Raw genomic sequence first — 72,089 nt, forward strand, 5'->3', positions numbered from 1 at the left:
TTGTGAGCTGCCGAATAAAAAAACACAAGAATAGCTTAAGAAAAACTCAGCACTTTGAAATGTCCAATTCTCCGCTCCAATACCAATTTGTCACCAAAGCTGCACACCGATCACTCATGCATTAATAAACTTTTGATTTGTCTATGAAGCACTCGGAAATACTTAATTTTTATGCTTTAAATCATAAATTAAAATTAATGCACTTTGCTTTCCTCGGCAATCACTTTTTATTACGGGAATAGGTTGCCAGAAAACCATATTCAATTGCGGTGTGTTTTTTATTCACAATTTAAATTCATTGAAAACATCGAACAGAACTAATCAATTCATTGGAATAAAGCAACAAAACATGCATTGGTAATAAATGAGCCTTTCAATACTTTCCTCATCTGAAGATTGTAGCGCATAAACTTCAATATACTGAGAAACATATAAAATATACATCTTTCAATAGGTTAACTATTTTGGCAACACTCCTGTTCTTCTACAGGCAATCAGAGGATGATGTATTTGTGTCAAATCATAAGTGAATTGATTTGCAAAGGGCCAATTCTGATTTTCTCATACACTGAGAATAATAAGAATGTCGTCGTCTGATAGATTTTGCTCGTGGTTTCGCGCGTGTTTTCGTTGCCGGAGATTTTTTTTCCTGTTTTGGAGCGTCTTGCTGGGTAGTACTTCGTGAAGCCCAAGCAAGACAGTTCGGTTTTGCGTCGTCCGTTGGATTTTGCTCGTTTCACGCGTGTTTTCGTCGCCGGAGATTTTTTTTCCTTTTTTGGAGCGTCTTGCTGGGTAGGTATTTGGGAAGGCCCAAGCAAGACAGTTTGTTTTCGGGACGCCAAGAAGTTTTGCTGTCAGTGTCAGTTTTGTGTTCAGTCGAGAATGGATTACCAACTGATGAGTTCGTTTCATGCTTATGATAACACATTTTTTCTTGATAGCGTAACTTTTATGTAATATTAAAACAAACTTTGTATGGTTCGTCACTATAAGTGTCGGCATTATGCTTTTTTCTTATACAATTTCAATATACATATATTTTTCTCTTTTTGACATTATTAAGGTGAAGATGAATCGAAGCCAAAGTTCAAATTTTCAAGAGCACGGATCTGGAGAACCAAACACCCGTTTGAATTGAAAACCTAATCGATTGGTCACCACCAGCTAGTGACCAATCGATTAAGTTTTCAGCTTAAACGGATGTTTGGTTCTCCAGATCCGTGCTCTTGAAAATTTGAACTTTGGCTTCGATTAATCTTCACCTTAAAAATTATCTTTTGAATTGTTCGACATTGTGAATGTTGACGTATTTTCTAAAACTTCTACCATATCGAGACAAAATGCACAGTAATACTCATATGTCATTTTCAAACAAACTATGTATGGTTCGTCACTACAAGTGTCGGCATTATTCCTGTTTCATATAATTTAAAATATATACATGTAATTTTCAGTTTTCGCCATTAATAAAAACGTCTTTTGAATTGTTCGACATTAGATGTTGACGTATTTTTTGAAGCTTCTACCAAAAACTTCTTGAGACTAAAATACAAAACTAGCTTTAAATATAAGTCGTATATTTCCCCCTTGTCCATGGATCGCATCACCGACCAGAGGTGACTCCCAGATCTGTTCCTCCCTCACTAATAAACACCCTTCCCGTGGTGATTGTGGAGATGCAGAGGTATTCTCGGTCTCTAGAAGCCACAATCATTACACTCTAACATTCCTTCCCCATCCCAACTGACTGTAAGGACTTGGCCGGCGCCGTTATTGATCAATAATATTAGATCTGCTAAAATTGCACTTTGAGAGTAAGCGGAAACTCCCATCCCTTATTCATTTGGATCGTAGTGCAATTCTCACCAGTTCCGATCAATCACGGAGTAGCAACCATTGACATGTACAGTCAGTCTATGCTATGCTATGCTACACTGAGAATAATAAGAACGTGAAAATAAAATGTAAAAAAAGCCTGAAGAATTTTCAATTTGGCATTACCTTTTAACGATTATATGCACATAGACAGTAGGGTGCGGCTTTTTTTTTTTTCAAAAGTTATCAAGACCAAAAATTCGTGTGCTCTTATGAATTCATATCATAGAAGAAGAGAAACCTCAAATTTTGAGCCAAAAATATTAAAATTTAGCCTTCAGTGAAATCACCATAACTTCGGTTATTTCTAACCAATTCTGAAACTTTTAGCATCATTATTTTCAAAATTAAATTTATGAAAACTTAGTAGAACATCAAATTTATCTTAAATCGAAACAACTTTTGTTAAAAGTAGTTTTGGCTTTGTTTTGTAAAAAAAACTACCTAGAAACATGATTTAAAAAAAAATCGAGTCTCTTTTTTTCTCCAAAAATCACATTTTTCCTATAAAACTTGTGTTTTTAAAGCATTTTGTTTTAATAACGAGTTGAATAGTGCATATATTTTTTAACATGAGCAAAAATATGATTGTTTCAAAATTATTTAAAAATTGCTGACAAGCCCTTTTCAAAGGTTCCACAATGAGGAAAACCAGTTTCAGCTTTAAAAATTTTGTTTAACCGACAAAAATAAAAAAACCGGGGTTTTTCGTTAAAAAATCATGTTTTTGTGCAGTTTTTGTTGAATAACTTGGTCAATTTTTTTTAATGAAATGTGGCGTATGAAAAGTTTGAAAACAATTAAGTAAGATTCTAAACCATGCAAAAAAAATTGGATCGGTTGAGTATTCATGAAGTTATGGTCAAACAAAGATATTTTTTTAGTAAAATGAGGAAACATTTGGAGTAAACTACATTTTATTGAAACTAGTTTTGATTTTACACAAAATTGATATGCTACAAAGTTTTCATTAATTTAATTTTTAAGGTAACGGTGAAGCTTCAAAATTGTTTAGAAACTACCAAAGCTATGGTGACTTCACTGAAGGCCATTTTTTATAACATGAAAATTTACCTTAAGACGCTTGCGCCCCTCTAAATCTTAATATTTTTGGCACGAACTTTGAGGTTTCTCTGCTAATATGATTTGAGTTCATAAGAGTACAAGAATTTCTGGTTTTGAGAGCTTTTGAAAAATAAGCCGCATCCTTATAAACAGTAGTGTGAGTAACGAAAAAGGGCATGCATGTAACCCATTCAAACGCAACTCGAAAATTCATGAAATCCGATAATCATGTTCCTTGGATTTTTCTTGCAGAGCACACTATTATGAATCAATTAACCATGACGTCACGCTGCAACTTCTAGGTTGGATTCGCACTTGCTGCAAGTTTATAACCATGACAAGGCAATTTTTACAGCCAAAATGCTGCCATATTGAGCTTGAATACATAAAATATTCGACGATATAAATGAAAACGAAATTAGGCAGCGTTCATTTATGACATAACGTTAAAATGTACAATTTTCGACCATTCCTCCCTCCGCAATGGTCTTTGCATGAAGAAAATAAATTTTGTGTTTAAGCTGCAACGTTTGAGCCTACTCCCCCTAGAGCTTTACGTAATTTGTGGACGGTGCCTTAGTCTGCATAAAATTAGTGGCGTTGTGTATTCAATTTAACTCTCTGCTATTTTATTTATAACTGTAATTCTGTTCTTAGTGTAGTCTGTATTTTTCTGCATTGGCCCTTCCAACGAGTCGAACATAAGGAGTGACGTTTAATTTCAGGATTTGTCAACAAATACGAAATGTTGCCAATACATAAACTAGTTTTTGCGCAGTTTAGGATTGCCGAACTGAACATTTTTATTGCCGACAATAGTAATTGCATTGCCGATAAAAGAACAAGTGCCTCGTGACTTTGGTGAGGAAAATTAGAAGATTAAGAGAATAAAATAGTGTTTTGTGTATAATAATTTATAAATAAAGAGTGCTCAAGGGTAGTTCAGGTGTCTCCTGCTAATTGTTGTGATCTATTGTTGCGTAAAATTGCCCTCTTAAAAGTTCAGCTGCTTAGGCTGCCGACAATACGTAAGTTCCCCTATGTTCGAAAGATGTAGAAAGGAAAATGACACAAACATGTTCCACGCGTGTTCCACATATAGCGTTTACTACCGAGAATGTAGTAAACTCAACTTTACTACATTTTATTCATACGGCCCATTGTGTGATTCGTAATAAATGTTGGGTAGCATTGTTCTAGAATGTTTTGTTCCATCAAGAAAACTTTCAGATAATTACTTCTTGAATGTTTGGTCTCTACAATTAGCAATTCGTTCCTTCCTTGAATGAATCATTTTTTTGTCTCCAACTTTCCAATGAAAATCGTCGTTCTGCGACTTTCCCCTCAGTTCTCCGATAGGGTTTGGTAACGTTTTAAACTGACGTTAACTATGGTTAAAAATTCCACGTCTATAATCATCTATCGCAGTACGTAGTCATAAATAGCACCAGAAAATAAATCATTCCGGAATCGATGCGATGTGCCATGATATGAAACAAAGAAAGCAATTGCTGCGATCCGCATATGAATACTATACACTACGAAAAAACTTATGATACATGTGACAATACAAATATTCGATGTGAAAAAAGGAATATAAATTTACTTCTGTTGTATAAAATTGCGCCCAATATAAAGGAAAAGTTGTGTTATCAAAAGATACTTAAAATAACTTCAATGAATCAGAAAATTTCGTTTTATGGGCCTTAAATAAACGTAAATTCTCTCGTTTTAATAAATTGATCATATATGACATAAATTTACACGTTTTTTTTCAATTGTGTTGGACTACACAACTCTAAAATGTAACATCGAGTTGCATGTAATAAAATGACCTCTATCACATTCGCCATATTTTTCCATTCAATTTTAAATTAAAGGATGGCATCAGTATGAATCTTGTGTACAATGTTGCACACAAGGAAATCTTTTGTGTAAAATTTAATGAAATGAAATATAAGCCTCAGATTAAGCGCTAATTTCATTTTTTTTTTATCTGTGCATTGCGCTTCATCGTTCTGGAGAACCCAAAATGCATCCGTAAATCCCCGGCATGATTAATGATCAAACAATGTACCTTTCTCCCAACGTTTATCGTGAGAGAGTTCGCTTGTACGCTACTGCAATGGAATGCATTCCGAATTGGAAATTAATAGCTGGGTTTCCTTTTGAATGGGCTGGGATTTGTGTTTCTGGTGTATTGTTGAAATTTCCATTTTGGCGGTAATTAAATGATACGCATACGAAATTAGTGTGAAACTAGTCGCAGGAATTAGAACAATGTGTGCGAAATCGAGTACAGCTGTTTTGATAATTTAACACTGTTGACCAGTTTGACAATCCATTGTGTAGACGTTTGCCGTACTGCCTTAATCTGGTTGTGTGACATAACCCATAGTGTTATTTCCATATAATCTGGCGTCAAACATATTTTTACCGGTTTCTATTATGTTTATAAGTTTCGTGATACTAAATTTGTATTTTGTTTCTTAAAACCAAGTTTTGCAGACAAACTTTTGAAAAGGGCCTATAGTGATTTTCTGTTTTAAAACACAATCTTCGCCAATTTACGTGATTGGAAACAGGGAGAAGGGATTACAAAGGATTCAATATAAAAATTTGAAGATGATTTTGAGCTGCTAGGATCGTACTTATGTCCAATGTTGAATCATTGAAGCAAATGCCGAATAAAATTGTCAATAATTGTATATAAAAACCGTTGCAATCTTATGTTTCCTAACACAGCACACCTCGATGTAAGAAATTAATTGAATGTTTGTAAAATGTAAGTTAAAAACCATGAGAAAACGATTTTGAATAGTTCGAAAATATCTTGAATGTAAGTTTCCCTTATGATAATATACATACACCTATATTTGTCCTTCTCCTTCGTCTTGGCACTACGTCCTCACGATTATACACTATGCTCAGGGAAGTCAAGGGAATTTCCTTTACGAAAAGATCTGGGACCGACCGGGAATCGAACCCAGACCTTCAGCATGGCTTTGCTTTGTAGCCGCGGACTCCAACCACTCGGCTAAGGAAGGCTCCTGTCCTATTTTTACTGAATTCCATACTCAAATCAAACATCATTCGCAGAAATGGCGAGTCAATTACCTCCACATCATCGACCGGATTTTGAAGCTTATTTAGCAATTGTAACAATATGATACAATGTGATTGAGTTGAACTGTTTCTTTTTTTACTGATAAATTGCATACACATGTCGCCATCTGCCTCCACCCAATAATGATGCCACTCAATTGCAGGAAATAAAAATTAAAAATCATAAAAGTGCTTACTGCCATCGTGGGACGAACACATTCGGGTGAAAGTTGATTTCGATTTCCTCTGAAATGGCAGGGATATGAGCAGCCATAAATTTTACATTACATTTTTTCCGTGAATGATTTTTTTATTCGTGATTATTATGTTGTAATTCCGCGTTGGCTTTCTGTGGTGGGCTGTGCTTCAAAGCGGGTTTTGCGCTCGAGAGAGAGAGAGAAGGCAGATTGGTACACCGATATTTCGATTGCGTGTCGGATGGTATCCAATTAATTCTGTATCCTGTCATATGCTGAACTGAAGCGAATATGGTCGGAATTGGCTGGCTCACCACTATCGAAATGACTGATATCTGTGAAAATTCTGCTCTTCTGCTTACTTCTGAATGTTTGTCAATCGCTGGCTAATTTATCAACCAAGTCAATTTATACCATTGGAATGGAGCCGATAAACTTAATTTGTTGAAAGATTGATTTGAAAAAGTTAAATAACTCTAACAAGAACTTGGACGGGCACGGTAAATGGTTGGGCATGGCGTACCATTGGTACCTCGCGTAGCTGCAGGAATAAAATAGACCCCTTTGTGTGGTCCTTAGCCTCTTACCCAGCAACTCCTATCCCTACCACCTCGTGGTACTGGCCGGAGTACCCTTTGGGAAGTTCGGGTAACCAACCCCCGGTGGGAACTTTGGACGTATGTTGACAGGGAAGAGGGGATTTGCTTTTGCTTCTGCAAACCTGGAGCGTCTGTACTCCATGTTAGGAGCGGCTCACAACAGTGTCTGTTCCCCATGTCAGGGGCGGCTGATCATCGTCCGAGTGGTAGAGAAGGACTCTTAGCTAAACTGCGCACTATGGTCCTCCGAACATTTAGGGGGAATGGTCCTCCGGAAATCTAAGGGGTTGGTGTCAGGCCCTGCGAGCCAACCGTAAAAATACAGAACGACGCGCGACAAGTTTGATCCTGAACTCATTGCCCGCCCCCACAGGAGCAAGCGACAAGGTCGAAGGATCAAACATTACTCAGATCAAAATAACAGTATGGAAACAAATGAAAAACCGAATTTGCCATTTAACTCCACTAAAGTATTTATCCTTTGACAGACACGCGTATTCTGACCTCAACTGTAGGACCGTCTTTGGTGTTTTGCACTAGCCTCGACAGTTAGGCGATGTGTGAGAATTGCAAATTTCAGTTTATGTGCCGCAAATCATTGAACTATCGCTGATCTTAAGGTGTTGTTTACCCCCACTTCCCCTATAAGAAATAAGGCCGAGTAATACTAATGAATGAATTGCCCATTAGGCATTCCACGGAGAAACCCTCTCTCTTTCGCTCTTTAACAAAATTTAAAAACTAGTTGACAGGTACTGGCACCATCGTTTTCATATCTCCCGAAGGAGGGAACAAGAGCGATTCTCTGATGACGTCACCGTGCAATGGACTATGGTAACTATAGTAACATAAATAATACGGAACGCTAAAACGTCAAACAGTGAACCTGTGCATCGGTCCATAGAGCTTAGTGACATTTGAACACACGTAGGCTAGCATGCGCTCGTGATACACAGTTTGTTTTTGTTTTCCTCAAAGAAACTTGCACACGCTTTCCAGACTCATCAAAACGCATATGGAAATATTACCCAATTTGAAAAATTTACACCCGGATTCTGGGGGTTTTTCGAGACAGAGTGCATATTGTTTTCCTCTAAGGTTCACAACTACATCTACACTAGGGTACCCATACCATTGGGCGTGAAAACCATTATGGGCAATTTCCCGGTGACACCATCAGAAAATCGCTCCCCCCTGAGAAATGCAAAAACAACGGAGAAGAGCGAAAGGAGATAATCTCGCCGTAAAATGAACCATGGACCGATGTACGAGCTCACCACGCGACGCTTGAGCGGAGCCGTGTTATTTACGTCCGTGGTCACGTGAACTCACAAGTGAACTCGGCACCGCTCAAACGTCAAATTAGTGAACCCGTGCATCGGTCCATGGAGATTGAAGGAAATCCAACCGATCTGTTTTCCCAGAGAGGGTTTCTCACCCACTCTCACCTTTCTCAGATTTTCCAGAGGAGAGAACGACTCTCCGCTGACTTCATCGTGCAATGGACCGATGCACGAGTTCACTTTCTGACGTTTGAGCGGTGCCGTATTATTTACGTGACTATGGCAACTAGTGAATTCGGCACCGCTCAAACGTCAAATTAGTGAACTCGTGCATTGATCCATGGACGCTCTAAAATATTTGATGGCAGAGATGAAATAAAGCAAAACAGTACCAACAAAGAGCTGACAGTGAGTGTGAGATATAAAAAAACACAGTCTGAAATAAAAATATATTTACTCCCACATCGATCCGTTAAAATCTACATCTTCGTCCCCAGCATCACGTTGCAACGTTAAAAACTAATCCATATTTGCATATTCAGAAGAAAAAACGAGAAAAATACTTAGCTTCAGTTTGCTGTTTTCGCTTCAACATCTGGTGTTTTCTTTCTCGAAACATTTCACTGATTGCAAAAACACATACAAACATCATTACACTCAATGTGTCATCACTCAACCGTCCGCCAGTGTTGCCACATTTTTTCCGACTCTCATCTGTGTTTTCGGCTGAAAAAATCTTTTTTATCTTAAGTCAACCTCCAAAAATCTTGGTAAAAATCTGTGTCGCAAAAACATCCAAAATTTTTATTTTTAAGATCAGAAAGAATTTTTAAAAGCGTATTTTGACTGTTTTTGGCTTGTCATCAGGGTTGGGAAAAATCTTGAAATTCACTCAACAGTAGTCAAGCAAAGCAAATCACAGTCAGTGAAGCCAGTGAAATTTACGCCCATCGCTGTTCTAGGCAAAAAGCCATGAAAATAGCAAAACACTCGTTGCTAAGGGCAACCCAAAAGTACTGTAGAGAAATGCTTCATGGACCAATGCACGAGTTCATTAATTTGACATTTGAGCGGTGCCGAATTCACGGGTTTCCATGGTCACATAAATAACACGGCAGATAGTGAACTCGTACATCGGTCCATGCACCAATGCACGAGTTCACTATTTGACGTTTGAGCATTGCCGTGTTATTTATGTGACCATGGTAACGAATGAATTTGGCACCGCTCAAACGTCATATTAGTGAACTCGTGCATCGATCAATTTCCCGCATTTAGAGCCTTCAATGACCCTAACGATTTAGAAAATTCATGCACCTAATATAGGCTACTTGATGAGATTCGTTTTTGAACTACTGTACTGGGCAGAGCCACGTGATTTTCTTGAAATTCAAGCCTACTACTATTACCATTCCCAGCACTGCTTGTCATCAATTTTTATTATAAACTAATTATGGAATTTACGACTAAGCAGTCTTGGAATGATTAAAACGAGTTTTGTTTCAACCCAACGTTTCGACACGGGGATTGTGTCTTCCTCAGGGGAGATTAATTTGTCGTTTTTTGTCTAGTGTTTGGTCTAACTTTAACTGTCCTATGTTTAAAGTTAGACCAAACACTATACAAAAAATGACAAATTAATCTCCCCTGAGGAAGACACAATCCCCGTGTCGAAACGTTGGGTTGAAACAAAACTCGTTTTAATCATTCCAAGACTGCTTAGCCGTAAATTCCACAATTAAAATATACAGTCGATTGCTCCACAAAATTATAAACTAATTATTGTATAAGTAAGTTAAAAGTACTAAAAGTTTCTAAAATACTAAAATTCTTAAGTTTTTGAGAAAAAATAAACAGAGTAATGGAATTTATGATTTATATCTTCCAAAACCTGTCATAAACTTGTAAAATATCCTACAATCTTAGAAATCTTTTTTATCCCAAAATTCTGTGATCTGTGATCACAGATATCTGTAGGCAATAACAAGAAAAAATCTGTGTAATTGCAGATAAATCTGTGTATGTGGCATCACTGCCGTCCGCATGCGAAATGTTGCATTGATCAATGGAACTGGTTTTCTTATTCTGTGCTACACTTTTCAGTAGTATTTGGTCGTTTGGACGGACACAAATTCAAAGACGCGACATTATCATTGGCACTACACAAACACATAAGGAAATGGCGTGCTCGACACGCTCTTGCTCAAAATTTGGACGCGAAAAAATGGCTGATTGCTAGGCTGGAACGAATCGCTTAAGGTGAAACTCCTTTGAATCCGTAAATTTCTGTTTGGAAGTAGTGGTACACAAAAAATATTCTCTTATTTGTTGGTAATAGTGAAATTCAAATTATGAGGACGCCGTTGCCAGTAATCCCAGCATCAGTTTCAGTCTTTTTCATTTAGCTTGAGTTATATTGCTTGATGCCATACATAACCATCAACATTCCTGACAGCACTGCAAGCGGGCAACCGACTTGAAATTAGAAAAATAAAAAAAGCGGAAAGTTGCGATCGGGTGATTGTTTTGAGCACGGTTCTTTAAAGTTTTATATTGTATCCATCACAAATCAATGAGAAGGTGTCTTTCAATAAATAATTTACGAAAGTAAACTGAGTACGGTGTTCTACGTGTAGCGGAAATGATAAAATTGAGTGAAAAAAATCCTTCGTTCGCGGGTGAGTAAGCGTAAACAAACGGAGGAATGTTCGTCGTTCGTGTTAGAAACTAGGCGGCGTCCATTTATTACGTAACGCTAAATTTGGAAATTTTTGACTACCTCCCCCCCCCTTCGTAACGCTTTTTATATGAAAATTTTAAAATTTTTGTATGAATCGTAACGCTTGAGCCTACTCCCCCCTCCCCCTAGAGCGTTACGTAATTTGTGGATGCCGCCTTAGCACGATTTGTAAAATTTAGCTAGCTAGCAGTTGCTAAAACAACAATAATGGTAACATAACAGTGCTCTGATGTCTAGTTAGCAATTTGGGAATGACTAATATTAGGTAAGTTAAATATTTTGAGAAAAAATGTGAATTGCCGGCAAATGTGTTTGTATGTGTGAGGAAGCTATTTTTGCTGCCATGATAGGGATTCCTTCCTATATGTCCTTAAATTTCACTTTTTCCACGGAAAGTACACTTTTTGCAATTATTGCTTCACTTGAATTCAAAACCTGGAAAACGTTCGAATCAAATACACTTAATTTCGCCATTTATTTATAAGAATTCATGCGAAATAAGGAAGAACCCAAGAAACAATTTTGGGCGGTTAATAAACAAGTCTGCTGAACTAATGCTTAACAACCAGAGGGATGACATCATAGTTTTTCAATATGGTTTTTGACAGGTCTTGTTGTGCCTTCTTATCGGGAGCATAAATTTATACTCCAGTTGAAATTCTCACGCACACTCATATATTTGTTGAATGTTTACCCTCCGTATGAGTGAAAATGGGACAAAATGCGCCAAACAAGACAAAAACTGCGCAAAGCTAGTGTGTGAGAATGTGCATTGAAAGTCTTCGATTTTCTTATCAGTGGTTTTATCCGCATTAGAGCAATGGCATTTACCCATCGATTCCGCGCATCGATATAAGGCTATCCATGAGGACTTTCCGCGATAGGACTGACAGCTAAAAGTGTGCATGCAACCGAAAAAGAAGGGTTAACAAAACAAAACATGCGAGTGTTACTAGAGCTCAACATTTTCCTTTGTAATCGAACGGTCACTCCGCGAAACGTCAAAAACTCATGGTAAACGAAAAACCAGCTGATCGCATCTGTCTCATGGATTGCTTTATTGGTTAGAAACTAATGATACGAAATGATATCATCGTGATAATTGTTCTTCTGATTATGAAAATCGACACCGGTAGAAGGAAAACAACACTTCATTGTGCTTTTCACGATAATAGAAATGAAACTTACTTTTATTTCAAACCGCGAGCTACACTATGGAAATAATAACGAACAATATGTGAAAATTTTGTGTGCCTAGGTTCGTTTTACCACATTCACACTAGCTGCATTGCTTATAGCGTAATAGTATTGGTGAGCGCTGCTTGCGTTCGATAAGAGGCAACAAAATATCGTCCCCTTGATGCTACAACTAGGGTAGAAGTACCAATTATGGCTATAGTACCAATTATGGCAATAGTGGGAACAAAAAGAGATTTTTCTTATTGTTTCACTAGACTATAATGGCTTATATTCACAGGAATGATTAAACTATTTGTTTTTGATGGTAACTAAACCTTGAAAAGAACATTCGTGCAATAAGCTTCGAAAAATGAACATTTGAAAATTTTGCCTCACAATATGTCACCTTGGCTAAGGGACCTCCGTTACGAAATGTATGTTTTTACCGGATAAACTGTTTCAACCGATGAATGTATGTTACCTAGTGAGAACAAATGAATAAATTTAGCTGGTATGCAATCAATTCTACTGTTTTAAGTTGGAAATCGTGTTATTTCCACTATGTCGATAACTGGTACAAAGAATGTATGAGAGCCCAATTATGGCAATACTCTGGAGGCGGTTTGTTTACATTTTTTGATCAGTAAAATAAAAGAAGTAAAGCTATTTTACGGGTGACTTCCACGACGGGACGGTTCGGTAAGGCATTATCTTCATGTTTTGTACTCAATTACTAAGATTTTTCAATCACACGTTCGAAAACGTTCGTGAGCGGAAGATGCTAATTTCATGATAGAGAGGGGTTTTCAGCGACACTCGATTTTTGAATTTTTCCTCTTTTTTCGTTAAAAATTGGCACTGGAAAGGTAATGTGAGATCATTAATGCTGTTTTGTATCATAATTTGCATTTAAACTACATTTTGACTTCTTTTTCGAAAATAAATTTTCTCCCATGAACCCATTGCAAAAAATTGATTTAACATCTATTTAACCCAAAATATTTGGAAAATTTTATGAGCGATATCTTCATTACATATTAGCGTTGCATTATCATTCGCTCTTTATGGCGTTTGAGTTCATTTCGTGCAAATATTCGATAGTCCATAATTGGTACACTTTTATGTCGAATGCTAGGAACGCTATTGCCATAATTGGTACAAAGACATCGCTTTTTAAAATCCATTTTTAGAAGCTTAAAGTCAATTTAGTACTAAAACTGTTTAAATCAACAGATTCGCAAGGCTTTAAACTAGTAATTGACACCAACAAGTCATGCTTGCGTTTTAGAAACGCGGTTACAACTTGGTTTTTATTACTACTGTTGACATATTGCATCCATAATTGGTACACCTACCCTAGATAACTCGAAATTTGAAAATTTTGATTTCAATTTGTCAAAACATTTTTCTTAGTTAGATCTGCAAAATATCCACAGGTCTTAAGCGTGTGATTCAAAATATACAAGTTAAAGATTATTTTTCAATCATAATCTCTGCGATTAACCATCACCTTTTTGAACGGTCATACTTTCAAAGTTGCACATCTCAAAATTTTGATTTTCGAGTTATCTAGTTGTAGCATTAAGGGGACGATATGACCATCATACCGGCCCCCTGTTAACAACGGCTGTACTGCCCATAACTACATATTTGTAACATTCGACAAAAGTAGGCATTGAGTAAATGGAATACCAAGTGTGCATTTTATGGCAGTATGGAAGGAAACAAAAATTTCAAAAAATTACCAGGAACTCAAAAGTGCTTATTTGAGGCTTATATTTTATACAACTGATATCAGAATAGTCAGAAAATGATTTCGAGAGCAATTTCATTGCTATTACATTACGAGGCACATTTACAATCTCAATGTGACTGTTATGCGGTTATAATTACCAATGTGACAAAACAACTTGGTATTTTTTTCGAATTTTCCAGAACAATCTCACAGAATTCAGTAAGTTGATCGAAAGTATTTATCATTTGATGCCTCTTTATGGTATTAACTCCAATTTGACAAAACTGTCGAATGTGACTGTTATGCTGTTATGGGCAGTGTGGCTGTTGAACAAAATTGTATGCTGTATAAAGTGATGATCAAATGTTGCATAAATTCTAAACAGCGCTTTTGTTCCTCACTTTCATGTTATTTTAAAAGCTCGTTGAACCAATGTTGATACAACGTTGGTTGATATCTTAGTTTGGTTGTCTTATAGTATCTCTTTAATAGTAGTAGACGAGCTGTTTCTACGGATTTAGATTCTGTTGTTCCATACGTGACATAAAGTTAACAAGCTTTAACAACGCTTGTTTCATCAATTTATTTTCAACAATGGTACAGAACTACAGTGAATTTAAACATGTTTGCTTGAAAATGCTTTGAAACTCAACGTTTTAACCAACTACAAGTCATTGAGCGATATTTGTATTTGAACTTTCACGAATAATTAGAATCAATGAAATAGTAAATATTTTTTATATGATTTGAAAAATTCAATATTATTTTGAAAAATCCGGAATATTAGGTGAAATTTATGCAAAATTTATGAATTTAAATGGAATTACTAAAACAAAATACTAGAATATTCAAAATTGAATTTCATTGACTTCATGAGAAACAAGAAGATTCGAAAATGATTTGGATAAACAAGTAGAGTGCAATTCTTTTGCTTAAATTGCTAACGATTTTCTAACATCACTTTTTCAACTGTTACGAAAGTTTTCTCAACGAAGTTTAGGACAAGGTAGGAATGCAATTTACAGATCGACAGTTCAAGTAATATAACGTTAGTATTTATACATTAATTTGTAAAATGACTCTTTCGATCACACTGCATAGCTAGTAGTGTTTAAGTGCCTTGAGTATAGGAACCTTAGATACATCTTGCTTGAAGAAAGAGACCAAGAAGAGACTAGACAGGAAACAAAAAGAACCCAAAAATGAAAAAACAGGAAACACAAAAACAAAACGTAATCTAATAGGAACCAGAAGACAAGAGGTTGAATCTTTATCATAGAATCAAATCAGACATTTCTCTTCATTTTGTAATTCCGCGTGACATTTCGACAGTATTACTGCTCGTATTACCGATTGTTATTATTTCATGATTTTCTCTAGAAATTTCTTAAGAATTTAGGTATTTTCTCAAAGATTCAAATATTATTCCGAAGATTTCTCCAGAATATCATTAAGTGATTATTTCCCGTGCAATTCCTCCAATAATTATCCTAAGGACTGTTCATTTTATAAAGTGGACACCTTGTGCATGCTGTACCTTTCTGATTAATCGCAGTATCTTTAAAACGGGAAAAGTTAGCCTGATTTTCCCGAGTACCTTTTTTTTGTAAATTTTGCGTACTTTCATAAAATCGAGTTGAAAAATATTTGAAAAGTTTATTATGACCAGTTTCAAAAATTCACCTCTTTTTAAAAAATCATAACTTTTCGGTCCATGATTTCTCCATCTTGATGACCTACTGTGCAAATGACTTCATTTTTTGTCTACTTTAACATATAAGAAAATAAAAAAAAAATCAAAAAATACAATTTTTGAGAAAACTGATTTTTAATTTTATTTAAAGTGTACATACAATTGTTTGTATTTTTTAGATTTTTTCACAAGTAACATATCATAGACGAAGAGCCTAGTGGCACTGAATTTACTCCAAAACTATTTTTCCGTTAGTTACCTAGTGAAATCAAATATTTTTCGGAAAACCATTTCATAAATAATACAGTCGATTCTCCACATTTCAATATCAAAGGGACCATCAAAATAGGGAGAGATCGAGGCATAGAACAAATTTTTAATGAATACTAGATACTCCGTTACCAAGAAAATTGAAAAGAAACATATGTCATTTCGTCTTCGTAAATTGTTTTGAATCCCTAAAATCAAATCTTGTAACCTTCGATAATGGGTATATCGACATATGGACAGAAAATCGGGAATGAAAATCACATCGAGATGTGGAGAACGAAAATTTATACAGAATAAAGGGATCGAACAAATCGTCGACATAGGGAGAGATATCCAGATGTAGAACATCGAGTGTGGAGAACTGACTGTATTTCTGAAGGTACCTTGAAAATTCAAATTGTCATTAAATCAGAAGAGGTTTAAAAAAATAAAAAGAGATGTTCAAAACAAAAAACTAGTTTAATTTATTTACGAACAAATATATATATATATATATATATATATATATATATATATATATATATATATATATTATAGTCCCAAACGTGTTTAGATCGATTTGAAATAGCGAAAAATTCACATTGAACATAAAAGTATTTGTATTGAAGGATTAATAATTTTGCGTTTCACGAACAAAAAAAAAAACATAATAATCATATGAAAGAGTCTGGATACGCCTTTGCAGATGTGTACGGAAGCACCGTTCTCGTTACTCTTGCTTTCCTAAACCAAAAATCCAATTTCATTAAAAATTTATAAAATTAGGACATTTTCAATGGAACCTTCCTTAGCCGAATGGTTAGAGTCCGCGGCTACAAAGCAAAGCCATGCTGAAGGTATCTGGGTTCGATGCCCGGTCGATCCAGGATCTTTTCGTAATGGAAATTTCCTTGAATTCCCTGGGCATAGAGTATCATCGTACTTGCCACACGATATACGAATGCAAAAATGGCAACACACGCAAAGAAAGCTGTCAGTCAATAACTGTGGAAGTGCTCATAAGATCACCAAGCTTTCAGTGTATTACTGTATACTAACCCGGTGTTCTTCAAGTAAATACTTACAAAATCAATCCGATCACGACAAATATAGTAGAGATTGTTTGATATCGAATCTCTCTTCCGTATAAAATAGATGACTTATCAGTTCGTCGGCCTTTCTAAATTAGTTAATATGTTAGAGCACCACCCAGGCAGCCATCTGTTTCCCTTTCTACGAAATCACTTTTGCAAAAACTGCGAGAAAAAGTTTGAGTATTGTCGCTTGGGACGAAAGGAATTTCTCCATAGCGCTTAACCCACTAACATCACAAAGTGCAAACGTTGAACCAAATACCGGACGAACAGAAGAGAAAGCGGATAATGACGACGGGAAAGTTTTAAATTTCATTTTTACGTAATTGCAGGTTGGAAACTCTCTCTCTGCTACGCGGAAAGCAAGAAGTAAATTATGTTCTCGTAATTAAGATGTGTTCTTCGGATAGCCTGCACAGGGTAGTGTCGTCAACTGACAAGAAAAACAGCTGTAAAATAATTTCACTTTTCGGAGAAATTAAAGTTCAGCGAAACAGCTTGATTTTCAAATAATTAAGTTCGCACTGAAAGTGCTTCTGCTAGGATTATCCACCCGCCAATTTTAATATAGGTATTGAAGTAGACAACAAATTGAGAACATTAAATAAAATTGATGAGACTTCTTCTTCTCTCTAGCATTACGTCCTCACTAGGACAGAGACTGCTTCTCTACAGTTATGAAATGAGAGTTTTTTTTTCGTCCGTTGACCAGTTTTCCATGTGTATATCGTTTGGCAGGTACGAAAATACTTTATACCTAGGGAAGTCGAGAAAATTTCCTTTACGAAAAGATCTTTAACCGATCTGATTATGATAGGAAAACAAAAGACGAAAATTCAAACACCGACTGACTCACAAAAATATGGAGTTTAGCACTCTTGTTGCTCCGGCGAAATGAAATAACGTCTGGTTCTGCTTTTTATTATTGCAAAAACCGTAAAAAAATCCTGATTCACAGTCATTCTCACAGTTGACACCGGTGCAGCCAATGCACAAAGCATAAATAAGAAATTGGATAAATTGTGCAAATAAATTCAGCACCGATTCGTTGTCCAACGCTATGGAAGTCTACGGGAAGATTGTTCGATTGGAAAGTAATCGAAATGGAAAGCAGCATCGTGGCAGAAGTCCAGCTTGGCTTCTGTGAATTCCAACAGTGCTGCCTTACAACCAGGTATAGAAGGTTTCTTTGCAGTTCATGGGAAAGAGATTGGTGCTTCGGGGAGAAACAGAAATGAAAAGAATGTTTCATTCATACATTTCTGACCCTATATAACCCACATATTTACTTTTGATCTAAATATCATACGCTATCAAAAATCAATCTCAGCTCGTTTTGGGCAATGATTTATTTTTATTCGAGAATTTATGAATTTTAGTTTTTGATTTTTATAGTTTTTGTTTTTTAACCATCGGAAGGATAGAGATATTTTCTTAAATCCACATCTGATACCCAATTTTGAAGAATAATTACAATTTGAGTTCGTAGAGCACTTTCAACAACATAAACAATTTATTTTTTTCTAAGACATATTTTATTTTCCGTGTAGCTAACAAAAAACACGGTTGTAATTATTTCAATAATATCAGGCTCATCTTTTGTGATAATCTGATTGTGGGACAATATAAAATGTACAAATTTTAGTGAATCGCATTCATTAATATCCAAGCATTTCTAGGTTATAAAATAGCTCTATTTTTCAAAAACACGAGTTCCATAGTTTTAGCCAAAAGTAAATCATTTTGATTCCAAAGAATACCCCGTCTAAAGGGTTAAAGCTTATTTAAACACATTTACTGTTGAACAACGGTAAATTGAAAATTCATCGGAAACAATCGTTACTCAATTCCTGTTTGCTTGACCAGAAAAATATCATATCGACAAGACCTTAGAAATGTATTTCTTTACCCAGCGTACAACGTACCGAGAAACGCTCCACAGAATCCCACTCACAATTGGTTCTATCGTTCACCAGCAACATTCATCCATCGCAACTACTTCAGCGGAACAACAATCGAGCTCTATCGGTGAAGTACATTTTAACAGGAAGGAGAGAAAACTCAGCAGCTCAATTCTTAAAGCAAAGGAAGCCAAGAGGAAAACTGCAATCCCTGCCTGTCGATTGAAGCATCCAAACAGATAGATACACAAAGCAAACGAATGGATTTCCCGGTATACCGGTAGAGTGTGAAATTGTGTCTCTCTGTGAATGGTGTGTATACCTTCTAAGGAACTGTCTTAAGTTCTCGACCCACCAGGCTACAAACCCCTCAATAAGAGATGCCACTTGAGGGGGGATATGTACAGACAGGCTGACGGTTTACAGCTTGAGAATACTTGAATGTTGAAATACATTCGAAGCACATTTACTGCTTCACGTGGGAAAGAAATGTTTCTAAGACGATTCTAGCGAAGATATTATTCCTTGCGAAATATTGCCTTTTGGTAAAGAATAGCTGAACTGAAAATTATTCGTGATATTTCATCGATTGGTCGATAGCGAGTAGTACAGGGTATTTTTTTTGCGTTTCAATCTACAGAGACTATCTCTTCTTCGAAAGCCTTAAAAGACAGAAAAATAAATTTCACTACTCCTGAAGATTTTTTCAGCTTTGATCATATACTTTTAGACCATTCTTGAACCTTCCTTCCTTCGTTTATACACTGTCTAGTTATTCTCTGAATGTGATCACAACGAAAAATGGTGTTCTTGAAAGTGCTGCTTTCACCTTCCAATTAACATATGGTCACCAGTCAAAATATTTCCATACTTATTTCTAAACATATACTTCATGCCATGAAGCCTTTAAGTCAACAGTTAAGCTTCATAAAAAAAATATAGTATTTCTTGGGCATTACGAAATGTGCCAATATATTTTTTACCAGGAAAGTTTTCTCTAGAATGAACCATGGGCAGGGATGTTAATCCTCAATATTACAAAATTGTCCTCTTTACTTACTTGACACCAATTTTATGAGGTATGAAGTTTAGAGAAGGCGCATAAGTAGCCGTAGTGATAAACAGGTAGCTGTTCAGTAAAACCCTGCTGCGGGTCGTGGGCACGAATCCCCCCGGTCGTGTATCCGTTCTAAATGTAAATTTCCATGACTTCCCTGAACATAGAGATCTAAACAATAAGCTGAGAAGCAGGCTCTGTCCCAGTTGGGATGTAACGCCAAAAAGGAGACAAACATTTGAAACCTTGATAAAAAACAGGTCTTGGATTTCCTGGTTACCGGTTAATGATCGTGAAATAAAAAAAGATGTGTAAGGTACCGTGGGGCAAGTGGGTAATGGAATTCGCATAGTTGAGATTCTTCCAATTCTGGAGACATTAAATTGAAAAAAAGGAGGTTGTGTATATTTTTTAGCTTGACTCCCACCATATATAAGCAGCATGCTGAAATTGATTTTAGCATGCAAAATTGAAGAAAAAAATACAGAAAAAGTTTTTGAAAAATGTCTCCTTACTTTTCATATGCCCCAAAAGTGGGGCAAGTGAAAAGTTTGTTGTTTTGAACAATAAATTCAAAAACAAACAGTTATATTCACGATTTCTATTAGCTTTAACACTTGTTTAGGCTTCCCAATGAACAATAACATAAGTAACATGTAAACAAAGAAAATGTTATTCTTTTCACTTCAATTTTCTTCTGTTCAGTTATGTTAGTTGAAATGCTTCGACAACATTATAACTGCCACATTTCCAATGTTAGTTCTTACATTATAGGACAGCAATTGCATTTCTGCTCTGTAGAATTTCCACCGCTCGTTATTTGTTTTTGAGAAAGTCGGATATGACGTCGGATAACTCTTCAGGAGAAATCAAACGGAATCCTTCAATAACGTATTTAGGGTCTTTTTTATGTGGATAGACCTATACCCCATTTTTATGTTTTGAACTAGCTTTACATAGACATTCCAAGAGATTTCCGTGTGTTCTCTAATATTGCAACTTTTCAGTCAACGTCTTCCTTTTAATTGGCTGCCCGAAGTAGACATATTAATATTATTATGTTTGGCAACATTTTTTAGAGAATTCTCATGATTTCTAATAGCTTTTAACGCTTGAGCAGGCATTGAAAAAGTTCAGATCATGAGCAAAAATCAGCTGATTTTATTCTAACTTGATGCTCACTATTGAGGTAGGCCGTGAGCAACACAACTCGGTGATCTTTGACGTTCATCTACACAACGGAACGTGATCGTTGTCGCTCATCGAAAAAAATCAACTGAGCTTATTGAAAACGGCTACTTTTCGGTTAACTTAAAAGCATTAAACGGTATTTGTATTGTAGAGTAAAATAACACAGCACCTCTCTTAGACTAATTACTTATCTTCCAGCTCCAGCAAATGGAAATAATTCGGTAACGTGGAACGTCCCCAAAAACGGATAAGGATAATATAAGAAAGAGAGTGAAAGAACCCACGATTTATTTGCCAGGATTGAACCTAAATCGTTAAAAAAATCAACCCGGACTGACTGATGGCTGTAACTAAGAAGTTATTTTTTGTATTCGATAGGACTGATACGTCAATGAGAAAAGAGGAACGATCCCGAATATCTACGGCAGAGTGGGTCATCTGGGTTTAGGATTATTGATGTTCCGAACTTTTAACATTTCGACACCAATCGTCTTAATAAAAACATCTCTGCAGTGTTTTGAGGACGCCTCACAAACAAATAACAAATTGCGTAGAAAATTATTTGATTCCAAAAAGTATATAGATCAGCATATGAAATAAAACTTGGGACCGTTCAGGTATTGAGAGTAGAGCTCATGAGGTTCTGTAAGGCCTAGAAATGGCCAACAAATTTGTCATTTTTCTTTTTAGTTTCATGTAAAAGCAAATAAATTTATCTAGAACATCCTCAGTTGCAGCTTTCAACGTCACTTCACTCGAACAACGCACGGATTTGTGTGGTATTTTCAAGGAACGCTGTTTTTTATGCGTTTCGTGTCATTGTTATTCGAAGACGCACACTTTGATTTGGTTATGCGAAAACTCCAGCTCATTGTTTATCTCGGCAACGATTTCTCGTGATCACTGATTGTAGTCTGACTGTTGTGCTGACTGTTCGCGCACACAGTGTGGGTACTATGATCATTTCAGGATCGCGCTCACAGTGCTCGCTCGCATCTGCAATGCCTGCGCTTGAGTATAGTGTTGCTTGAATTATCAGCACGTTATGTTTTTCTATGATAATTCCGAACCATGTTTATTTATGGCTACTTAAAGAGAAAACACAAATTCAATCTCTAATGATAAACTTTTCACTTGCCCCACCTGATAAGAAAATTGACGGTGTTTAAATTTAGTTATTTTTAGGTCTACGCCGAATTAATTCTAAAACTTTTTTTATTGCAGTTTGAAACTGTCACAGAGGACAACTAAGAAGTGGTACAGGAAATTATTTTCCGCAACTTTTTTCCACTGAAAATATTAAAATAAGATTGTACGCCGCCAACTTGTTACGGAGTAACAGTTGACAGGTTAACAATTTTTCACTCTATTATGCAATAATGGCTGAAAAATCTCAGAAATCACTTACCTATCGTAATGTTCTCAATGACCTCAAAGGTCTACGCATGAGTTTAAAACGTTAATTCACTTATTCAGTAAAATATATCAATTGTTTTCACTTACCCCATTTATCCACTTGCCCCGCGGTACCTTATTAGTATTCAACATTTTTTTTATTTGTTTCGTTCTCTGGATTTAAGAAGTATAGACTATCAGGGCCATTTCTTTACTTTATCAATTGATATGATTTTGACTAATATAGAGTCGCCTTAGCAGAGAATGCTGTCCTTCAGGTATTGAACTCTAAGAAAATGTTCGAGAACTAGCAGAGTCAGAACCAGGTTCGGGAGCGAAAATGAAAACACGTCTTTACTACTGAAAGGCTACACGCCAAGAGAACGAATTTTATTTAAAATTCCATAGCATAAGAAAAAACAGATTGCTGCGATCGTTTCCCATGGCAACGCCTCGACTATGGCTCGTGGCTGTTGCCGTCAACGTTTATGCAGCCATATTGCTCTTCGCAACACAGTGGAACTGATACGTTGATGTTGCACAAAATTGTGCTTCCTCCAACACTCCTCCTCAACATCAACTGTCTCCGTATTCTCGCAATCATAAAATACGTCTTCCGATGCGTCATCGTACTGACCATCAGAGATCGAATCGTATTCGTCATCATCGCTCGCAGGCTTTTTCTTCACGGTAGTAGATCCTTCCTTTTTAATCTTGCTTCCTCGATACTTCCGTTTTTGAATCACCTCTGAGCCAACAACACCGACCATCATGGCACTCTCTTTGAAAACGTTCAAAGTATACAATCCTCCAACATTATCAGCAATCGCAATAGTTTCACCTCCGAACACTAGCTGGCATTGCTTCTCGTCGAATTCAGCTTTTACCTTCTTCGCCGCTAGTTTTGAAACGGAAACCAAGTTCTCCTTCAGCGCAGGGGCATACAAAACGTCCGTCAACGTAACCGAAACTATTTGATTTCGAACAACGCAGTCAATCGTACAGTCCCCTATTCCACCGGTGCGTATCTTTCTCCCACTCGCAGTCGAAATAACCGGGCAAACACTCGTATCTAACTTCGAAAACGCTTTACGGTTGTTAGCCATGTGCGACGTCGCGCCAGAGTCTACCACCCACGTGTTCGCGTCACGCGCACCACTGCTAACCATAAAGGTGAACGAATAGTTTTCGCTTTCGCGCACTATCTTAGCTTCATCTGTCTTCTTTTCCTTTTTCTCACCTCTTTCTTCCAGGAACGCTTTGCAGTTTCGCTTCATGTGACCTTCCTGCCCACAAAAGTAGCAAACTACATCCTTCCGACGCGTGGTTCCACTGGTCCGCAACACCTGCTCGTCCAAACTACTCCTTCGATTCCCTTGCTTATCCGCTTCATCTATCAGCTTCACCTTGACCAAATCGAGAGTCAGCTCCTCCTCGTTCCGGGCCTCCAGAGCAGTAGTCAGCGGATTGAACGAATCCGGCAAGCCACGCAAAATTAACGCCACTTTGAGACACTCTCTCATTTCGAAGCCAGAGTTTTCGAGTCGAACGTACAACTTTTCGATGTCAGCCAGATATGCCTCCATGTCGTCACCGCACTGGTAATTCTGGTTCGTAATTTGCTTCAGCAACGTTACCTTCTGTCCCAACGACGCCTTCTGATGGTGGTCCTTCAATGCCAACCACGTGTCCCTTGCCGTCGCTTTCCCTCGAATAAGCCCGTACTGGCTCTCATCCACCGTCAGCTGAATCGTGGCCAACGCTTTTTCATCTCCTTCGCGCCACGCATCCGTCACCGGGTCGGGTGGAGTACCGGGGTCAACATACTTCCGCATTTGCTCGCGTCGTAGCAGTGCTTGCATCGAGAAACACCACGCCTCGTAGTTCGTGTTGGTCAGCTTCACGATTCGTGCCCACTCCATCTTCAGACAGCTTCCGGAAAACAGGGAACTTCTCACCTGAGCTATATTTTCTGGAACGGCTTCTGCTTCTCAATTCCGCGGGTCACGTTTGCTGGGCCGATAACCTGTTCGAGAACTAGCAGAGTCAGAACCAGGTTCGGGAGCGAAAATGAAAACACGTCTTTACTACTGAAAGGCTACACGCCAAGAGAACGAATTTTATTTAAAATTCCATAGCATAAGAAAAAACAGATTGCTGCGATCGTTTCCCATGGCAACGCCTCGACTATGGCTCGTGGCTGTTGCCGTCAACGTTTATGCAGCCATATTGCTCTTCGCAACACAGTGGAACTGATACGTTGATGTTGCACAAAATTGTGCTTCCTCCAACAGAAAATTGAGAGTACAGGTCGGGCTCGATTGTCCGGGGTATCGATATTTTTTTCACTCCGGATAATCGAATCCTCCGGATAATCGAATCACAAAAAAATTGAACTTAAATACCGTAATTTCGGGTGAAATTGATCATTTTTCACGTTTTTTCCAGTCTGTTTTCTATAATGTTAACAAAGTAAAACAACTAAATGCAGGAAAACAAGTACGAAGGTGAGCCTCATTTACTCATGTACCGAAATTTTCTAACAAACGTCATTTTAGTGTTAAAAAATATATCTAAAATAAAAAATCAGGGGATCTCATTTCGGGGTGAAATTGATCACTTGTCAATGCCATAATTGTTAGTTTTCAAAACAACTCTACACGATAAATTTGAGCTCCCTGAATCCGAATATGCTTGTGATATTCTCAACAATGCAATATTTATATAAATAACGAATAGTTAAATTTCAAGAATTACGCGAAAAACGCCTAAATGTATGCAATTTCCTAAGGAATTCAATGATATCTAACAGAAATTCAATTATTTCAACCATTTGAGCTAATTGGTACGAGTTTTGGTAATGAAATCTGGTTTGGGGATATATCTCAAGCATCTTCACAAACTTTCAGGTTTATACCATGTTCAAATCCTTGCTTAGAAATAGACGTTCATAGGTGTTTGTCAATACTCCACCGTGCATGATTTTGAAATTTTACCTTATTTTCATAGTAATAAACATTCTCTAACGCAAAAAACTTCACAACACACAATTCGACAATAGTTACGACAAACAACGTTCACTTACTGCACCTTACATTGATATTTGTGCTCCATTACGAATAAATAAAATCGTATGATACGATGATCAATTTCACCCTTCTGATCAATTACACCCGATTTTACGGTACCATCTTTTATAGTTGTTTTATTTATATGATGCAGTGGCGTAGCCAGAAATTATTTCTAGCAACGTTAGGAGGCTCGAGAAGAAAAAAAATGTGTTGACCTTTATACTCAAAAAACCCTTTTTAACCCATTAACGCCCAGTGATCTATTTTGAGATCAGTAACATTTTTGAATACAGTTAATTTTTTAGACAAAATGGATGGATGGTATCTTTGGCAAAGTTGTGAAAGACCTTAAAGGCAGTCCAATGACAAGTTTTTTAATTCAGATTTCATGAAACATATCTGTTTTGTCACCAGCTCTTATCGGCATTACCACGCTCGTCGTATGCTGTAATAAGCGTGGTTTGCAAATCAGAAATTCCTGGACAATTATAGAATGGATCCTGTGCCGGAAGTCAGTGTGGCTTCCGGGATTATAGAGTGAATTCTGAGATTTCAGAATGTGTTTTGGGATGCCAATATGGATCGAGGATTTCCAGTGAAGATTCTGGGAATCCCGTGAGGATTCTGGGAATCCCGTGAGGATTCTGGGAATACAATGTGGATACTAGAAATCCCGTGAGGATTCTGAGAATACAATGGGAATATATGGGAATACAGTGTGGGTTCTGGGATTGCAATGTGAATCATAGGGTTTCAGTGTGAATTCTGAGAATTCAGTGTGTTGTTAGATGGTAACCCAAGGATAAACTGTGGAAATCCTGTTGGAGTTATGTTGAAAGACAGTGCAAATGTTGTAAAAATTCTACGGAAATAGTGAGCAAAAAGTTTTAAAATACATTGGGAATCTTACGCGAATGCTTCTTGTGAAGGTCCTGTGGAAATCTTATCTTATAGTTATATGGCAAACAGTTAGTATTCCTGAGAGAATCTCGTAGAAATACTTTGGGAATTCGGATTGGTCTTATTAGAAAAAGTCATGTGACAATTCTCAGGGAACTTTGTGTGAAACCTGTAAGAATTCTTTGGGAATTATGTAGAAAAACTGCGGAAATTGTGATCCTTATGGTAATTCCGTGTGTTTTTTTTTTTTCATGAGCATCCTGGAAAAATTCCAATTGGGATTCTGTGATATTCTTCGAGAATCCTGTAGAAACAATATGTCTATATTTTGGGAATCCTGCTAAATCCTTAGTGGTTTTTATTACGACAAAAATTATCATATTCGCGGAAAGTTTTATAAGTATGTACCCCGTAACCATTTGATACTAACGAGGCTGGCGTAAAATAAAGAAGGAGAATGCGACTACTGCGGCTATATGTGTATGAATGTATGTGTGTTTGTATGTGCAAACGAGTATGTGTTGTGCATGTACGTGTATGCTCTTGTGTGTGCTTTGTACACATGTCACATTCAGCATCATTTTGTGGTGTAGTTTTCAAATAAACCTCTTTTTGTTATTTATATTTATGGTAACATGTTATTATTACCGTTTACATTATGTTTGTCATAAAATCTTGTCACTTTTGAATGCACCATACCACCTTCAATCATTTGCGAAAATAATCAAAGATTTTTATTTTTTCAATATTTTGCGTACATATGACCCACTGAGTACTGTAACAAAATGTGACTGTACTGCCGTTATACGCATAATTGTCCCATGTTACTTTTTGTGCATTTTGACTTTTTGTCATCGAACAGTTTATTTTTACGTATAGTTTTAGAAAACACACACCAAAAATTAACTTTGTTCGGAAACTCAATGAAAAGCAAGCCAAGTCATTTTGTCCCATTGTTCAATTTCCACGCATAACTGTCCCACTACTGTATTTCTACGCATAACTGTCACACTATACAATTCGCTGCGTTGAACTTGAGCAAAATATTTAGTAGGCAGTTTTGAATTAGCTGGTGTTTGGGAAAATCGTTTTGAACATCTTTTTATGTTGGCTTTACATCCCATGTGGAACACAACCCGTTTTATGTGTTTGAATTATCGGGATGCATTCATCATTCATGCGAGCCTGACGTCAAATTTGATTGAAATTTTCAATATCAAAATATTATTTCCCATCCGTTTTTCAATGAATTTCAGTTGAATTTTCAGGGTCAATCACAAAATTCTTCTAGTTTTTGGAACCGCGGTCATCGATTAGAAATTTATCGTTATTTTGGATTCATCACGGGAAGTACTGAAATAATCCCACTTGAAGACTCTATGACACTACCCCGAACGCCACTACCCCGAATGCATAACATTTTGAGGCTTATGCTAGTTAGAGAGTGGGGAGATAATTGTACGATTCCTTATGAGTATTTAACGAGTTTGGCTCAACTATGTATTTTTCAAATATCAAAAGACAAAAAAACAGCTAGTTTTTTAGCAAATATTTTTTTCAGTTTTCTTTGGATTTGTCCTCTAATTTTGGTGAGATTCGCACAGCCACATTGCAATGCTCTGAAGAACAGCCTATTCCTAAACAAGGGTGAATTTATTATGAAAAGGATAACTATAATATGCACAAAATTAGGATGTAGTAAAGTCTCTTATTGGAAATCGGTACACACTTCTTTTACTCATTTTTGTAGGTGTCAGGCTACTAGCATTAAGATCTCCGTAAAGATTATGTTTCGTAAACGATGACGATGGAAGATCACCCTGAGATAGTCACTGCAAGTGTTGTTCTATAGAACACGTTTAAAGACCAACCTGATAGACAATCGTTCCGCTATAGCTAGGAAACGTTAACACACTTGTACATGTTAGAAAAAACGGCGGTCTCTGATTGCCGCTACAGTAAAAATTTTCGTTGATTTGTGGGATCATTAGTATAGAATTTCGATGAGATAACCAAAAATTGTCTGTTTTAATACAAAAAGATAAAAGAAGGGAAAATTTCTGATTAGAATTATAGGATTCACTTTAGTGAATGCCTTCAGGATATATTTCTTTAAAAAAGCTGTTCTATGTGGAAATACTAGTGACTAGCTTATCAAACGAATACTTGAAAGAACAGCATATTTTAGAAAGAAGGGCAAACATCTGGTGAAATGTTTGCAACCATGACGTGAATGATCACTGTAACAACGTGATGATCTGGCACAACCTTTATTCATAAGGAAAATATTTGTTTAAAAACAAAATTGAAATATGAACATCACCAAGAAGTCCGAATACCGGTGATCACGCAGCTGTTCAGCAAGAACATATTGAGGGTTACGAGTTCGAATTCCTCCGGTGGCGGATCATATGTATTGTACATTTCCTTGGCGTTTCTGGGCATAGAGGCACATGTACAAGAATAGTAAATTGACAAGGAATGCTCTCAGTCAATAAAAGGCTTATTTTATAAAAAGCCCATTCACAAATTTCATAACCTTGAAGGAGGCAAAAAATGTTGTGGGTGGTTGTCTTCAAAATGTTACAGCCCATACATAATATGTAGAATTTCCATACAAAAAATGGTATGAGGAGGTGGGTAGGTGTCAAAAATGGCAATTTTTGGCGTTATGAAATTTGTGAATGTACCCTTGAACTACGAAAGTACCCACTGAGCTGATAAACAGGCACTGTCTCAGAAAGAATGAGAGAAAGATAGTTGCCAACAACATATTTTGAATAAATAACTGACATATAAAAGAAGGGTAATTATATGATGAATATTTTACCGACGAATTTTACGCGCCATTAATTACCAGTATTTATTAGAGACGCATTTTTGCCCGCAAAATAAGATACTGCACTATATCTCATACTATTCAGGGTAATGGCTCATTCGGAGTAGTGGCGTTCGGGGTAATGACCCATTCGGGGTAGTGGTAATGTTCCCCAGAGAAAGTGGCTATTATATTGGCGGTTCTGAGACTTGCGACATATCAAACATGATGAATTTGCAAATCAAGTCAAAAGAAGAATAGTTCAAGAGGTTTTAGATGACCTGACCATATACTGGGTTATTCCGGATAACTGGTTCTTCGGCGCAAGTGGCAAATATGTTGGCGGTTCTTAAACTTAATTTGCGATGTATCAAATATCACGATTTTGCAAACCAAGTCCAAAGAAATGTCAAATCGTGTGATGATTTGTATCGTGAATTTTGAGTTAAATATTAATTCCGCAGAATAGCCTTGAATTCGCAGATGAGTTTCTGTCAAGCCTGTAGCTGGAATAGTCGATATAGGAATTTATTACATCTTATAAACTCTCTAACTTAAGGGGCCCACATAGCCGTAGCGGTGAACGCGCAGCTATTCAGTAAGACCAAGCTGAGGGTCGTGGGTTCGAATCCCACCGGTCGAGGATCTTTTCGGGTTGGAAATTTGCTCGACTTCCCAGGGCATAGAGTATCTTTGTACCTGCCACACGATATACACATGCAAAAATGGTCATTGGCATAATAAGCTCTCAGTTAATAACTGTGGAAGTGCTCATAGAACACTAAGCTGAGAAGCAGGCTCTGTCCCAGTGGGGACGTAACGCCAGAAAGAAAAAGAAGAAACTCTCTAACATACACATCCACTCTTTCTATCCCTAACTCATACATTTTCTCAGTATCACACATACAGAAAACTTTGCTTTCCATCCCATACTATAAAATCGTATTTCTTCACTTCCCCACACGTGGCTCCGTTTGGCACATGTCACTTGAGCCTTCATTAGATGCCTTAACATAGTCCTGAGGTTATACGTCCTCTACATTCGGTACAATATATACGTATGAACGGTCATCTACAGCAGTATGCTTGGCACATAATTGGTCACTACTTTCAGTGGGACTGTTATGCGTAGAAATTGACCAAAAACCTCGTATTTCTAGGCATAACAGTCCCACTTTGAATTTCGTAGCTAAATTTACTTTATTCCCATAATCCAAACTCTTGACTCTAATGAACACACTATTCTTTATACTATTGTAATGATTTTAATTTAATTTACCACACACCTGGTCAATACGAGGCCTAAATGTGTTAAAATCTTTAAACGCGTTTTTTTCGATTGCATATTTTGGAACATGGGACAGTTATGCGTATAACGGCAGTGTAGATTTCCATTTAAATGACGGTTTTAACATTATCTCATCATTGTAACCCGACAGCCTTGCGAGTTTCCCGGAAACAAGTAAAAATGGCTTACGTGCCACTCCCGAGGGAGACCACTAGGGTGCCAATGGAATGTATGGGAAAAATTTTGCCATCGAATTTCAAAAAAAGGTAGGGCTCAAAAGTTTTGTCTCCTCGAAAAAAGTCCCCATGCAAAATTTGAGCTCAATCGGACTTCATTAAGTGGACCCCCAAAGCGGTCAAAGTTTGGCTTTTTTGACCCATGAAAAATCTCCAAAGGGGGGGGGGTACATGAAATTTCCGAAATCGAAATTTTTTTTTTGATGCCAGATGTCTTAGAAATGCATGAAACGTCGAGATCTGGTGTTATTTGGAAAATTTTTTTTTTGAAAAAATCGACCTTTTGGGACTTAGTAAATTTTTGAGTTGGGGGAGAGAATTGAATTTGAAATGAACGATTTGAATTCAATTGCTGAGAAATTCAAGGCAATAGTATTGAAACATATCCTATATGATTGTTGGCCACTGAAAGCATATGATATGTGATATTTCATTAGGGTGGTTCATTTACTTTCCATTAGGGTGGTCCTTTTTGTTAAAAAATTAAAAAAATAGAATTTTAATTGAATATTGAAGACAATAGTATTGGAACATCTCTCACATTATCGTCAGCCATTATCTACATTTAATATGTGGTATTTTATTAGGGTGGTTCACTTATTTTCCATTACGGTGGGCCTTTCTGTCGAAAAATCATAATTTGAATGGGATATTAAAAACAATAGTATTTTCTCACCTCTTTCATCATCGTAGGGCATTTCCTTCATTAGATTCGTGATATTTCATTGGGAAGGCTCACTTATATTCAATTACGGTGATTCTTTAAAAAAAATTGAGTATTTGAATGGAATAGTAAATACAAGAGTAATTAAACATCTCCTATGTCATCGTAGGCCACTGTTAATGTATAATATGTGATATTTCATTGGGGCTATTGTCCTCAGTTTTGCATAAGGGTGATCATTTAATTTGTAAAATATTCTCAACAGATCTGTTTGTGTAGTTTTGAATCATGATTCTTCATTGGCATGCAACTCTTCGTTAAGCTATTTTCATTAAGGGTTTCTTTTGAATAGTTAAAATAAAACGTTCCAATCATCAGTGAATTCAGTGAAGCACAACTCTAACTGCCATAATCAAAATACAGATAAAAAAGGACGTATACAAATTATGATAATAGCTTGATGGGCGACGATGAAGGGCAACAAAAGTGTTTAGTTTATATTTTCAAAAGAGATTCTCAGCCTTGGGCTCCTTCATTCCCGAAACAAAAGTACGTTGCCTTCTGCTTGCTATAGTACACGCGATTCGGTTGTGACAACGTAGGTAATTCAAGTTTTGACAATCAGTTCTCGTTTATTCTTCAAAGATGTAACAAAGTTCGTTCAAGAAATTTTGTCGGAATTTCATATGGATTTTTTCGTTGGAGTTTTCAACGGAATTTTCTTTGGAGTTTCCTTTTGAATTTTAATCGGAATTTCCTTCGGAATTCCTTTTAAAAAATTTTATTTGACTTTTCTACGAAATTTCCTTTTTTTTCTACGGAATTTTTATCAAAATCGGAAATTTATCCTGAATTTGCTTCGGAATATCTTGTGGAATTTTCTTCGGTATCTTTAGAAGTGCCCTTTTGAATTTTCTGTGGTATTTCCTTCGAAATTTCCTATGAAGTGTCCTCCGGAATTTCATTCTGAACTTTTCATTGGAATTTTCTTCGAAATTTACTTCGGAGTTTCTTTTTGAGTTTCCTTCGAAATTTGCTTTGGAGTTTCCTTCCGAATTTCTTCTAGAGTTTGTTTCGGAATTTCCTGTGTTATTATCTTTGGAGCTTCCTTCAGAATTGTATTCGAAATATTATTTGGAATTTCTTTCGAAGCATTGGAATTTACTTTGGAAATTCCTTCGAAATTTTCTTTGGAGCTTTCTTCGGAATTTCATTTGGGATTTCTTTTGGACCTTTGAAATTTACTGCGGAATATTCTTAGAAATTTCCTTTACAATTTTCTTTGGAATTTCCACAGAGTTTTCTTGAGAATTTCCTTACAAATTCCTTAGAAATTTTCTACGAAATTTCCTTTTAACTTCCTTTTTTCATTGCAATTTGCTTCGGGATTTGCTTTGGAATTTTCTTTGGAATTTCCTTAGAAATTCCCTTTTGAATATGCTTTGGATATTTTTCAGAATTGTCGTCGAAATGTCCTTTGGAATGTGCTTCAGAATTTCTTTTGCAATTTTATTCATTTTTTTTTTAATTTTTTTTCGGGATTTCCCTTGTATTTTCGAAAGTTTCCATCGAAGTTTCCTTTGGAATTTCTTTTGGAGCTGTGATCTTTTCTTCGAAATTTCCTTAGAAATTCCTTTTTGAATTTCATTCGGAATTTGCTTTGAATTTTTTATGGAATTTCCTATGGAGTTTTCGGAAATTCCTTTGGAATTTTCCACGGATTTTTCTTCGGAATTCCCTTGGGTTTTTTTTCGGAATTTCCTTTGGAATTTTCTACGCAATTTCCGTCAGAATGTCTTCTTAAATTTGCTTCGGAAATTCCGTTGGATTTTTTTTAGTTTCCTTCGGAATTAACTTTGGAATTTCCGTCGAAATTCCCTTAGGAGTATCCTTTAAAATTCCTTTGCAGTTTTCTTTAGGGCTACTTATCAAATTTTCTTCAGAATTTTCTTAGGAATTCCTTTATTACTTCCTTCAAAATTCTCTTTGAAATTTCTTTCGGAATTTCGTTTGAAGTTTACTTCCAAATTTGTTATAGAGTTTCCTCGGAATTTCCTTTGGAATAACCTTTGGAATTTCCTATGGAGATTTCGAAATTTTATTTAGAAGTATTGATTGGAATTTTTTCCTTTGGACTGTTTTACGTAATTTTCATCGGAATTTCCGTTGAATTTTCGCGGAATTTACTTTGGAATTTCCTTCGTATTGTTTTTTCGGAATTTTTTTTAGGAGTATCCTTTGAAATTTCTTTGTATTCTTCCAAACTTCATATCTCATTTACTTCAGAATTTCCTTTGGAATTTCTTCATGAATTTCTTTCAGTATGTTGCTTCAGGAAGTTATTTTGGATTTCTTTGGAATTACTTTCGGAATTTCCTTCTTCAGTTCTTCAAAATTTTCTTTGGCGTTTCCTTTGGAATTTCTTTCGGAATTTCTTCTGGAATCGCCTTCGGAATTTCCTTTGGAATTCGCTTCGGAAGTTCCTTTGAAATTTCTTATGGAATTTCCTTTGCAATTTCTTTTAGAGCTGGCTTCGGAATTTCATTTGGAATTTTCTGCGCAATTTTCGTCCGAGTTTTCTTTGGAATTTGCTTCGGAACATCCTTCAAAAATCCATTCGGATTTATTTTTCTGGAATTTCCTTTTGAATTTGCTTTGCAATTTTTTTCGGGATTTGCTTTGGAATTTCATTTGGAGCTACCTTCGGGATTTGATTTGGAATTTTCTACGTTATTTTCGTCGAAATTTACTTTGCAATTTGCTTCGGAATTTCTTCTGGAGTTTTCTTCGGAATTCCTTTTGGAGCTTCATGCTAAATTTGATTCGGAATTTGATTTGGAATTTCTTTTGAAGCTTTGAAATTATTTCGGAATTTTCTTCGGAAGTACCTCTATAATTTTCGTTTCCTCTGGAATTTTCTTCGGTATTTCCTTCGGAATTTTCTCTGGAATTTCCTTCGGTATTTCCTTCGGAATTTTCTCTGCAATTTCCTTCGGAATATCCTCTGGAATTACCTTCGGAATTTCCTTTGGAATTTCCTTCGCATTTTCCTCTGGAATTTCATTCGGAAATTACTTTGGAATTTCCTTCCGTATTTCCCCTAGAATATTCTTCGAAATTATCTCTGGAATTTCTTTCGGGATTTTCTCTGGAATTTCCTTCAGAATTTTCTCTAGAATTTCTTTCAGAATTTCCTCTGGAATTTCCTTCGGAATTTCCTCTAGAATTTCCTGCGAAATTTCCTCTGGAATTTCCTGAGAAATTTTGTCTGGAATTTCCTTCGGAACTTTCTCTGGAATTTCTTTCGGAATTTCCACTGGAATTTCCTTCGGAATTTCCACTGGAATTTCCTTCGTAATTCCCTCTGGAATTTCCGTTGGAATTTCCTTTGGAATTTCCTTCAGTATTTCCTCTAGAGTTTCCTTCAGAATTTTCTGTAGAATTTCCTTTGGAATTCGCAAAACTAAATTGGAAAGGTCACGAGGCTCAATGCTTGATCTCTGAGATGAGTGCATCTGAAATCACGAAGTAGCAAGCGGATTTTGTATGAGACGAGAACTCCGAACTGGTTCAGCTTAGTGAAGTGTTGCATTCCGAATGAAAATCACGCAAAACTTTTCAAAAAGACCTTTCTAACAATGAGAGGCTTTCTAAAAAACTCTTTTGTTGTTAACTAAGTTACCTTTACATTTTTCGTCGAACATTACGCAAATATTATGTAGTAGTCCACACCATAATCTTACGGTCTGTAGATATTAAGGTTGAAATTTTTACAATGATACCATAATCAAGGAAAGTGGACGAGACTTTTTCGAGAAATCATGGTTTCAAACTATACGAAAAATGATGCACCCTAATGGAAAATAAGAGAAACTCCCTAATGAAATATGTTAACAGTATCCTACGATGATGTCGCATATCAAATGGAACTAGAGGCGCATGAATTCAGAGGAATTTGAGGCCTCTCTAAACAAAAATATCACGAATCTAATGAAGGAAATGCCCTACGATGATGAAAGAGGTGATAAAATACTATTGTTTTTAATATCCCATTCAAATTATGATTTTTCGACAGAAAAGCCCACCCGAATGGAAAATAAGTGAACCACCCTAATAAAATACCACATATTAAATGTAGAAAATGGCTTACGATAATGTGAGAGATGTTCCAATACTATTGTCTTCAATATTCAATTAAAATTCTATTTTTATTTGTTTTTATTTTTTAACAAAAAGGACCACCCTAATGGAAAGTAAATGAACCACCCTAATGAAATATCCTATATCATATGCTTTCAGTGGCCAACAATCATATAGGATATGTTTCAATACTATTGCCTTGAATTTCTCAGCAATTGAATTCAAATCGTTCATTTCAAATTCAATTCTCTCCCCCAACTCAAAAATTTACTAAGTCCCAAAAGGTCGATTTTTTCAAAAAAAAAAAATTTCCAAATAACACCAGATCTCGACGTTTCATGCATTTCTAAGACATCTGGCATCAAAAAAAAATTTCGATTTCGGAAATTTCATGTACCCCCCCCTTTGGAGATTTTTCATGGGTCAAAAAAGCCAAACTTTGACCGCTTTGGGGGTCCACTTAATGAAGTCCGATTGAGCTCAAATTTTGCATGGGGACTTTTTTCGAGGAGACAAAACTTTTGAGCCCTACCTTTTTTTGAAATTCGAAAAATCGATTTTCATTGGCACCCTAGCAGACCACTTACCGAGATTGAAAGGTTGCCCGACCGAACTGAGACCCTTCAGGGGAGGGTTCTGGTTTTTCCCAAATGAATGGGCGGGAAACAAGCTGGCTGATCAGGGAAACGAAATGCTTCACGACCAAAGTCGCGCGAATAAAGAAATTAGTACTCACGGTTTGAACGGTTACTTGCGTGGAGGCATCGGCGGTTGCTGTTGTTGCTGCGGCACCTCACGTGGCCGACACGCGGATCTCCTCCGGACTTCGCTTCTGCTACTCACTCATCAGGTTGCCGTTCTCAACGGCGCCTCACACGGAATTCGTGGCATTGCTCGACGGGGTACAGCCGTCACATCGGTGGTCCTCACCAACGATGGCTTAGTCGGTAGCGTGCTTGACTCTCACGCGGGGGTCACCGGTTCGAAACCGGTTCGGGACGCTCGACGGAACTTTCTCTGGTTGTTGTAACGGAAATATGCTGGGTTGCTGACTGTCGGTCCGAAACCGACTCCCGGGAAAACTCCGAAGCTGGAATGCGGGGTCGAAAACGGTCGCTAACTTGGGGGTGTGGTATGACGGGCCTTGCAGCTTGCCACGGATCTATTTTAAAAGAACGTCGCACAATACGGGACATTCAGAACTTGCACCTAGTACACTATTCAACACCTGAATTACCTGTCGCATCAAATGGTCCACACTTGCACTATAACCGCCAAGATATCACACAGAGCTCTACTAGCACTTAACTCTGAACTAGCTAAATCTACTTGAGAGAAAATTTGGAAGAAAGATCTAAATCAGTAAAATTCAAAGACTTTTCACGTTCACTTTTGGTTCACCTGAACTATCACACCACGGCGCGGTTAAACTAAACTTGGACCGCTCTCGCCTCTTCCGCAGACCAGAACGAAGTGAAAGAGTCAAGTTCAAGGATCCTCAGAATAGGCGCGAGATTTGCAAATCTTCGTCGCCGGAAATTATGCGAAATCTACGAAGTAGAATTTCGCGAAGGTCAAAAATCGCCTTCACGCATACTAGTTTCTCTATCCGTCGGGAGAAAGCATTCAATTTCCCTAAGTGGGCACGATCATCCAACTCGCTGCCCACCCGAAGTTTTCTAAAAGCCCTAGGGGGTCATCGATACTTGAACCCAGGTCGATGCCCGAGCCTAGATCACGGTCTTCTGCAAAAAGATCGCTTGGCTGTCGATTTACGCTCAGCGCCAGAATCGAACAGGGAACTCATTCTGCAAATGGTATGCGGAGTGGAGCAAATGAACAAATGAACTCGAATTCATCATCTTACTGAAGGTGAGTGATATGTACAAGGGGTATTTCAATGGTTAAATTCAACATAAACTAATATTCATTTTTAATTCATTATCAAATTCAATTACTCGTGGTGCTGCCACATCATATTGCAATACTCCAGAAAGAATCAGGTGATTACTACAAATGTGAAATGATTCGGGCGTTAATGGGTTAAGCCCCCTTTTTCTTACCTATGTCCAAAACTGCATATTGCAATTCCAAATTATCTCAAATGTATGCATAAAAACTGAAAAACATGAATATCAAAAACCAAATTTAGGATAATCGAGTCTTCGAATAATCGAGTCCGACCTGTATCTCTCTTTAACAATCATGAACTGCGGCACATCATGCGAACCTGTTTATCATCATCTGCTACAGCTCTTAGTAGATCGGTTGGATAACTGTGCATTATAAAACCCATCTAAATAAACGCCAAACCTAGGGACACAATTGCAATCAGATGCTTGAGTTGTTTCTCACACGCTAAGACAGCTTCACGCAGCGCATGTGTTAAAATTACACAGAATGCGGCAACCAATACAGGACTGGCTGGCTGAGTGAAAATTCTGTGTAAGTCGCACTCATGCTGTGTGTAGCCGATGTGCTGGCCATTCGCTGTGCGCGGATCGATGGAAATGGAACTGTCAGTCATCTCCCGCGCGGTAGTAAGCAGTTAGCCATTGGTAGGGTGAGAAGTTTTTCGGGATTTTTTTCTGGCGAAAAGCCGAAAAATGGTCGCAAATGTGAGAGTTGTTTTCCCATTTGCTTCCGCTTTGGCTTTTCCAATGAAAAAATCTCTGAAAAACTTAAAAAAATGGAATGTTTTTTCATGTTTTCAGAAGCTAAACAAAGAGAGGCCGATTTTGTGTGCTCGACACTCATTTCTGCGTTTAGAAAGTTTAGCGTGCAATGGCAAATAGGAGAGAAAAATGTCTTCTTTTCAACACTCTCTCTTTGGGGCTCTCGTTCGCGGTTATTGCTTATTACAATTTGCGTTATCGAGTTTATTGCAATTTGCAAAGCATTGCTGATCACGGATCGATAAATATGTGATTATTTTCTTCGCTTGCTTTGATCGTGCTTTGAATACAAATGAGAACGAATTCTGCAATGTCTGCCTGTGATAAAGTTGAGAATTATTTCCAATTAAAGACCATAGGGTGATGCGCTTATTTCCATCGTATTTTCCCAATTTTGCAGTGAATAATGCGGATACTTACCGATGCCAAACAATTCTTTCCCAAGACGGATGTCACATTGCGCAATTAGCCTTTGATTAATATTGATCGTTTAAGGGAACTAATTCAATGAAATCATCACTTTCTGTTGTCTATATCCGTCGTTTCCAGTTTTCGATCGCTATCAGTTTTGATTCGTCTCACAACTAATTATTCACTGTGATGCAGTGAGTGGTCAAAATACAACACTTCAACGTTATAATAAAATATTTGACTAACCTAGTTATATAGATTTTCAGGCATCCCTCATTGGCCTCAACAAAATACAGCTTAAATACTATTAACCGAAAAAAAATCAGACAGTGCCGCAAAAACAATCTTGCATCGAAGAAATCGTTTCCTACGTCGAAAATCACACACACACATTGATGTTCACAATTTTTTCCTCAGTCCAAGCGACGAACAACTTTGCTTACGTTCTCAATTGTATGCGATCTCTGAAAGACTTTTTTTTAAATTTCGTTATTTTTAGAAAATTTTCAATGTTTTCAATAGTGTCAATAAGGGTGTGGCTCAGTCGATCTCTAATCAGATTTCACTCGGTACGTCTTCGTCCATACGATTTCTGGAAAAATATGCCAAGTTATTTCTCAAAATACAGTAGTAATATTTCATCCATGGTGAACAAGTGGATGAACCTTAACAGCTTTCAGAACATAAAACTTAGAAAATGAATCCATATTATAGATAAATTCGAATATTCGCCTTAGTGGAACATTTCAAGTTCGATACGACAAATAATATACTTGCGATGAAGTAAATCAAATAGCTATACTATTCTTGTAACGTTTGATTTATTCCGGTATGGTTTTTTTTAAAGATATTGAGAACACGTTTGACCACAGCATACGTCTTACAGAAGCACTTCTTGTTGAGTTTCAGACAAATCGACCGAGGAATATTGCTCATGTCAGTAATGAATCATGGAGGTGCCCAAGTGGTTCTTGGCCCTATTTTCCAATTCTCAAAAGTGACAAAGTAACATGATATGAATTAAACAACGGAAACAGGATAAACTACAATTGATCAAATATTGATTGCAGAGCTTTATGTCCCGAACAGCGGAAAAAAGAGATCTCAACCAATGAAATGTCTTAACTGATTCCTTGAAATACCTCCTGTTAAATTGCTCCAGGAGTTCCACTCGGAATTTATCTGAGGATTATTTTTGCTTTCATTGTATTTTCCTGATTTTTTTTGAAAATATCTTACGAATGCCATCTCATTTTTTGTTTAGATACTCTCAAGACATTTCTGTAGGCATTAAACCTGGAAATTTTTCTGGGCCTCTACTACAAAAATTAAATACCCTCTTGAGATAACAACATTAATGATGATAGTTAAACCTTGCGCATTATCTTATCGTTCATCTTAAACGTTTTTTTGTGACAGTTAGAGCCGAGCATTGTCCAGCCACCCACGATCTGTACAGTCGTTAATGCTATGCTATGCTCTTCTTGTGGGTTTGAGTATGTTCTTTCTTGCCGATAGGCCTGGATATTTCCGTCAGAGCTAAGTGAAACCCACTTTGAGGTAAAATGATTACCAGGATAATAGCATTTGAATGTTTAGATTTCAAATTTGAACGTTTCTTAAATTATTCGATTTCAAGAAAGAAAAAAGACAAATATGTGGTGCTATGACTCTAATGCATGAGGGAAACAAAATCGGCTACATTATGTGAAGACAATCAACCGCAAACCCCTTCTTGAAAAGATCAACCATCCAAAAGAGATTAGATCCGTCGATAAAGGAAATATCGGTCAACGAGTAAACTCCCAAAGCAATAAAACTGCTATAAAAATGTTTCCACTTTACAACAATGGAAGGAGGAAACTTATATATCTAAAATCAATTTCCCGCTCTGATATCGAGTCCAAGAGGGGAAACAATCATCAAACTTCATCCACAGCAATTTTAACAGTTGACCCTCCCGATGGCAGCCTGTCCACATGGACAGTAAGTTCCGTAAAGTTGTTGCTCTTTTCTGCGACAGTTCAAATTGCGCTCCCAGTCCAATAAGATGTCGTCGGTCGGTCAGAGCAGAAAAGTGCTCGAGCAAGACAAAACAGAAAACTTTCATGGCGAACAATTTACTGTGATTTCTTCGGAGCGTTTCTGTCGGCGTTATTGCTGCTGCATTATTGGGCAAACTTAGAAAATCGCCTGAGCCAGATGCCATCCCGGTGCGGGTGTAAAAGATCCTTCAGGACAATTGGCGCCGTTAGTCTGTTTGGGATAGTTTCTTTTCGTCGTTACACCCCCGCGAGAAAACCCTCTGTCTGCCCACAGACGGTGGCGTCGATGGTGATTAAAACGTGGGAAAAGTGGAAAACCTGAAAGACAAACAAAAGTTTCTCCCATTTCATGGGGACTAATACAGGGTGTCCGCAAATTATCCGAACAGCAAAATATTAAAAAGATGATCTCGCATTGAAAACAATGAAGAATTAATGTCCATAAACTTTTTTTAATGCATCTGTATGTTAACACAAAATACAACTAAGATAGGCGAATTTAAATTTTTCGAATACGTTTTTCCTGAGGGCCGCTAGTCATACTGGAGATGTGTTATCTCTAAAATCTAAAAGCGATGAATCCAAATGTCCTACTATTATTTGATGTAACCTAAAGCTTAGTGGCTTCAAGTTAGACTGGAAATAGAAAATTATATGGTTCAAATCCAGTGAGTTTTATGGACATTTTTCTTCCGTCAAGCTCAAGAAACAGCTCCCTTTAAAACACCTCAATAAATTTGGCTTGGTTTTGCAAATATTTGAAATCGGAAATGTGTCAAACTTGCTTCTTAAGAATATAATAAGCCAATGTTCAAAACCATGCACAAATATTGAATTTATTTTGCTTGATTGTATAGAGCCATGTCTTCAAAGTTTGTACGGATAATTTGCGGACACCCTGTATGGCGATAGTTCAGATTCGAAAGCGATGGAAGGCTACTGGCTTACAACGTGGAGCGGAGCCTGGTTTGACGTTTGGCTCGGTAAACTTGACGATGACAGGGAGGGAAGTCTTTTAACAACTCGTGATTCCTTCATCTATGATGCTGACGTAAAACTAAAGCATGTCAAGAAAATCCAACATGGTATCATGATTGAAAAGCTTTGGTCGATGAAGTCCAACGCTGATATTGATAGCCTCACTAGTTTTAAAATTATGCAGAAGAGGAACAGAACTTACAGTTTGTATGAATATTTCATGAGCATGGATGATTGAAGACAATGATTCGGTGACGATAAGTGTGTTGAAATATGAGATGAGTTTACGAATAGCTTCAAAGTTGCAGTGATACGCGCGTATCATACATTTTTCATTCCATTCCCTTTCAACTTCATTCCATTGGCATTGTTTTGGTACTCTATTGGTATTCAATTTCCATTGCATTGCCATTCCATTGCCATTCCATTGCCATTCCATTGCCATTCCATTGCCATTCTATGGCCATTCCAATGGCATTCCAATGGCATTTCATTGGTATTCCGTTGATATTCCATTGAAATTCAATTGGCATTTCATTGCAATATTATTGTCATTGCGTTGACATTCCATTGCTATTCCATTGCCATTCCATTGACATTCTATGGCCATTCCATTGGCATTCTATTGGCATTCCAATGCCATTCCAATACCATTCCATTGCCATTCCAATAGCATTCCATTGCACATTGGTCCCAAAGCCATATCTAGGAAGACAAAAGTGATTGCGCCTAAACTGTCAATTTTAGATATATGTTGTCTTTGGCAAAGTTTCCCCATATTTTTCAGACATGTTTTACAGTAATGTGAAATCAGGGTGGCCCACATGATTTATGAGATCTGAATATAAACTTTTTTGCTGACGCATTTAGGCCTACACACTTAGGTTTTTTCTCGTTGTTCGGTAATTTTTTTTACCGGATACGTACTGTGAATAAATATTTAACTGAAGTTTCGGTATCACAAACGAGATTTACCGAACACCCTTGAATATACAAGAAAATCAAAACAATATTCGTCGATTTTAGCCGAACTCGTCGTTTTATTTACCGAAAAAACTGTAAATCGTTTAGATTCACCGTAGACTCTAATTTTTTACCGTACTTCAGTTCATAGTGCCACACCGCTTTACCGAACAAATTGTGATTTGATATTTTTGAGGCCACCATTTTTGTTTGGATATACTAGTCAACATGATAGTATCGCATCCAATAACGTTTAATATTCTATGTTTCTGTGTTGTGGCCATGGACACTGTCTTCTGAAAAAAAAAAATGAAACTACAACAACAGGATGAGCGCCTGGAACTACTTTTCCGTAAGTACGAGCTGAGGGATTCTATAAAAAAAAACTATTTTTAAGATCGAATGAAATATTTTCGTTGTAGCATTCAACTGCCCAATTACGGTTCCGGATGGAATCGTCACATTAACGAGCATAACCACCCATGACGGAATCGGTGACGCTTTTGTGCAAAACCGCGCGTTCGAGTTGTTGGTGATGCCGCTGGTAGTTTCCCATTTTCATAAACAGACAAGCAGTTCATTTCATACGAATTTAAAACGAAAACGCGAAATAAATCGATAAACTTTTACTATCAATAAATTTGTTATTTTTATTTTGTTTTGATCATCCAATTCTATTCCGACTGGCTGCTGTTACGAACAATGCGTTCGGTAGTTTATTTTACAATTCGATCGGTAATAATTCACGAGCATATTGTATTTTTTGACAGCTGCGTGTCGATTGAAATTACAGATTGTTCGGTAATCCTCAACTTTACCGGAAGCATTACCGAGCGCTCAGCGGTTTATATTTCGGTAAAAAAAATACCGGAGTCGGTGATATTTTCTAAGTGTGTATACAATGCTCTACAATATTTTAAAACAACTGATTTGGAGCAACTTTGCCGAAGAACCCAAATTTCTATCTCTTATGGTTTGCGAGTTATGTTTTTTTTTTTCAACAAATAAGTTAGGGTGGTACTGAAAAATCAGTTTTTTCTTGATAACTTTTTATACGATAATTTCTCGCAAAAACTTTGTTCCGAACACTTTTAGAACTTTTGAATGCGCAACTTTTTGCCAAAGAAACTACTGTTCTATCTCTTATGGTTACAGAGTTATCGGAGATTTTCTTCGAAAAAATGGTTGTTTTCAAATGCCGATATCTCTGAAAGGCGCAAACGGATTTGCAATCTTTTATCGCCATTAGAAAGATTATCTCTTTCTCTGTTTTTGATGAAAAAACTGTGAGACGTTTTTTGTTTGAATGAATTGACAAAATTTTGAAAATAATATGTTTTCAAACGAAAATTGTTTATAACTTGAAAAATAATCGAGATAGCTCTTTGGTGCCTTCAGCAAAAATGTGCAAAATTGAAAGTTCCAAAAGTGTTTCATACAAAGTATTCACAAATAATCAAGATATTTAAGATATATTCACCATAAACCAACATTTATATGGTAAAGAAAGCGAAAAAAGAGATATTTGCTAGAACAACCTGATTAGAAAATAACAAAGTTATGATTACTTCACTGAAGGTTACATTTCATAATTTGAAAATTCACCTTCATGTCGCTTGCGCCACCTGTATATACAGTATTGGACAAAACATTTGCAACTTTTTCGATTTTCCATACAAAATGACCAACTTTGGTAAGCTAGATCTCAGTTATTTATAGACCGATTCGAGTGAAACTTTCACAGAACATCAGATATAACTTGAATTTGAACATATATTTTTGAATATTTTTTCCAATCACGAGTTTATAAGTAATAACGATTTGACTAAAGAGTAATTTTCGACGAAAAATTCAAAACTTTTTATCTCAAAATCTGATAGTCCTACACAAAAACTGTCTTCATCAATCTTATTCATCTCGTCAAAATCTACAACTTTGCTGAAGATACCATGAAGCTTTTTCTTCAATATGTTTAGTTATGTCAATTATAAAAAATCGTCAAAAAATTCACTTTAGTCAAACCGTTACTGCTTTTCAACTTGTGATTGGAAAAATAACTGAGATATAGTTTATCAAAGTAGGTCATTTTGTATGGAAAATCGAAAAAGTTGCTTCATATCTATTCCTCCATATTTTTCCTCACTATTTTTTTAACCGACTTTTTCCTTCCAGAATTCCCATTCTTCCATTTTAATTCCTCCATTTACATTTCTCAATTTTTCATTCCTCCATTTCATATTTCTCAATTCCATTCCGCCGTTTCCATTACTTCATTTCCATTCCTCCATTATCATTCCTCCATTTCCATTTCTCTATTTTCATACCTCCCATTCAATTCCTCTATTTCCATTTCTCTGTTTTTAATTCCTGTAATTCTACACCACCATTTTCACTCCTGTAATTTCATTTCTGCATTATCATTCCTACGTGCTCTTCCTTGAATTTTTATTCCCACATTTTCATTCTTTCCATTCTGTTTTTCAATTCTCCATTTTCATTCTCCATTTCCTTTTACTTTTTGTTCCATAAAATATTCTCATTACCGCATAGCCATTCTCTTTATTGCATCCAAATCAATTATTCAATTCAATGTCCTTTTCCATTCGTTGTTTCCATTCCTTCATTTCCATCTCTCTAATTACATTGCTCCATTTCCATTGATCTATATCAATTACACTCTTCGTTTTTATCCCTCCATTTTTATTCCTCCAATTTTGTTTTTCATTTTAATTTCTACAGTCAACTTTTATTCCAGCATTTCCATTACACCATTTTCATTTTTCCGATTCTTTTCCTCTATGTCTTTACTAAATTTTAATTCCTCCATTCACATTTTTTTTCCAATTTCTGCAATTGCAGTGCTTCATTTCCAGACCTCTATTCCATTCTTCCTATTTTTTATTTATTTTATTTATAGTCAACCATCTCATTTCCTCAATTTATTTCCTCATTTTCATTCCTTAATTTCCATTTCCACATGTTAATTTCTTGAGACCTTCCTTAGCCGAGTGTTTTAAGTCCGCGGCTACAAAGTGTCTGGGTTCGATTCCCGGTCGGTCCAGGATCTTTTCGTAAAGGAGATTTCCTTGACTTCCCTGGGCATAGAGTACAATCGTACCTGCCACACGATATACGAATGCGAAAATGGCAAGTTTGGCGAAGAAAGCTGTCAGTTAATGACTGTGGAAGTGCTCATAAGAACACTAAGCTGAGAAGCAGGCTCTGTCCCAGTGAGGACGTTTATGCCAAAAAAGAAGAAGAACATGTTAATTTCCTCATTTCCAGTACTAATTGTTCATTCCTTCATTTCCATTTCCTCATTTAAGGTGCTTCATTTTCATTCCCCGATTTCCATTGCTCCATTTCCATTTTTCTGATTCTATCCATCCATTTCCATCCCTCAAATTGCAATATTTTTTTCTTCATTTTTCCATTTCCATTTCACTACTTACATTCAACTATAGAATTTTAATAGTTCCAACCTTCTAATTTTCTTATCTCTATTTTCATTATTCCATTTTCATTCCTCCATCACTATTCCCGGGAATTCTGTTTCCTTAACTAAATTTCTTCAAATCCATTTCTATTTCATGATTTCTACGTTTCCATTTTTTCATTGTTGTGCTTTCAAATTTCATTCTCTTATTTTCATTCCACAATTTTTATTGCTCCATTTTTATTACTCCATTTTTATTACTGCATTATTATTTGTATATTCCTTTTCATACATTTTCATTTTCCATTTTTTTTTTCAATTCCTTTTCTCCATTTTCTGTCTCTTATTTTCATTTGTTCAATATTATTTCTCTATTTATTTTCCTTAATTTTCAGTCCTTTATTTTTATTCCTCCATTGCCATTTCTCCTTTTCCATTCCTTTATTTTGATTCCTTCATTATTAATCCTCTTTTTTGTTCCTTTATTGATATGCCTTCAGTTTTGTTATTCCTTTTTGATATCTTCATTTCTATTCCTTCATTGTTATTCTTTAAATTCATTCAACTCTTTTGAAGATCCATAATCATTAATCAATTTTATTTTCTCTGTTGTCATTCTTTCTTCTTCTTTTCTCCATTTCCTTCGTCACTTTAATTCCTTCAATTTCTTTCCTCTTTTTTTACTTTGTTTGTATTTCATTGGTTTAATTTATCGATTTTGTGCCTTGAGATCTCTTCCACCTTTTCTATTTCTCCATTTTTCTTTTGAATTTCTGCCATTTTTTCATTTATACCTATTTCTCCATTTTGATTCATCCATTTTTATTTCAAAATTTTAATACCACGATTTCAATTCCTCTGTTAATTTTTGAATAATCATTTTTTCTGTTGTTTCATTTCTATTCCTCGGATTTAATTTCTCCTTTTTAAATCACTCAATTAATATTCTTCCATATCTATTTATCTATTGCCAAGCGACCATTTTTATTCCCCTATTTTTGTTCCGATAGTTTTATACCCACATTTATTTGCATCAATTTATATTCCCTCGTTTCTATTCTCTATTTCTTTATTTTTATTGCACCATTACCATTTATTCATTTCTATTTCTCCATTTGGATTCCTCCATGTACATTAATCTTTTTCCATTTTAAGCTCTCCATTTCCAATCGTCAATCTGAATGCCTCCATTTCTATTCCTTCGTTTTATTATATTTTTTTTACTCCTTAATTCCTCTCTTTTCATTCATCCTTTTGTATTTCTCGACTACATACTCATTTTATTCATCTATGTCTATTTCTCCATTCTCATTTCTTCGTTTTAATTCCACCTTTATTGTTTCTTACATTTCACTCCCCCATTTCAATTCAATTCAATCTATTTTTCTCATTCCTTCATTTCTTTCTGCTACTTCTATTACACAATTTTTGTACTTACGTTCCTGTTCTATGATTTCCATTCCTCCGATCTCATTTTTCCATTTACAATTCACCATTTCTATTCCTTCATTTTCGTTCCTTCATTTTCGTTCCTTCATTTCCGTTTATCTGTTTTCATTCCTTCATTTCCATTTCTATATTTTCATCCTCCATTTCAATTCCTTCATTTCCATTGCTCCATTTCCTGTTCTTCATTTTCGTTACTGAATTTTCATTGATTCTTTTATATCCCTTCATCACTATTCCTTTTATTCTAATCAACCATTTCTATTTGTCCACTTCTATTCTTCCATTCTTCTTTTTTCTCAATTTCCAGAAAATGTATAGTACTTTTATTCTATTTACATGTTTTCTATTCATTAACACCATTTTATTCATAAATTTCATTCTTATATATTATTTCCTACATTTTTATTCTTCCATTTTCAAAATTCATTCGTTCACTTTCATTCCTCTATTTGCATTTCTCCATTTCTTTCACTTTATTTCTTTTCTTTCGTTTCCCTACCTCAGATTTTATTCCCTCATTTTCATTCCTCTCTAATAATTCCTTTAATTTCACTATTTTATTTTTTCCTTCTATTTTCATTCCACCTTTTGCATTCCTTCATTTCTTTTCCTTCATTAAAATCCCTCCTACTCTATTCTTGCGTTTCTATTCCTAAAGCTCCATTTCTTCATACTGATGCACCCACTTATATCCTTTTATTTCTATATCTTTATTCATATTTCTTCTTCTTCTTCTTTCTGACTTTACGTCCCCACTGGGACAAAGCCTGCTTCTCAGATGACGCAAATGCCCTCAAAACTATGAACTATCATTTATTGATTTTCATTTTCCCTTCTTTATTCCTACACTTAAATTATTCCTCTAATTTAATTTATCTATTTCTATTCCTCCACTTGCATTCCTTTATTTTGGTTCCTCTATTCCTTTTCCTCCTTTCTTTTCTCACATTTCTTTAACTCTTTTCCATTTCATCATTTTTGTTCTTCCTTTTTCATTCCTCCATTTGCAATCTTTCATTTACAATTCTCCATGACTGTTCTTCAAATACTATTCCTCCTATGCATTTTCCATTTTTTCATGCCTTTTTCTCCATTTTTGTTCCTTCATTTATATCCTCCATTTCTATTCCTCAGTTTTCATTAACTCATTACTATTTATCTCTTTTTTCTTGATTCATTCCACCATTCATATCCCCCAATTTCTATTTCATTTCATTCCATATCCACTAGAATTCGAGATAATTTCTCGATCACTGCGATTTACATTATAGAGGTAAAGAGCAATCTTTCAATTGTCCCATACAGACAGCAAGACAGAGTATCGCAACGGAGAGTGGTTTCAATAAACCCGGTTAGATGGTATATGACAAGGTATTTTCCCTCCATCAGCAATTGACCTGTGCTTGATCCGCAAAGTTTAACCTTTCCCCAACTCTCTCCAGGCTTCATTTTGCAGATGGGTTCAGTTCGGGATAGTTGAATCCATTCAATAGCTTACCATTTCGCCGGTTGGTGTTTGGAATGCCATTCATTCGACAACACTGACTGTCACCGATGGACGTTTAGTCATCCGTTTGGCTTTCGTTAGTCACCCTGAACGGAATTCCACCGAAGCAGGATATGGCACTGGCTTATAAATTCAAGCGCTGCTCAATTTACGGTCACCTTTCAGAGATATGGGTAGGCAACCCGATCTTTAGTGATTGACAAAATTATAACATCCAGAGATATTTATTTCAAAGCTTGTTATAACAAAATGTTTTATAAAATTAGCTGAAAAGATGTTATAATAACAAAAGATATAACACAATTTGTTGCACTTGTATTAAAATCATAACATACATACAGTTACGTTAACTGACTTTGTAATAGTTTACATCAAAATATATCCAAGGAATTTTTCGAATCGCATTGCGAATTGTTCCACGGGTGATGACATTAAAATCAAACTTACGACTAAATAACGAAAAAAGTTGATGTTTTATATGCCTATGAATGATGATAGCAACTCCACCACATGCTCCATCTAGGTGATCATTTCGATAAACAAAAACGGTTTGGATCTCTTTTGAATTTGGAACCAGGTTTCAAAAAAGATTCAGTAATGACAGCTATATGCATGTGTTAAGAGCTGTTAGACCCTTTCGAAGCATGACAATTCAAATTGTTATATGCCTTTCACATCTGGAAGAGAAATAGTGTTGCTAAAGTCGTTACTAAGTATGTTTCTGTTGTCCAATTTGAAATATGTACCATTATTGGAATGTTGCACTGGTTGTCGCTCATAACTCGTTCTTCTATTCATTGCCCGGCAGGCGCAACGCCATGATAATAAATACAACTGACAGCCAATATGCTTCCATAACTCTCCGCTCCATAAATATTGCCACCATCATTGTGAACATTTAGCCGAACGATGTAATACCGTAAGATCTTTTTCTGTTTGCTGAGACCAAGGCAGAGGAACAATAGAAAAATTGAGAAACAACTCCTCAAAAAAACCATCAATTTTGTGGGAAATTCCTCTGCACTATCCGAACAGAAGAAGACGTTATTCCTTCACTATAGGTGAGCCAACAGAATGCAAAAACGATAACTGATAGAGCTTCCTTTCGGACGTCGATGGTGTTCTGTTACTGCTAGATTCCCCATTGCAAATAGCGCTAAATAATGGTGCCCAAATGGGATTTATAGTCTCGCTTCGTTGCTCCGGTGGAAAAGAGAATTTTCCGACGCATCGTACTAGCAGCTCAACAGGAGCGCGCAAGGATTTTGTTTTCACAAAAGATTCCCGCTCGGATCCAGCGATGAAAAGTGTAATCCGATTGAGACGAGTGTAAAATTGATGGGTTTTGGATTTGAAAGTGCATGGGGAAACTATTCTTTGTGTGCATGCATTTTGTTTAAACTTGCATTTCAAGTTAAGAGAACGGTATTTTTACTATTTCTAAAAAAAAAGACAAGTAAGACAAGTCAGACGACAACTCAGACGACAAGTCAGACGACAAGTCAGACGACAAGTCAGACGACAAGTCAGACGACAAGTCAGACGTCAGGTCAGACGTCAGGTCAGACGTCAGGTCAGACGTCAGGTCAGACGTCAGGTCAGACGTCAGGTCAGACGTCAGGTCAGACGTCAGGTCAGACGTCAGGTCAGACGTCAGGTCAGACGTCAGGTCAGACGTCAGGTCAGACGACAAGTCAGACAACAAGTACGACAACAAGTACGACTATAAAAAAGATGACAATTAAGGCAACAAGCAAGATGAAATATTTGACGAAAGGTAAGACGTAAGAAGTAAGACGGTTAAAGAAATTGCAGGCATGATGATGAGTAAGACGACAAGTCATCTGATAAGAATAATGGAAAATGCAGCACCAAAAACAATTGAGAACAGTCAGACAAACAAGACCGAAATACTGAAACCAATGACGCTTGTTCCGTTTAAATAACTAATAAAATATTCCAACAAATTATCCATGTTCTATTGTATGTCTTTCCCAATTCTATTGAAACGTGTTGCACTGTGGCTATTACCACCCAACACTACCATCATTACGAAACTTTTAAAGAAACCCAAGTCTCCCAAATCACCTTCCTCTTTAACCACATCAGAAGTTAGAGCTAACTAGCACTTCTCCTAGCAACCCAACTCCCTTCCTACATGGTGGTGCAGTTTGAGCTGAAGTGAGGCGGGCTTTAATGCCTTTGCCTATAATCCGAATGGTACAATATTCAACACGTTACTTAAGCTCCATGTTTGGTTGGGTGGGGGGTCTCGATCCAGGCAGAGGATACGCTTGGGGCTTGATATTGCTTTCCATTCTTCCTAGTAACGGTTTCCCTTCGGCAAACAGTTATTGCTTCTGCCAGCAGACTTGGCTACACCCAACCGGAGCAGGTTCGGTTTCAGTCTATTCTGTATGTTGAGAACGGAGAACGAAAAACGAACGAATTTAATTCGTGTGAAAGTAGGTTCTGTCTGGGTGTTGCGTGACTGGTTCCTTAAGCTTTGGGAAGGTTTTTCGTAGCAATTTTCAGGCAATCGAACCAATTCGTATTATTTTGTATCAAGTTCAGCTTCTGAAAAATGGAAAGCTTCCATAATGGATAGAAATACCGCATTATTTTAACCTTTGCCATTCCGTTGAGAATTGAAATTCAAATAAATTGACAAAAATGAAGACCTTACGGCGCTGTGTTGATTTTTGTCAATTTCATGCGCATCATTTTGAATAGCGCCCAAACCGTTGATTTTAGCGATATAGTTTGGTCGGAGACGTTTCTTGGTATATTGAAGCGCATATTTTGATGCAAAACGTTTTGTGATTAATCACCCTAGCAGTGTGATAGAAAAATCTATTCTTTCTAAATATTTAGTTAGACATATGGTGTCTTTGGTAATGTTGTAGATTTGGAAATTATAAACAAAAAAAAATCTAAAAATACTTCCTGATTCCCTCAGGGATCCTGCCAGGAATACTTTCGAAGATTTCTACAAAACTTCAAAATACTTAGTGCAGTATTTTCCTCAGAAGTTTCTCTCGGAATTCCTTTACGTATGCTTCCACAGATTGCTCTTTCATTCAATGACTTAAAGTGAATCCTAGGAGAATTTATCGAACAGAAAAATTGAGATAACTAGTAGTTCCGAAGCTGAATGCATCCAGTAATGGTTTTATGCAGTTAGCTTAAACTACAGTGATATGGATGGAAGCATCTTGGCGGATTAACGTGAGTTGATGTTGATGGAAAGATAGAACTTTAACTTTGATGAATGTGGGAATGGCATTCTGAGAGCGCACGAATTTTTCGACCAAATAGCATCGATAGCCCAAAATGTAAGATAAATTTTAACTTAACCTAATGGATTAAACTGATATACACTAGAATTTTCATTTGAGGTGAAAATTTCTTATATCGGACTATTAGTGTGAACGCACCAACCATTTATGTCAAAATTAAAAAAGTTGTGCAGACCTGCATTGAAGGACAGAAGAGCGCACACTGAAACAAGCGTTGAAGTAATGAGAACTATGAACAAGTTTTTAAATCTACTATTCCAATCACGATTGAGCTATCAAGAGCGCTTTTTATTTGCTTTTTGGTCCCTCTCGATCCAACCGCATCGATAGCCGAGCGGTGAGCGTTCGCGCTTGACAATCGCAAGATCCTTGGATCGATTCTGGCTTACTGCGAGTTTTTAATGCGAGTTAATAATGCTAAAAATGGCCATTTTCGACACCCCCACCCACCCCCTCGTAACGCTTTTTGTATGAATATTTTACAAATTTTGTATGAGCCGTAACAGCACGAGGACACCCACCCTCCCCCTTCGGCGTTATGAAATTTGTGAATGGGCCCTTAGTAATTTTTACTGTCGAAATGGTACCATGGTGAAATTGAATAAACAAAATATTTGAAATAAATGCAAATTTAGTCTTTACAAATCAAGTGGCGTTGTGTATTTAATATAACCGTCTAAAATAGTATTTTCAACTGCAACGCTGTTCTCAGTGCAGGGGACAATTATTCTCTTCCTTGACCTTCCTTAACACTGCTAGCGCATGACGGCTCACCATAGAAGCATGTCCGAAAAAACTTGCTAAAACAAAGCCCTAACAAAGGTGGATGGTTATGATGGCTGTAAAGAGGAATGGAGCCAGGACTCTTGAGTTGGATCCAGTCATATCTATCAGATCGGAAACAAATAGTGCGCTTTCAAAATAAATTATCAGCACCCATTTCTGTAACCTCTGGAGTACCCCAAGGTTCTCATTTAGGCCCACTTCTTTTTATTTTGTATGTAAACGACATTTCCTTTTTACTTAGAAAAATAAAATTTCTTATATATGCAGATGACATGAAGCTCTTCATGGAAGTAAGTAATTCTAGCGAAGCAGAAGAATTCCAGAATGACATTAACTTATTCTTCACTTGGTGCAAAAAAAGTCTACTCCAACTCAATATCAAAAAATGTAATTCAATAGCATTCAGTCGAAAATATGTCACACCTCCAATCGAAGTATTTTTAGGAAATCAAGTAGTGCAGAAGTGTAAAATTATAAGGGATTTGGGCGTAATCCTAGACTCTAAACTCACTTTTGTAGAACATTATAATTCCATAATAAACAAAGCAAACAGCATGCTTGGCTTCATTAAGAGGTTCAGTAACAATTTTCAAGACCCATATACTATTAAACTATTGTATATTACATATGTAAGACCAATTATGGAATATTGTCACCTAGTATGGAACCCGTACCATGTCGTACACGAAGAACGCATAGAATCAGTACAGAAGCAATTCCTTTTATACGCCCTTCGGAAATTGAATTGGACTGTACTGCCACTTCCGTCGTATGAAGCACGCTGCATGCTCATCAACTTGGAAACACTTAAGCAACGCCGGGAATTCGCAATGATTCTCTTTATAAACAACATTATTTCGAACCGTGTAGACTCTGCTGCACTTCTTTCTCAACTTAACTTCTACACACCCTCTCGGCATTTAAGAACAAGAAAATTATTTTCAGAAAAATCATGCAGGACGCATTATGCTCAAAACGGACCAATAAACCGTATGATGCGTCAGTATAATGTACATTGCGAATTCATTGGCATTACTATGTCCAAAGAGCAGCTTAAAACACGACTAAAAAACAATAGAAGTAATCCATAGCATTTAAGAAAGTATTGTAATTATTGTATGTAGTCTACCTATGCTTGACGAAATAAATAAATAAATAAATAAATAAACTTGCACCTATGCTTAAAAAGAACACACGAACAATGCTGTATCGTGTCAGGCTCGAGGAGGCAGCCCCTCTAGCACGATGTAGGTAGCGCAACCCTGGTTAGATGGCCTATCGAAGACTCTTCACCAATCAAAAAAGGCAAAAGTAGAGCAAACAGATTGATTTTACGGCAACAGACCCGGCAACGAATAAATGACAACGATTGGAAAGTTGGATCTTGGAACGTGAGAACTTTGAATGAACCCGCGCGTGTTGGGCTCCTGGCTCTTGAACTGCGGAATGTCGCCGTGAACGTGGCAGCTATCCAGGAAATCCGCTGGCCGAGAACCGGAGAACGTGAGTTCCGAGCGGTGGACCCGATCGCCAACACTTCATTCAAGTACCACATCTACTAGTGGCGACAGAGCAGAACGTGGAGTTGGCCAAGGTGTGTGCATTGTACTGTAGCACTTGGTGAAAGTGGCTAGGAAGCCATCTTTAACTTGCTGGCCGTTTTGTTTACACACATTACTGCTTGGCCTGGATGATGATGAAACTGAGACTAACAGTGCTGCCATCAGTGTGGACGAAATTGTCAGAAAAGAAAAAAAAGGAGTAGAGCACACAAGGAGCAGGGGAGACCAGATGAGAATAATTCTTGACAACACTGTTTTTTCAACCAATCAGGAGTCAATCTCTCGACTACCTGTCTCAGATGTTTGTAAACAAAACGGTCAGCCCTTTGTCACCTACCCTGTCTGGTTTTCTCCACAAAGTGAGCATAATGGGGCACCTTAGAGAATTAAACCCGCCTTGGAGTTGGCTATGTAGTGATTGGGAAGCAGATGAAGCGAATTATTCGGCGGAAACCGGTAAGCGACCGAATCTGTGTGTGAGAGAGAGTGACAGAAATGAAGAATGTCGCCAGAAGCGGTATGCTTGTGGCCGATACCCGACAGAACAGAGAGCGGTACAGGGCAGCGAGAGCCGAAGAAAAGCGAATCTACCGCAGAAAGAAAAGGCAGCACGAAGAAAATGTGGTAGCTGACGCTCAAGAAAGCATGAACCGGAATTATATGCGGAAATTCTATGCAACGGTCAATGTTGCGCGGCACAATACCGTACCAGGTGGAAGGAGCACTTTCAGCAATTGTTGAACGGTAAAAATGGAAATGTAGCGAGGAACAGGATGAACATTGATGATGACGATCAAGCTGTGGACCCACTGACCATTGGAGAGGTTAAAAAGGCTCTCAACGAGCTGAAAAACTGTAAGGCTGCTGGGAAGGACGAGATCCTGGTCGAGCTTTTCAAGCACGGAAGTGAGCAGCTTTACCAGTCGATCTATCGAGTACTTCTGAAGATATGGGAGGACGAAGAATTGCCCATCAGCTGGTTGGATGGCCTCATACGCCCAATCTTCCAGAAAGGGCACAGACTGGAGTGTGCCACTTACAGAGGAATTACCCTGTTAAATTCGGTGTAAAAAATTCTATCGCGCATCCTGTTTAACAGAGACCGCTCGAGGAATCCTTCGTCGACGAATACCAAGCTGGTTTTCGTGAGGGCCGTTCGACAACGGACCAGATGTTTAGATTGCGAATGATCCTAGACAAATTCCGGGAGTATAACTTGCAGACTCAGACCTGTTTATTGATTTCAAGGTGACGTACGACCCAGTGAAAATAAATGAGCTGTAGCAGATAATGTCTGAACATGGTTTTCCGGCGAAACTAATTAGGCTGATACGTGCTACGCTGGATGGTTCGAAATAAAGTATTCGGATCGCAGATAAGGTGTCAACCTCGTTCGTGACGTTAGATGGGTTGAAGCAGGGAGACACACTTTCGAATTTACTGTTCAACATTGCACTCGAGGGTGTTATTAGAAGATCTGGCGTGCAGAGAAATGGCACTATTACCACAAGGTCGCACATGCTCCTTGGCTTTGCGGACGATATTGACCTAATTAGAATCGATCGCAGGTCAGTAGAAGATGCCTTCGTGCCTCTGACCATTAATTTTACCAAAACAAAGTACACGGCTGCAGCTAGAGATAGAATCAGGCTTGGTGGTGTAGGTGCTGAGGTAGTGTTTGATGGAGAAGCGTTTAAAGTTGTTGAAGAATTTGTTTACTTTGGAACACTCGTGACATGTGACAACGACGTTTCCCGCGAAGTGAAAAGGCGTGTTGAAGCTGTGAATAGGGCCTTTTACGGACCAGAAAGCTTTCGGTGTTTTCGAGCGTAAAGTGCTGCGGACAATACTCGGTGTGAAAATCTAACTTCTTAACCTGGTCAACTTCATGCAAGAAGCGAAAACAGTTAATGAAACGTGGTCAAAGCTGGAAGCAGCGTTTGAAGATACGGGGCTTATCCGGAAAATTGGTCTATTGCGGAAATTAATCACGGCGTCCCTAGCAAGCAACATGGAAACGTATGTGAACACGATCATAGCAACCGCTCATCAGTTGCGTGGGATCGGGTTTGACATCAGCGAAGAATGGATTGGCACTCTTCTACTGGCAGGTTTGCCAGAAGCATATCGGCTGATGATAATGGCACTGTAGAATTCCGGAACAGCAATTACTGGTGATATCATCAAGACGAAGCAGTGTGTCGTCATCGTCGTCGGCTGGTGCTGCCGAATAGCCGTAAAACGAAACACCTTAAAGCGAAACAAATTATCGAGCGCCGTGATGTAAGTTTCATCTTTGAAGGAGGAGTAGAGAGGCCGCTAGCAATGCGAAGCAATCAAAGGAACGAAAGACGATTCGGCAGGACATCGGTGGCTAATTTCCGTGGAAACCGATTTCCTGCGAAATGGTACCTACCGAGCATCGAGCAACCTGTAGATAAAGACGATTCAGGCCGTGAGTACGGCAATACACCGTGGATCCATTTCCTGATGACACTGTGACAACCCCTGCGCTCCCGTCGCGCACATCTTCAAATGCGCCCGAGTCACCGGCGTGAATCGAAGCGGCAGCGAGCGCTCACAGGCAAGTTGAAAGATTTGATTTTCTCAAACACTGGATTGCCCTCCAACCGTTTTTCAGACGACAATGCGGCAACCGCCGTACGTGATGTTAATCCTGAGGCACAAGCATGCCGCATGCAGCAGTGATTTGTCGTCAACATTCAAACAAAGGCAAATAATGTTCTCCGCCCCCTATCCGAGGTTCTGAAAGTTCAACAAGGCGACTTATGGAGAGCGGCATTTGACGAGGAGTTTCAATCTCACATTAAAACCAGAGAATATGATTATACTAGAGAAACGCGGAGAGGATTTTGACTTTGTTTATAAACAATATTTGCAATGACTATCAATAATTGAGGTCATTCAAACAATATTTTAGTGTGCGTATCATCCTATCAGTCGCCATGAGAAACCAAGCTTATCAATGACGTCACTTTCGTATCGCTTTTCACTAACACACATCCATCGTCTTTTTTGCTATACATCTCTTTGAGTCTCATTGAATTTGCTCGATTGGAACCACGTTGGACGGTTCAATTGGAACCTTTGGTTTCAGAATCCGCGCTTCTCTATATGTAAACAAATTCTCTGATTAAAACTGGTACCCGGGAACTGGTCGAACTACCGATGAATCGCAAAGCCATTAGATGCAAAAGGGCTATTTAAGAAGAAGGAAGACTCGACGTTATCCGCCACAAGCTATCTTTGCAGAATTTTTGCTTCGACTTCGATGAGGTTTTTGCTTCTGTTGCAAAACAAGTAACACTGCGTTATCTTCTGACAATTTCCAGCCGTCGTCGGATGTTCGTGAAGCACGTAGATGTGAAGACCGCGTACCTTCATGGAAAGCTTGACGAGTGTATCTACATGAAGCAGTCGGAAGGATACTCCACCGGGAACCCCAACACGGTCTGCCTGCTCAAGAGTAGCATATACGGGTTGAAACAATCCGCCCGTGTATGGAGCCAGCGTATCGACGAAGTGTTGCAAGGAATGAGATTCAAGCCTTCGACTGCTGATCCATACCTACCTATCTACTTGCAGATAGGGATCTGACAAGTCGATGATGCTAAACACAGTGCTTCCGATGAGTTGTGCAAAAATCTCCTCCGGCTTTGGCAGAAGGTGGTGATTGGCTTCTAGGGAATCGTTCAATCTTGTCGAATAATCTGCGCAAATTCGTACTGGTCCATTGGGCCTGCAAACTGCTACACTTGGCGCTGCCAACTCTGAGGAGTCTTCTGGTGTGATGTTTCCAAGATTCTGCAGACAGGTTAGCGTCAACGTTAGCTTCACTTTTGTCTTCGTACAGTGACTTAATGATTCGTCGAAAACATGAGCGTGCTTTGCTTGAAGTTGATGAAGTGCATTGTTGGTTGATGGTTTGTCTCCAGATCCAATGCGATGCGTCGAACGGTATTGTCCACAGGTTGAACAGGTCGAACTATTCTTTGGCTTAACATTGACATCGGGAACAGATGTCACAAAACATCTTGTTGCTTCAAAACGCTGAGGCTACACGGAAAAAACTTACCTAATTTTTGAATTTGCTTTGTCCCATCGATTATTATTCCAACCCAAAATGTCTCGGTATTCTCTTTCTTCCTCATGAATGTTTTCAAAAGTAGAGAGAGCTACATCTACCCACGGGGCACACTGGGACAGATCGCTGTTTTCGACGGCCAAAACCTCTGTAATGCACGTCAGTGATAAAGTGTAAGTGTCTTTTGAAGAAATGTCAAAAATGCCTCAATGAACAACTTTGCAGAAGAAAGTTTTTGCTAGGACGCTCCTACCAAAAGATTAAACTGATCTAGATCAGTTTTCACTTATCAAGATCAAATCTGAATGTGTCAAAATATAGTACAAGTTATTCCAAAATACTTTGTCGAAGACACCGAACCTCTGGGGTGCATATCCAGAGTACTAGAGGTTTTGGCCGTCAAAAACAGCGATCTGCCTCAGTGTGCGTACTATAACCCAATAAGACAAATTTGGGTAAATGTCACTTTACTTATATTTGAGATGAAAACACTCCATTTTGCGTGAGATCAACCCAAATTTGAGTATTTTTTTCTATTTGAATTAAAGGCAATTACCTAAGACTTTGTAAAATCAGCCAAACTTGGGCTTAAAGTTCAACGCTCCGTCATCGTAATCATCGTCATAATCGAAACTCCTGAAGTAGTTTTAACAGCAAAATTGAAAATTATTCGATAAAAATGTGTTTACTATGTTTCGGTTTTAGAATAGAATACAGTGAACATATTTCCCTGTAAATATTCCTGATTTTGAAAGAAAAAACTGCTTTTAAAATTCCGAAATCAAAAACGGACTCTGCCACCTTAACTTCGGAATTGCGTTGAAGGTTCGAGAATGAACACAAGTAATGTCCGAACGAAAGTGAACCAACATGGATGAACTTTTGACGACAATTGACAATTTTCGACTCGCTCCCATTTGATTGACATTAGTCGTCTCACGTCACTCGCGGTGAGAGCGAGTCGTCTCGACTCACACGCCGCGCAGAATAAGCACAAATTTTTCCGGTTTTCGGGGTTTTACATTTTTGCTCGATAAAGGCAGCATGAATTTGAACTTGTTTATATGTATCGCAACGGAATGATTGTGCTCTTGCTGTTAGCGCTAATAGATTTCAAGTAGTTGAAAACACAAGCGAAATATTAGCGATTGAATTATTTAACATATTTTTCAATCATTTACCTCGAGATGGCTGTCCGAAAACGGAGAGTGTCATAGTGGAGAGACAAAAACAGTCAAGCAGTGTGTGAACCGTTGGCAGCTCAACACCTGATGGTATCGATGCTGCTGCTGCTTTGTGTTTTGGTTGACTGGCAGATTCGATGAACTGTGGCAAATTGTGATCACAGTTCCCAAGCCTGCTCGCTCAAATCAAACTGTCTTTTCAGGGCCATCAAATTAGTGTAAAAGAGTTAAAAGAGAAATATTTCCGACTTCATTGATGACTTCTTATAATTCTTCGGTAATTTAGGAACCAATTTCATAGCTCCATACAAAATTTCATTTGTCATGCATTATTTATGACTCAACAACTTGAGACTGTACTTGCGGACGCTGCTGAAGTGTGGTCGGGGTGAATTCTCAACATTTCACAACGATTGTAAAATAGAGTGGCATTTCCAACAGCGTCTTTGATGTTCCTTATTTTATGGGAACACTTTAATTTGGAAAATTATCACATTTGGCGACATATTTAGAATGCTTTTGAAAAGACATTCTCATTGAACAATTGTAATAATTTTGGCACCCATAGATCAGAAATTTACCTTCATTTTGAAGAAAACTATTGATTACCAATAGCTCGTATTGAATATTTAGTAAATGTCATTTTTTCAACAATTTGTATTCGACCAATTTCTCACGCATTAGCATTCTCCGCAATTTTCAAGTAATTCTAGGCCCAACACATTATTGGTACATACTCATTCCCCAGATTGGTCGATCAGAAAGCGAAGAGCACAAAAGGGAGGAGCATCATCTGCTATACTAAGGTTATAAAACATGCTGGCTTCGTCGGATTCAGTTTCATTCCATTTCCGCTTTCGAGCTGGTAAGAGCTCCTCCAAACTTGCTTTGCGAGAAGTAGGGGAACATGGTCCAAGCCGCACTGATGGGGTAAAATGGCCCACCGTTTCAATTTGTATTCTTTGCCAAACGATGTTTACCCAAGAGTTGCCGCCACAACCCTTGGACATAAACTCATAGATTTTTCCTTAATTTTCCGGTGAATTTCAACATTTTTCCTTTTTTGCCTAAACATATGTTAAGGTTTTCCGATAATTTCATTGAGGAAAAAGCGTTTCCATGCCACAAAGCAAATTCATGGAGAAAAATTATTGCTAACTACTAGTTCTCCATACTAAATGGCATTCTACCCTATTCATTTGGTCATTTTGAACCACCCCCATTTTTGACGTTGGATAACGTCTTAAGGCAACATACTGGGGTACAATTTCGAAAAACGACAAATCGAATCGCTCGCGACACAAAAAGTGGTTAGATTTTGACTGTTAATAGCTTAGATTTCCATTAGAGATGATTGAATAATGCCGTTGTCGTCGTCGCTACCTACATGCATGTTAGAGCGATCAGTATCAACTTGTCGAATTGAAAGCTCAAACCTATCAACAGCAGCTTTGTTGATGATTTGATTTGGTAAGAAATTGTCGATCGAATCGAAATACGCACACAGAGAAGACTGCAAAAATGTTACCACCTTCCGACCCGGGCGACGGGAAACTAGATAAAACTTTGTTTGCCATTTATCTCCGTTAAACACTAGTCTACCAAAATTATAATTGGTAAATAAATAAATTAATTAATCAATTAATAGTAACAGATGAAATGGCCCTCGTTGTAGCTCTTTTACGTCGAATGCATTGTTGTGACCCTGAAAAGGGCCGTTTTGTTTGAAATTGTGCTGCAATTCAATTTAAGCGCGTTCTGCACGGATACGACGAGTGAGCTAAATGTCTTTCGGCATTTGCTGAGATGCAATCTAAGCGGAGAGTGAAAAGCAAATGAAGTCAACTTTTCTCTAGCATCTCTATTTAAAGATTTGATTGAAATTAACGTTCTCTTAACAGTTATTAAACTATTTGGACAGGTATGTAGGATTCAGTAAGTAAACGACATGACCCTTTTATGCCTTGTCTTTTGATTGAGGTGCTAATCAAAGAATTTCGTTAAGCCAGCAAAAAGTTTTAGAGTTTAAAATATTGCATGCCAACGTAACTCTCTTGGTTATGAAATTCCAATTTCATTTCTGTATAGAGAATTATTATTTTAGTATCAAACTGAGCGGCATAATAACTGTCATTCACTCATCATAATCAAATCAAAACCTTTTTCCTTTTTTTACGTTATGGTTTTAAAGGAGATCTGTCATTTGGCTTAGAAGCTTTTTCAGTGTTTCGGATTTCAAAGTAAAAGTATTTTACTTTAAAATCCGAAACTCTGAAAAAGCTTCCAAGCCAAATGACAGATCTCCCTTAAAACCATAACGTAATTGAATACTCACAATCACAGCATCTATCATCTACCATCAAACATCCTACCATCTGCAAAAAGCTACTGCACTATTGTTAGAGTCTGACCCAGAATTGATCGAAGTTGTGTGCATAGTAGTTCTACGTCAACCCCACGGTAATGTAACAGACATTACCCACCCCATTTTTTTTAGTCTAATGTTGTCAATGCTTTGTTGTCTGAATTTCATTTTTTTATTCAAAATTTTCAAATATTTTTTTGAAAATTCAGTCATTCCTCCACGTTTCGATATCGAAGGGACCATCGAGATATGGAGAGATCGAGACAAATAACAATTTTTTAATGAATATGTACTAGATTGAAAACCACTTCGTTACAAAAAAAAAAAAAAAAAATCAATCAAACGCCATTTCACGTTCCTAAATCGTTTAAAATCTCAAAAATTTGCTCTAGTAACCTTTAATTATGGACATATCGACATATGGAGAGAAAATTGGGGACAAAAAATCAACAGAAACACATCGAAAGATGGAGGATATTGAGATATGGAGAGAGAAAATATATGCTTAATATTGTCAACTGGAACAGTAGGTCAATCCTACCAAAGAGAATTGAATTTTTCGATTTTCTAAATCAGCACCAAATTGATGTTGCTACCGTAACAGAAACTTGGCTATCACCTAAAAATTCGTTTCACCATCCTAAATATCACTGCATTCGTAGTGACAGGAGATCAAATAACAACGAGCGAGGTGGTGGTGTCCTTATTGCTATCAAAAAAGGCATAAAGTTTTCACAATTGGACCTCACTACAGGAGCAATAGAAACCGTCGGGATAGAAATCCAAAATGCAGCGCAACCGATCCACATTATTGCCGCATATTTTCCAGGTGGACACAGAGGTACAAGTTGGAACACGTTTAGAAGGGACATTAACAACTTAGTGAGACGCCCCGAGCCTTTCTTCGTTGCGGGCGACTTTAATGTACGTCATCGGCAATGGAACTGTTTGAGAGCGAACAAAGCTGGAAACATTTTGGCCTCCCGCGCATCTTCCTCTGATTTCTTCATTATGGCCCCAAGCGCGTTCACATATAATCCTCAAAACGGTCGCAGGCCGTCAACGCTAGATCTGGTTCTTTCCAATAACTTGGTTAATATGTCAACGGTGTCTGTTGTTAACGATTTATCATCGGATCACCTGCCGGGTCGTTTCGACATAGATCTAATCGCATCAGTAATCACTGTTACTTCCACATCACGATGTTACGCACGAGCTAACTGGCAACTGTACAAGCGATTGGTGAATGAGAAAATTGATCTAACGGCCGGTGTGATAAACAACCTCAATTGCTCCGCAGCGATAGACAACTCCATCCTACTTCTGACCACAACTCTCAAGGAAGCAGAAGCAATAGCAGTTCCAAATGTGTCAACGAAGATGTATAAGGATGTCAAGGTCTCAAATTCTACTCGCCAGTTAATTCAGCTAAGAAACGTCCGTCGTCGACAATGGATTCGTACTCGTGATCCTCTAATGTTGATGATAGTTGAATCACTCAATAACCGGATTAGGGAGGAGTGCATGTCGGAAAGAAATCGTCATTTCTCTAGGACTATCTCCAATCTGGAAAACGGTGCAAAAGATGTCTGGAAAATCAGCAAAGCTCTTCGTAAAACTGTTAAATATAGTCCACCACTGCATCAAATTGACACCAACACTCTAATATCATCTCCTTCTGAAAAGGCAAACCTCCTCGCAGAATGCTTTGCTAGTACTCATCGTAACCCTTTACCAAGCGACGATCAAACAGCCATTGCTGTTGAGGAATCGTGTACTCTCATCGCTAATACGGCAACCACGATAAACGATGTTCCAATGATTCGTCCCAGAGAGATCGAAAAGATCATTAAATCTATGAAACAGAAGAAAGCACCCGGAAAGGACAAAATCCCGAACGCACTTCTTAAGAATCTTCCTCGAAAAGGATTGGTTATGCTCACTAAAATCATCAACGCATGCTTGAGGAACTCCTACTTTCCAAAAGTTTGGAAACACGCAGTTGTCACTGCAATTCCTAAGCCAGGTAAGGACATAACTCTTCCTGCGATCTATCGTCCTATCAGTTTGCTGCCCAGCATGAGCAAAATACTTGAGCGAGTCATTTTGTCTCGAATCGAAGGACACCTCGAAGGTCAAAAAATCATTCCTGCGCAACAGTTTGGGTTCAAACGTGGTCACTCCACAAGTCATCAGCTAGTTCGTCTCACCCAGTTCATTAAAACTGCATTCACCAGTGGAAAGTCAGCTGGCATGGTACTTTTGGATGTGGAAAAAGCTTACGATTCCGTTTGGCAAGATGCAATTCTGCACAAAATGAGGACTGCCAACTTTCCAATGTACATCCTGAAGCTTCTGCAATCTTTCCTTAAAGAGCGTAGCTTCCAAGTCATCGTCAAGGGAGAGCTGTCTCACGTTCAACAGATACCCTATGGTGTTCCACAAGGTGCTGTGCTGAGCCCGATTTTGTACAATATCTTCACGTCAGACATGGTGATGGTGAACGGAGTCGAATATTTCCTATTCACTGACGACACTGGCTTTGTGGCTGTCGACAAAAAAGCAGAGGTGGTCATCGAAAAGCTACAGACAGCCCAAAAAGCTATTGAGGATTACCAACGGCAATGGAGAATTAGGATAAACCCGTCGAAAACTCAAGCAATCTTCTTCACTCGACGACGTAATCAACGTTTCCTACCACAAACGCAATTAACAGTAATGCACCATACTGTTCCTTGGTCGGATGAGGCCAAATACCTTGGCCTAGTGATGGATAAAAAGCTTAAGTTTGATAAGAATATTGCAAGCATATTGGGGAAATGTGACAAACTCATTAAAATGCTTTATCCTCTAATTTGTCGTCGATCACGACTCAACAGCGTGAATAAAATACTAATATATAAAATGATATTCCGGCCTATCATCACATACGGCTTTCCAGCTTGGCACAGCTGCGCTCAGTCTCGTCGCATGAAACTTCAAGTCAAGCAGAACAAGATCTTGAAAATGATGCTGGACTTACCATTCAACTGTTCATCTGATGAGCTACAAGAAGTATCACACACTGAACACTTGGGTTCATGGACCACAAAGCTGCTGGATGCACAATTTCGGAAAACGATTTGATCGTCAATTTGGTGCCATAATTTGTCTGTGATATAGTTTTAAGTAAATAATCCTTCCTCTTTCTGTCCCATCTCTAAAAGTAATGATTGCAGGTTTTTTGCTAGTATTTTCCTGCAGAGCTGCTCAAACGATATTGTATAAATTACGTCAAATGACAAACTGAATTATGAAATAGTTGTAAGGAAAACCAAAACTCTATTGTTAATCTAATGATACACTTTGTAAACTGACAAAACAACAAATATACATGAATTGAATTGAATTGAAATATATGCAGAAGGGAGGGATCGAAGAAATCATCGACATAAAGAGAGATATCGAGATATAGAACATCGAAATGTGGAGAGTCGACTGTAGTAGCCTGGGTTTCCAATTTTATTAAAAAATTGGTTATGCAGTCAATTTTGAACGACGAATCTAAAATGATCCTTATGGAACCAAATCTAAAGCTCGATGCTAGCAAATTAGGTACAAATGTCATTACCATCCAAACCCTCACTGTTCCAATCGCCTGGCATAATTGATTTCATCTTGCTTGCTCAGGATTCAATAAAATAATTTTCAGCAAAAATAGTGAAATTTCCGGTCTGCCAGACGTCATCGCATGCATCTTCAATCGGCTGATGCCGGGTTATTTTCGAACGAGAGCCATCAAGCACCATTGCACAGATCGACATCAGGTCGACCGTGTTGAAAACTAATTTTCCATCAGAATGATTCCATCCACTCTTGCTTCTTTGGTTTGGCCGATGCTAGAAATGATGGCATACCGTGACGTACCTTTAGGTAAATCGTGAAATTCTCTTGATATAGGAACATGTGGCTCGAGACGACTGGTCATGCAGATAAATGATAGGACCGAAATCCTCGTTTTGCTGTCATGACGCAAATCATCCAACGAATGGTTCATATTTACATTTAAGTCAATATCTCATAATTATTTTCGACGAGGCTTGGAGGCGTTACTGTTAATTGAATTATCCTTAATGACACGAATATCCTTAATTAGGTCTTGAAACGTCAATTATCCAGATTTCCACTCAATTAATCCGGAATGTTTGTTCCAGTTTGGCAAATAGTTCAATTTTCAATAGGAAACAGCACCTGATGAGGTGAGGCAATCAGCATACACAAATTGCCAACGGATACCTGATAATGATGATTATATTCATAGAGTAGAGAGATAGACAGTCTGTGTCTCTACAATTATCTATCACTGGTAAGGTCATTAGGAATGCGGGCTTCTCCAGAGCCGGCGGACGATACGCATCAGCATCAGAAAGCACCAAACCAGTTATTATCTTCTAGATTGATTCGATCATTCCGGAACTATTGGGGACGAGCTAGACAGAAGTTCATCGTCTAATAAAGGTGTCATTAGCAAACTGATTCGTTTCTGCAAGCGATTAGTGCCAATCGTTTGAGACTTTGAAATGGTGGAAGCGATTGGCTCAGCCAAAACCTGGTGAAATTGATAAACTGTATAATTATATGAATAATAATTATAAGAAACACTTAAGATTTGGTATACATTTGTAAGAGACTTTTGAGTTAATAGACTGTTGCGACAAATGATAGTAATAATGGTTTTTCACGTTTCGTTCACGAACGTTACTTGCACTACGAACGTTGTGCATTTTTAATTGTTTCATTACTCTCCTCTAACTGTACGTGTTTTGGACAGGTGTCTAAAGTAGATTTACGCTCATACTGCTTTCTGTTTAAAACTGACAGCTCGCAATGATTATTTCACTGTCCCTGCAATGAAGCATTCAGCATTTCACGTCAAGAGGACCCTCGCTTACGGCAAACCAACTGTTAGCGAATATTTTCTGGCAACATCATGGATCATTCAAAGGGAGTCAACAATATGTCTAACTTGAACTTCATGGATGCTTGATGCTCGATCCGTTACCAAATTCGTGATTGACTGATGAAAACAGTGATTGACAATAAGCTCTGAAATTTTGCGGTTTACAAATTCAATAGGAGATATATTGTAAGTTTATGAACATTATTTATATTTTTAAAACTGTTTACCAACACTATTTTTGGAGAAATATGGACCGGAAGGTACCTGGTCATTGGTCTAGAAAATTTTCAAAACGATGATGGTGGATTTCCTCTTACGTACAATTGTAGATTATTTTATTCCACATGTGTATCTATCCTGTTTGATTTGATTTATTATATATACAGTATTGGACAAAACATTTGCAACTTTTTCGATTTCCATACAAAATGACCAATTTTGGTAAGCTAGATCTCAGTTATTTATGGACAAATTCGAATGAAATTTTCACTGAACCTCAGATATTACTTGAATTTTAACATATATTTTTGAATAATTTTTCCAATCACGAGTTTATGAGTAATAACGGTTTAACTAAAGTGTAATTTTTGACGATAAATTCAAAACGATTTATCTCAAAATCTGATAGCCTTACACAAAAATTGTCTTCAGCAAACTTGTTCATCTCGTTGAAATCTATAACTTTGCTGAAGATACCATGAAGCTATTCCTTCAATATGTTAAGTTATCCCAGTGAACCACGTATCGTATAAGAATGTGCATCCAAAATCACATATTCATGCGTCCAAAATCAGAATCGCACAAGATGCCATATTAAGCGTTATCAATGTCAATACAAGTTCTATATAAATCCCCAATACGATTCATAAACAACAATCTGTGTTGACAACAAAACATGTCGTAAATAGTGCAACATAGAATCACGTTATGTTATATATACTCACAGATCATATATCAGTCCAGTAAACATCGTATGAAATCGCAATAACTTGCCACCTAAACTTTGTCTATCTGCTGACGATGGGCCTCGAAGAACAACAAAGTATGTGTCGCTGTACATGAAACATGTATTAACATTGGCAAATAATCACTCATCAGACAAGTAACCCTTGGTGGTACTGTGGTAAGGTGCACGATTCCTGATCCAGCGGTCCCGTGTTCGAGACTCGCTGGTAACTTTTTTTTTATTTTCATCCAAATTTTGTGGCATCGTATATCTGATCGCAGAAAGTCCGAAAAAGTCGTGCCAAGTACGCTTAAGCCTCCTTATAGCCTTATAGCCTCCACTTTGGTAGGTATATAGCCTTTTCTTGCATTCTATACGATTGAATTGATTCGTATAGAATGATGTACCGTTTTGATTCATATTATGGACACTTAAGGGCTTAATGAAGTATAACCGATTGAAAAGCATATAAATTTAAACATAATGTAAGATACCTGTGCGTTATCAGGCTTCTAAAACACTAATCTTCCGACCGGTGGGCGAAGATTCGGATTCTACAGCTTGAATTACCTAAAATAAATAGATATTAATGATCTTTCCATGATTCATATTCCGGACGCAACCTCACTTTTGCTTCATTTCACGGACACCTTGTTTCGTATTCCGGACAGCTCTCGAAAACCAACACTTAACTAGTAAAATTATAAATTATACTCCCGCATTCGTAAAAGCAACGTCAAAACTAGTTGCGCAAATATAAATTTTCATGGATTGCTATTTAAATATTTAATTAAAACGCGCCTGAAAATTGGGAACTTTTGAACAGAAAATTTTGAAACATTGGATTGCTATTTAAAAATTTAATTAAAACGCGCCTGAAAATTGGGAACTTTTGAACAGAAAATTTTGAAACATATCAGAACCTTTCCCATACAAACTAGAGTGTCCGGAATTAGAAACTGTCCGGAATTTGAATCAGAACGGTATAGCAAAAGTTATACCAACCAAAATGTTGACTGGGATGTCATTTATAAAAAATCATCAAAAAAATCACTCTAGTTAAACCGTTACTGCTTTTAAACTTGTGATTGGAAAAATCACTTAAAAATATATGTAAAAATTCAAGTTGTGTCTGATGTTCTGCCAAAATTTCATTCAAATCGGTCCATAAATAACTGAGATGTAGCTTACCAAAGTTGGTCATAGTTGGGATAGCTTATGTACAGGCAATATGTTTGCAACATATGGAAACTCCTAATGAATATCAGAATCATGAAGTCTTCAGCAACAACTTCGGTCGACTAGAACACAAAAAAAAAGTAAAAAAACTGTGCGAGTACCCTTTCTTGAAAAGATTTTTCTTATTTTAATACCTTTATTAGTATCATTTTAAATATTACACTCATTTCTTATATCTAGGTGTTCTGTGTTAGGCAACTCTATCATCCTTATTTTGCAAACTGAATTTGCTAGTTATATTTTATTAGCCATAGTACTTCAGAATTGTTACAGGCGATTTAATTTCACCTGCTTATTAAAAAAAATCGCCTTCATTTAACTTATCCTAACCTTACCTAAATGTATGACGCATGAATCCTGACAATAGAAGATTGCAACGTTTTTTTGTCTAAAATTATGGACGATTTTATTTGATATTTGTTCCAACGTTTCAACATTGGATATTCTATGTACTTCATTGATACTAAACCAGGAAGGAAGCTCAAGGATCCTTTTCAAAATTTTATTTTGAATCCTCTGCACGAAAACTTCCTGGTATTAAAACAGTTAGCCCATATTGGTACAGCATACATAACCAATTGTTTGGAGCTATTTCGCCGAGTGAGCCAAGTCAACTCTTCTACCTACATGATTCCAGAATTCAACCAACGGGACCCATCATTCACTTTACTGTGTAGATCCTTCAGGCCATACCAAAGCCAAACTCACCGCAGGCAATGATTACCGGGGAAATACGTCACCATCACCGTCCTTCCCGTTCGGCAAAAACACTCATCCTGTCGCTCACAAAATCACATCCACAAAGGGCAGCCCATTTAATGCACCAATAAAAAATAATAAAAATTACATCTCTAAAACAGTTAGGCTGATACAAATATTAAATTTCTTTTATGTCCGAGACCACTTGGAAGGTACGAGGGGGGGGGGGGATAAAAATAAATAAGGAACAAAAAAATAAAAATGAAAAAAAAAGTAATTTTTTCGAATTTTTATTTTTGACGATAATTGTTAAACCATTTTCAAACGTCTTCTGGATCATTATTTTACTTGTTTTTTACTTTAAAAATTGAAAAAACCTAATTGATGTCAAAAAAATGATGAATCTTTTTTTTCTCCCCTTCAAAATTTTAGGATTTTTGAAGGGGGGGGTGACATAAAAGAAAATTAATATTTGTATCAGCCTTATTCAGCATTAAAAATAGTGTGACATGTAACATAAATAAATGATATTGTTCCATAAACTCCCTTGCAAAAATTTGGGTTTACCCTCTAAAAAACACACAAAAGTGTTCTGTTCATATATTAGTGATTGCATGTTCAATTGAAACTCTTTATTTCGCATTACTCTTACTTCGTAGATGTTTCCCAAAAACAGTGTATGAATTTTATATATTAAAATTTCACTGAAAATTGTGACATTAAAAAAAACACTGTTAAAACATGGCCAACTTCCTCAGCATTGGATCAACCAAAATTTGTTCCTAGTCTTATACTCTTTGAGGGGTGCTCACGAAATTTTGGCGAAAAAATCTGAAAACTATTCAAAATCAATTAAACAGTCATTCAAATCATCGTGCGAAAGTTAGGGTTCACCTCTCATTATGATGCGTATCGTGCAAAAGTTTGGGATCACCTGAGCCGCACGTAAATCATTTTTTATCAATATCTCTGCCTCTTTTCATCCAATTTCAAAAGTTTATAGCTTTTTCAAACGAAAATAATGGCACGTGGTTGGTTTGAGATTTCACTGAATTTTCGTATTTTGAGTACCGTAAAATGGGGTGTTAAGGACTCGAGGGGTTTTAAGGGATTGAACTTCTCCATCAAGTTTGACAAGTCACAAAAACGTCGAAAGTCGATATATCAGTCATCTTAAATGCTTGATTTGTTCGGAGGATTGTGAACTGCAGTATGTGATAGGGAATGTCTAATAAAATAAAGTATTGTGGAGTCTAGATATTGAAAACGATTCAAACATTTTTTGTTCAAATTTAATAGGCTAAACACATTAATCTACAAAACTATGAAACAATATTAAGATAAATATGTGAGTAACTTAGAAGATAAGTATATTTAATTGAGATCACAATGTAGGCAACAAGTTTTGAAAATTGTTTCTAGATTTCGAGTTTTAGTATTTTTTATGGAAAAAGTCTGTTTTTGAAAATACGTGGGGTGTTAAGGGATTATCTTTTCTACTTTTTCCAAGTTACTAAACTCATTCGATTTAGATACTTCCAGTGCAAATGCCGGGCCGGAACGGTTGCTGGTCTCCGGCTATATCTTCTTCGGTTGCATAAATCCCAAACAGAAACGGAATCCCATCACGTCAAGGAATCCTGTAGAGTTCTGTCTTTGCTCCGGACGAATATCGTGTCATTCCGGTGCCATCCAACTGAGCGTCATTATTTGAGCTTCCGTTATGAGTTCGACTTTATGTTCGCCGTATTCGGAAGAATGGTTATTTCCCCCGATGAGTGAAAGCCAAATGTTTCTTACTTTGTTTGTTGTTTATGTAGGGAAAGATAATGGCCTTAGTCTTGTGTAGTTCTGTTTGATCTTTCGACCTTGACACTTGCTTTTGCCGGGGCGAGCGACGAGGGCAGGATCAAACATGTCGCGCGTCGGTCTCGTAAGTGAAAAAGTGGCGTGATCGGTGAGTTCGGTTGAAGAAAGTGAAAAAGTGCCGCGATCGGTTAGTTCTGTTTGATCTTTCGACCTTGAC

Source organism: Aedes aegypti, chromosome 3 (assembly GCF_002204515.2).
Source record: "Aedes aegypti strain LVP_AGWG chromosome 3, AaegL5.0 Primary Assembly, whole genome shotgun sequence".
Classification (NCBI taxonomy): domain Eukaryota; kingdom Metazoa; phylum Arthropoda; class Insecta; order Diptera; family Culicidae; genus Aedes; species Aedes aegypti.